Below are 72089 nucleotides of genomic sequence, written 5' to 3' on the forward strand. Positions count from 1 at the left end.
GCTGTTGCTAGAGTCGACTCATGCTTTACCGGAGACGACTCGCCCACTGTTCAAAATTTGAAATAAAATGATGTCCCGCTCTGGAGTCGACTCGGCTAAACTTGGAGTCGACTCGCCAATATCCGGTGATGACTCTGCCTTCTGGAGACGACTCGTTTTCAGGAATCCAAAGGTCTTTCTTTCAAGTTTACTTCCTCGAGTCGACTCGGATTCTCTTGAAGTCGACTCGGCTCTCAGAGCCTGAAAAACTGGTCTTCTGTCTTTGGAGTTGAACTGCCTCGGAGTCGACTCGAACTTTGCTTGAGTCGACTCGGCTCTCAGAGACCGAAAAACTGCTCTTCTGTCGTTGGAGTTGAACTGCCTCGGAGTCGACTCGGACTTTGCTGAAGTCAACTCGGCTCTCAGACACCGAAGTTGGCTCTCTGACTTTTAGTCTTGCATTCCTCTGAGAGTCGACCCTTGCTTTTTTAGGAGTCGACTCGCCAATCGTTGGAGTCGACTCAAGTTCTTCTGGAGTCGACTCGGCTCTCAGAGTCCAAAAACAACTTCTCTGTCTTTCTGTCTGTTACTCCTTAGAGTCGACTCGGAACTATCGGGGGTCGACTCGGCAAGCATCGGAGTCGACTCGAATTCTTCAGGAGTCGACTCGGTGACAGGGTCTGAGATTCATCTTTTTGTCCTGCTGTCTGTTCTCAGTCGGAGTCGACTCGAGCATGTGCCAGAACATCTGAAACACTTGGAGTCGACTCGAAATCCTCCGGAGTCGACTCGAGTTTCAGCCTTTGACTTAAGTTGTTTTCCACATGCACTCAAAAGAGGATTCTTACAAATTTTGCCTGATATACTGGATTGAATTCATTAGTATAACATAAAATATACTCAATGGCTTTGTGCTCATCAAAATCAAATAGGGTTATAATCAATCACTCCACAATGATCGATTAACCCTAATGAGTAGAGTTGGAATCGTTCCGACCCATTGAAAGGAGTTTTCAATGATATTGTGATAGAGATCACAATATATCTCATTACCAGTCAGAGTAGAACCTATGGGGTCACACACACTAGAGGCATTGACCGATCCGATGGTTGAATCGTGATTAGGAATCACAAGTAATCAATTCGATTGATAATAAGCTGAAGAAGGAACAAAAAAAATTAATTAATTGGACTTAAAACAAGGATCCTACTTGGAGTAGGATTCCTAGAGTCCTAATTGGATTAGGACTAGGATTCCTAGTTGGACTAGGATTCCTACTTAGACTGAGAATCCTATTTGGAGTAGGACTAGGATTCCTACTTAGAGTAGGATTCCTATAATCCTAATTAGATTAGGAGTTTTTAATTAAATTTGGATTCCTACTTGGAGTAGGATTTCTAGAGTCCTAATCGGATTAGGACTTCGAATTCAAATTAGAGTCCTAATTGGATTAGGACTTCGAATTCAAATTAGAGTCCTAATTGGATTAGAATTTCTTAAGTCCTAATTAATTATTAATCTAATGAATCAACATGACTTCTAATTGGGTTAGGATTGAAGAGTTCAATTGAGTCATGGTTCATTCAAGTTCTAATTGGATTAGGACTAGCATAAATTGAAGCCCTCTCCCCTCCAAGCCGTGGCCTCCCTCTCCTCTCCTCTTGGATCAGCCGCAAGCAAGAAGAAAGGAAAAGACCCTTGGCGATCTCCTTCTTCCTCCTCCGTTTGGGATTCAACGCAAGGAAAAGGAAAGGCTGCATCTAGCCTTTTGGATCTTCTCGCTTGATCCCTTCATCTTCTTCCTCCTCCCTCTAGCATTCAAGGGTTGATTGAAAGGGAGGTGATCAGCCATCAAAAGTTATCTCTGCAAGGAAGCTAGCACCCCGGGGAGATAGAAAGCTTGGATCGGTTCCTGCTTCGTGTGGATACCCGTATAGGCCGGGCACTTGAACGGCTTCAAGCAAACCTTCATCCAAAACCACGATCATCAGTTTGCGGTGATCATCTACCCGCACAAGGTGAAGATCTGATCTTCTAATATTTTTAAAAAGTTTTTAATCCTTATCTATCTACGAACGGTTTTAAACAACGTTCATACGATGAACGGTTGATCCCGCGCATGCCTCTTCCGCTGCATCTGAAATTTTTGAAATTTTTCTGCGGCATGGGCGGGTTCCTAACACATAGGTTCTTGGTGATCCCGAAAAACCAAAGTGTAAAGGTTTTTGGATTGTGAGCCCGAAAAACAATCCAACTGTAATCCGTGGGATTATAGTGAATTCCTAAGGGGTCGCTTGGGGAGTGGACGTAGGTACTTAGGAGAGCACCGAACCACTATACTTCTTGTGTGTTTGTATTGTGTATTAGTTCAATTTTACTCACTCATCAATTGACTAAAGTAAGATAGCAAAAATTCAGAAAAACCAATTCACCCCCCCCCCCCCCCTCTTGGCTTGTCACCTTGGGCAACAAGTGGTATCAGAGCAAGGTGCTCACATAGTATTTTGTTAATCTCACAATCAAGAGACAAAGATCATGACAACCCAAGTAGGATGTTCTATGAGTGAGGGTCAATCCACAAATAGACCTCCTCTATTTAATGGCACTAATTACACATACTGGAAAGCTAGGATGAGGATATTCATTCAAGCTCTAGACTATGAATTGTGGTATATTATAACTAGAGGACCTCACACACCCACAATTAGTATAGAAGGCACAATCATTCCCAAACCAGAAATGGATTGGAATGAGAGTGATAGAAGACTAGCACAACTAAATGCTAAAGCAATTAATGTAATTTACTGTTTACTAGATGTAAGTGAATTCAATAGAATATCTACATGCATCTCTGCAAAAAAAATTTGGGATAAACTGGAGGTCACACATGAAGGAACTAATCAAGTTAAGGAGTCAAAAATAAACATATTAGTACATAAGTATGAGTTGTTTAAAATGGAATCCACTGAGTCCATAATGAAATGTTTACTCATTTCACGGAAATCATAAATGGGCTAAAGAGTTTAGGAAAGTCTTATACTAACTCTGAATTGGTGCGAAAAATTCTCAGATCTCTACCAAGAGTTTGGGAGGCCAAGGTAACAGCAATTCAGGAAGCAAAGGACCTCAATACACTGCAATTGGAGAAACTTCTAGGATCACTCATGACCCATGAGTTGACCATGAGGCAAAATTCAGAAGATGAGGTCAAGAAAAGAAAGACCATTGCATTAAAGACTACCACTCCAAAATACGAAACTGAATCGGAAGAATCTGATGATGAGGAGAAATTTGATGAAGAAGGAATGGCCATGCTTGGAAGAAAATTCAGAAAATTTATGAGAGGAAAGAAGAATTTTCATAAAAAGAAGCCCTTCTTCAAAGGTAGCTCAAGCAAAAAAAAGGGTAAGGACAAAGAAAAGGAAAAGGAAACACCAATTTGTTATGAGTGTAACAAGCCCGGGCATTTCAAGATAGATTGTCTGGAATTGAAGTGGATGGCAAGAAAACTTAAGAAGAAGAACTTCATGGCTGAATGGAGTGAAAGTGAGGCATCAAGTTCGAAAGAGGAAGATCAACAAGAGACGGCCCAAATCTGCCATATGGCTAATGATGATGAGGTAGATTCTGAACTTGAATGTGATTTTACTGTTGAAGAATTACATAATGTATTTTTAGAACTCATGGAAGAACACAAAAAACTAATAAATAAAAATAAAGCTCTAAAAGATGAAAATCAGTCTCTTATCAAAGATAAGCTGAAACTATCTAATAACTATGAAACATTAAGTAGGAGATTCACAAATGAAACCGAGAATCTAATTGCTGAAAATGTCAAGTTAAAAGAAGATGCTGAAAATACAAATCCTTAGTAAACAAGTTCACACTTAGCTCAACCAAATTAAATATGATTCTTTATAGTCAAAAAGCCGTATATGATAAAGCTGGATTAGGATATAAATAAATAGGAAACAAAAATACTTAAAGAACATATTTGTGAAAGCCAAAAATGAAAATATAACTTGTCATTGCTGCAATAAATTAGGACATAAAGCATATGAATGTAACTATAGAAAGTCTAGCAACAACAAATTGAGTAATAATTATAAGCTTAAATTCAAGAAAGTTTGGGTTCCAAAAGGAACATCAAGTACTAACCCTAAAGGACCCAACATAGTTTGGGTACCTAAAGCTTATTCTTGATCTTGATTGCAGGGGTGTCTTGCAGCTAATAAGGTGGATAAACGATGGTATCTAGACAGCGGCTGTTCAAGACACATGACAGGTGACGTTGAACAATTTGTCACCTTAGAATCTAAGAAGGGTGGAGTAGTAACCTATGGAGACAATAGAAAAGGGTATAGGATAAAATTTTTATTACTCCATCTACCTTTATAGAAAATGTCTTATTAGTTAATGGTTTGAAACATAACCTACTTAGCATAAATCAATTTTGTGATAAAGGTTTTAAAGTCACATTTGAAGCCTCAGTATGCATAATCACAAATCCTAAAGATAATAGCATTGTACTTATAGGACAAAGGCAAAGAAATATTTACATGGTAAATCTTCATGAATTAGGCAAGAAAAATGGATTATGTTTAATTACTAATGAAGAAAAGAAAAATGAAACAAGTTGACTTTGGCATCGTAGACTAGGACATGCGAGTATGGACTTAATATCAAAACTAGTCAAAAAGGAATTAATAAAAGATGTGCCAAAATTGACTTTTGAAAAGGACAAAATCTGTGGACCATGCTCATTAGGAAAGCAAACAAAATCATCCTTCAAATCAAAGAATATAGTATCGACCACTAGACACTTTGAACTCATACATATGAAAATATTTGGACCCACTAGAACCGCGAGTCTAGGAGGGAAGAAGTATAGACTAGTCATATTAGATGATTTTTTAAGGTATACATGGGTTTCATTTCTTGCACATAAAAATGAAGCATTTTCAGTATTCTTTAAATATTATAAAAATATCATAAATGAAAAGAAGCTCACCTTAATAGCAATTCGAAGTGATCATGGAACTGAATTTGAAAATCAACACTTTGAAGAATTTTGTAATGAAAATGGTATCTCACATCAATTTTCAGCACCTAGAACGCCTCAACAAAATGGGGTTGTTGAAAGAAAAAATAGAACCTTGGCAGAAATAGCACGCACAATGTTGTGCGAGTCAAATCTTCCAAAGTACTTTTGGGCTGAAGCTATAAGTACCGCTTGCCATATTCTAAATCGGGTTTTAATACGACCAATAACCAAGAAAACTCCTTATGAACTTTGGAAGAATAAGAAACCAACTGCTAAATATCTTAGAGTATTTGGATGTAGATGTTTCATTTTAAACAATGGCAAGGAGGATCTAAGTAAATTTGATGCCAAGTCAGATGAAGGTATCTTCTTAGGATACTCTACATCTAGCAGGGCATACAGAGTGTTCATAAAAGAACTCTTGTAGTTGAAGAGTCAGTTAATATCATTTTTGATGAGTCTGATAGTGATTCTCCTAGGAGAGAAAATATTCTTAATGATGATGCAGGAATTATTGACTTTGAAAAATTGAATCTTGATGACGTGCCAAATCAAGATAAAGAAAATGATTGCGTGCCACCACAATCTCAAGACTTGCCAAAGGAATGGAGGTATGCACATGGACACCCCAAAGACTTAATTATTGGTGATCCATCTCAAGGGGTAAGAACTCGATCCTCTCTTAGAAATTTAAATGATTATCTTGCTTTTGTTTCACAATTAGAACCTAAGACTTATGAAGAAGCTGAAAAAGACACCAATTGGATAAATGCTATGCAAGAAGAATTAAATCAATTCAAAAGAAGTAATGTATGGACATTAACTGAGAGACCAAAGCATAACTCTGTAATTGGAACAAAATGGATCTTTAGAAATAAATTAGATGAAAATGGGGTAGTTATAAAAAAATAAAGCTAGACTTGTGGCTAAGGGATACAATCAAGAAGAAGGGATAGATTTTGAGGAAACATTTACTCCCATGGCCAGATTAGAAGCTATTAGATTACTTCTAGCTTTTGCATGTTTCATGGATTTCAAATTGTATCAAATGGATGTGAAAAGTGCCTTCTTAAACGGTTTTATAGAGGAAGAAATATATGTAGAGCAACCTCCTGATTTTGAGAATCATGAATTGCCAAATCATGTGTTTAAATTACATAAGGCATTATATGGATTAAAACAAGCACCTAGGGCTTGGTATGATCGACTAAGCAAATTTCTACTGAATAATGATTTCAGTAGAGGAAATATAGATAAAACACTTTTTCTCAAAAGGAAAGATAAAAATCTGCTAGTGGTACAAATATATGTAGATGACATAATATTTGGTGCCACAAATGATAATCTTTGCAAAGAGTTTGCTAATTTAATGCAAGAAGAATTTGAGATGAGCATGATGGGAGAACTAAATTTTTTTCTCGGATTACAAATCAAGCAAACTAAAGAAGGTATCTTCATTCATCAAACTAAGTACACAAAGGAAATATTAAAGAAGTTTGGGAATGAAAATCACAAGGGAATAGGGACCCCAATGAATCCCACTAGTAAGCTAGACAAAGATGAAAAAGGAAAAAGTATAGATATGAAGCTTTATAGAGGTTTAATTAGATCTTTGCTTTACCTTACTGCTAGTAGGCCAGACATTGTGTTTAGTGTGGGAATATGTGCTAGATACCAATCAGATCCTAAGGAGTCACATCTAAGTGTTGTTAAAAGAATCCTTAGATATTTGAGAGGAACTACAAACATAGGATTATGGTACTCGAGAGACTCCTGTCTAGATTTGCTTGCATACTCTGATGCAGATTTTGCTGGATGCAAATTAGATAGGAAGAGCACTAGTGGAACATGTCAATTTTTAGGAAACAACTTAGTATCATGGTTTAGCAAAAAGCAGAATTCAGTAGCATTGTCAACGGCTAAAGCCGAATATATAGCTGCCGGCAGTTGCTGTGCTCAAGTACTATGGCTTAAGCAACAACTAGAGGACTATGGAGTTAAACTGGATAATATTCCTATAAAGTGTGATAATACTAGTGCCATCAACCTTACTAAAAATCTAGTTCAGCACTCTAAGGCCAAACACATTGAAATAAGATATCATTTCATTAGAGATCATGTGCAAAATGGGAACATATGTATTGAGCATGTTTTACTGAAAAACAATTAGCTGAGATATTCACAAAACCTTTGAGTGAAGATAGATTCTGTATGCTTAGGAGGGAATTAGGCATATGTGATCCTTTTGATTAAGGAGATATAAAAAGGAGCAAGTTGTCTCATGATACTCTCCTCCCATTTCAAAAAATCTATGAAACATTAGTCAATCTAGTCATCTATAGATTCCTTACTAATGTATCATTGTCCCAGTAAGAATTTGTAAGGTTTGGAGGAAAGAAAGAATTTTTAAAAAGAAAAAGGAAGAGAAAGAAAAATTTCTGAACTAGGGTCGACCCAAGCCAGAATGGGGTTGACCCAACGTTGAGTCGACCCAAGAAAAATATGGGGTCGACCCAACGACGGGACCCCACTTTTAAAAGGGGGACCCGTGAGCATTCTAGGGCACTGTTTCATCTTGTCCTCTTCCAAAAACCCTATTTTCCACTCTCAAATCTCTTCCAATCATCTCCAAACAATAGAAGGAAGCTTCCCCAAGCCGTTAGATCAAGATCTTGAAGGAATGGGACCCAAGCGAGCCGTGGCTAAGCGATCCGGGAGGGTTTCACGGACAACCCGTGTTGATAGAAATGCTACAGAGTCTTCTACAGTGCCTCCACAAGGTGAGACACATGTAGAGCCTCCTCCTCCTCCCTCCCCTTCAATCCAACTTGCAAAATTTGCGGGGAGATCGATTAGCACGGGAAGAAGGATCCACTCCAAGTTTTTGGATCAAGAAGGGTTCCGGTTGGGTGATTGGATCCGAAGGCAAGGATGGGAGTATCTTTGCTCCCTAGATGTGGTGATCTACCCAGGGTTGGTTCGTGAGTTCTATGCCTTTCTGAAAGTTGGAATGCGAGGGCTTATATCTGAAGTCCGAGGAGTAAGGGTTAGGGTTTCAGAAGAAAGTTTAAGTGAGTTGCTTCATCTCCCCTACGAAGGTGCAACTCCAGAAAAGCCTGAAAACAAGTTGAGAGCTCTACAGTTGATTCTTGAGAATGATGATTTCGACTATTCTGAAAATGTAATAGCAAGCTCTTTTTCAGCTGAGATGAGGTTGTTGCACAACTTCATAGGTCGGATTTTGTTTCCGAAAAACGAAAGATTTGATCTCATTTCTGAGCGAGATCTGGTCATCATGGAGCACATTATTCAGGGCATTCCCCTGAACCTCCCGGCTATGATGCTTAGGCAGATGAGAAAGGTCATATGCAAGTCAAGAGTCTCCCTGCCTTATGGTATGATACTCACCCTGGTCTTCCGACAGCATGACATATCAGTAAAGGGAGAGATCTCCAGGCACCTTCTATACACTGACACTTACACTGCACGATCCCTCATTCGCATGGGTTATGAGAAGGTGAACGGGCAGTGAGTGCGTACAGGAGCAGGGATACATGCACCGGAGGGTGATGCACCAGAGGTTGGAGACCCCATCCCTGAGGCTGAGGTACCTGAGGAGCATCCTACGGCACCTTCAGAGGCTGGCCCATCGTCATCTGTTCCCACGGGGTGCACAGATGAGTTTTGGAGTAGGATGACTGAGCTTATGTCAGCTCAGGCGAGGACTATCACTGATGGATTGACGAGCAGGTTGGATATCATGACTGCTGAGATTAGCGATCTCAGAGAGGAGGTCGGAGCATTATGGAGAGAGAGAGACTCATGGTCCATCTGTGCCCCGAGCAGCTGAGTCAGAGGTTTCGGCACAAAGTCATCCAGCTCAGCGAGGTCCACGCCAGACTCAGTCCCATCAGGCTCGACCTCCCCTCGCCACTTATGCTAGGAGGATGAGGACTAGATCACAGCCATTAGATACCTCCTAGGCTGATGTTAGCACTTTTGGTATTAGTGCCTAGGATTTATCTAGTTCTCATATGTATTTTGTGTTGATCATGTACTTTGCACTTTGATTGAAGAACATTGTATTTTTGTATTAATGTACTACAATGTTCCATGTTTGATCAGTAAAATCTAAATGTTTATTATTTACTGTGTCTACTTATCTATTGCCATGCATCTATTTGATGATAACAAAAAGGGGGAAGAGCAAGAAAAGAAAATTAAGTTGTAATAAGTTGACAAACAAGGACAATATACACTTAAGGGGGAGCGATATGTATTAAAATCTAAACTTTTAATCAAATTTCAGAATTTGGCACATACCTCTCACACCTCGATACATAATCTAAAACTCTTACTTTATCTCAAATTTTTGACGTTTCATCTTTAACCAAATATAAAAGAAAGAAGGAGTAAATCAAAAGTTCAAATTGACAATATTTGGATGAAATAGGGGGAGACTTCACTCTCAAATGTGAAAAGCTGAAATTCAGCAACTTGAGCCCTTCTAAAACTAATTTTAAGATAAGAATCAATTTGCTCATACTCAATATTTTGTAATCATCAAAAAGGGGGAGATTGAGGATGATAGTGTTATTTTGATGATTAATACAACCATTGAGGGTATACCTAATTAAATATTACAAGGTAATATGATACATCATTACTAAGTTCGTCACTCTCGGTACATTAGTAGAATGAGATCAAGATCTATTTTAATGATTAAAAATGAGATAAAATTTGCGATAGAAAAGGGATAGTAAATTCAAAATTCCAATTCGGCAAAGTTTCAAGTGAAACGTACTCTTAGGTGGACAATAGTAGTTTTCATTGTTTAGAGTATGTAGCACCACCATGACATATATTCAAAATTGTTTGAAGTTTATTTCATTGATTATATGGATGAATCTAACCTTAAGTTGCAGCAAAGTATGGATTGAGTCGACCCCAAGATTGGTGGAGTCGACCCTAGCACATCAAGGAAACATCTGGCACACTTCTGCAAAAATGGCACGGATGAACAGTACTTGGGTCGACCCAAGTGAAAGTTGAGTCGACCCCATCTTCAAGCCTCAAGAAAACAAGTCTCTGGAATCCCTGAGAGGGTCGACCCAAATGGAACTTAAGTCGACCCAACCTTGAGTCGACCCCAACTGAACATGAGTCGACCCAAAGGCTATGTCATTCAAAAATCAGTTCTCTGGAATCTCTGAGAGGGTCGACCCAAGTGAAATTTGAGTCGACCCAGCTGAACCTTGAGTCGACCCAAAAAGTGTTGAGTCGACCCAAGTGAAGGAAGGCTGAAATACAAGGTTTTGTGTTTCCTGAGAGGGTCGACCCCAATGTTGCATGAGTCGACCCAAGTGAAAGTTGGGTCGACCCCAGTAAAAGTTGAGTCGACCCAAGCACGGGCAGAAGCATGACGGCTAGTTCTGCAGAAGTACTTTTTGTCCTCCCAACAGTAAGTAACGGCTAGTTTTTGAAATCTGATCAATGGGGGGTGTCCAATGGGTGAGGAAAACTATTTAAAGGGACATTATTCATCAGAGAAAAAGATCCTTTTGCAAAATATCAAAGATTACACAAGAAAGACAAGTGCCCTAATCTTCTTCATCCAAGTGCTTCATTCAAAGAGTCAAAAGGAAGTGGTTGAGCAGATTCCAAGAGATATTAAGAGCTCCATCCACCCTTGAAGGGTAAAGCATTCTTGACAAAGAAGAGAGAAGCTTCATCAAGCGATAACTATATTCTAAACTCTTCTTTGTAGCTTATAATTGTTATATTTGCTCATCTAGGAGCTTCAACTTTCTTCTTTCTTTTGTTAATCACCTTGTAAAGGTTTGTTGGTGAGCCCGCAAAACCAACGGTGTAGGTTTATTGGTGAACCCGTAAAACTAATTGTGAAGGTTCGTTGGTGAGCCCGTAAAACCAACATAGATTTTTGGTGATCCCGGAAAACCAAAGTGTAAAGATTTTTGGATTGTGAGCCCGGAAAACAATCCAACTGTAATCCGTGGGATTATAGTGAATTCCTAAGAGGTCGCTTGGGGAGTGGACGTAGGTGCTTAGGAGAGCACCGAACTACTATACTTCTTGTATGTTTGTATTGTGTATTAGTTCAATTTCACTCACTCATCAATTGACTAAAGTAAGATAGCAAAAATTTAGAAAAACCAATTCACCCCCCCCCCCCCTCTTGGCTTGTCACCTTGGGCAACAACTGCGTAGTAAATTTTTTTCACAATTCCAAATTAAGATCATTTTGTATGATTTTCATATATTCAACCTCTTCGAGAGATGTGTAATCACGATTTCTAGCCCTCTTGAACTAGACCATGAAGCTCTCCATAGATTTGCCAGACTGTTGAACCAACCTAGCCAAGTTATCTATTGAAACCTCTGGTTCAATCCAGTAGAATTATACATGGAGTTGAGAGTCCAAATCTTGCTAAGTATGAATAGAATTTTGGATAAATTAGCATACCATGTAAAAACCGATCTTATAAATGAAGCCAGCTTCACCACATTATACCGAAAATCAGCCAACGTGTTTAGCAGTGGACAAGTTATCATTCCCCGATAAACCTTGAGAACTCCGAAATTTTGTAGCCTTATGGGAACTCATGCACCTGATCATACTAATCAAGATATAGTTTGCAATATACCGATCTTAAAATAGTCCAATATGCACACCTCAGCCAGTCTCACGCCATTTTGGCAATTGAGCTATATTCATGAAGTTCCTTCTCTTAACTCCATGGATGGTAGGTTGAGCAGGAAATGTCGGTCCTAGTCCCGACTAATAGAGAGGATTGTTGTATATCTAGAAGGCATTGATAATGCTCTTGCATCCTGGAATTAAAACTTTATGCCGTAGGCTTTGGTGGTGATGGTGGTGGAATACATTGAGATTATCCTCTAGAACTTGGTGTGAGCATGGACTGCATCTTGGTTGCGTATTCTGCTCATTTGTTCCAACAAGACGACCCAAACTTGTAGGTCAATCTAGTATCGGCAAGGCATCACCGATGTTTCTTTGCATATCATTGCAAGGATCAAAATAGCTAGGACCCACTCTAGGCTTAATTGCTGGCCGCACAAGAATTTCCATGTTGCTGACCGCTAGTTCAACTTGACCATTGAGAGCACTTGCTCCCAAAGTAATATCCTTGTCACCTCGGTCTTGAGAGCCCGAGATCTCACCACGATAGTATTCGGCCTTGAGCTTGTTATAGGCTGAAAGCTTCTAAAAATCAGGTCTCTCCAAAAGTCTAGTATTTCTATATTACCAAGATTGATAGGTCAAAACATGATCGACTATGTTTGCCACATCAAACATTGCAGTAAATTGTAGCATTTGAAACTGACTAGTAAGCACCAAAACAAATCAATCAACCTATTTCACAGTCAAGGCAAATGAGGCTTCGGGCTGCTCCATGAATGACCTCAATACTATGGCTATATGACTAGTTATAGCCTCCAAGAGAATACGTTGACTTTCATCCATATGGAATTTGAGCTTCACAACCAAATTGTGGAGACAATCGGCTTGAGAGTGAGCCATTTCCGCCTAAAGGGAGTGACTTTCCTAGGCAAGCTCCTTTAGAGAGGTGAAAACCACATCGCCGCTGAAGTCTTCAACTCTTTGCAAGGCTAGAGGAGGAAGTCCAAACAGTCTTGCTTGAGAGTGTAGATGCTCCTCGACAAGGAAAGATAGACTACCTAGTTGTCCAACTATTGAAACATCAATTTTCTCTTCCTTGGTGGCATGATAACTGCTATGCAATGGTCTTACTAGGCATGCCAAAGAACTTATTTCACCCTTCTAGTCCGGTCTAAATGTACCAAGAAATTGCTAGCTGACGAGAAGCATGATAAGTTCAATGATAAGGGATAGATAGGTATGCGGGTGTGCCATCAACGTGAGGGGAGTTAAAAAGAGAGTAATCAAAGAGAAGATACAAAAGTAACATGGATTTAGGTGCCTTTACCTCAAGGACTTTTACTACTATCACACCACCTTTCGAGGAAGATAGATTGGGATTGGATGTAGCTTAGACTACAGTAGGAGAAATCTAAGTTAACACTACTCCTAAGATAGGGTACTATTGGTAAGTAAAGTGCCAGATAAAGTAAAGTTAAGATAAAATAAAATTCACTAATATGTTGGATGTCAAAAGGTCCCTCTACAAAGTACAATTTTACTTATTTAGCACAACACAAAAACTATAAAACAATTGCTGATCCTTGTAACCGCCTACAATGCCGCAATCCTCAGTGATTCTAGAGGTTCACTCCCATGATCCTATATATAGTATAACCGCAAACCATGATCCAACACCTTCGGCCTATGACTCGCATCTGTGTATCATGATTGATCATGGTCAGATGTCGATCCTTCAACTTGCTTATCAATATCGTGGCCAAATTTTACCTTTTCGACCTATGTTTCCATACTTAGTGGAATTTGTCAAGGCCAAACTCCATTAAATCCCACGTGACTTTCACTTGCTTTGACTCCCTTTAATCCTATCCACATAGCGCTTGCTGACTATAATCAACTTGGTTGTTGAAATGTGTTGTAAAAGTATAGTATGGTGACCAACATCTTCTCTTCTACTAAAGTACCAATGACATAAATTCTAACCACAAATTACTTTCTTTGTAGATCACTTCTTCTATTTTATGTCTTGTTCAAATTGGTTCACTAATGAAACCACGTTTTATATATCAGATACATTTTTGATGCATTAACACAGTTTTTTTGCTTTATTCATGCATATATTTTGGTAATTTATAATAGCATTGATGGCTTCTTAGTTTTAGAAGCTTAGATCCACAGGAACAGTGTAGGAGACTTAGTCAATTGATGGGTCAATAAAAAAGAGAACTAAAACTCCAGTTCCTTGTTCCCTAATTATCACAACTAAAAACGAGTTTAAGGGACCTATTTACATAGCTGCTTGTAAATAATGACCATAAGATGGTGACAGCCTTTTCCCAGTTGCCAAAGTGGAAATTTGGCACCAACATCTAGCGTGATACATCATATGTTAATTCTACACCATATACATTCACTAACCTTGGCGCATGACAACAAATTAGGGCATCAGTCATCCTGGCACTTCATCCCACCACCTTCATTAGAAGACGGATGCAATTTTCATCTCATGGCCTCTATGCCACAAGTCACATTTTGAGATAAGCACCCCTTCACACCTAGGTTGTCGCCAGATAACCGACGGACATTGTGTATCGATTAAATGGCAACTAAGATCATGCTTTCCGCAAGTTCTCAGCAATACATCAGTAGGGATAACAATGAGGCAGATATTGGCTGGACGGGTCATTACACATACCCACCCCACATTGGAAAATTAGTCTCTATACTCACCTTGAGATGAGAGTTGGATCAGGATAGAAAAAGCTACAATTTTTTTTTTTTTTGTTGGCATACAAGTAAAAAAAAAACCCCATAAAAGTAAATCCCACTATTTTGCATAATATTAAATAAAATAAAAATCAAAGATAAAGAACATAACAAATAAACCTTTCGACAATAATAGAAACTATTGTTCCTTAAAAAGTTAAATATTTCTTAAACTAAGAAAAACAATCAACTTAAACAAATAGACAAATAATTGAGCAAATATTTTATAGCCTTTCATATGATAAATCATTTTTATATCGAATCTTTATATTTTTCTTCTCTACCACCATCATAATCATCGTAACCATCAAAGCATTGCCATTCCATAATCCATTACAAGTTTTAGAATGAAGACCGGTGCTTGCCGCTGAATCTAAACAGGCCGCGTAAAACCCGCACTATTAAGATTGGGTTAGGTGGATTACCTAATCAAGCGGAGTAAATTGCCACCTGTTGATCTTGAAAGCAAACATGGAAGAAGCAACGTGGGAAATGGAGATGGTGCACATGGATCAACCCCACACAGCATTTTACAAACTTTGAGTTTAATAATAACAAAATAATATTAACTGCCAATAAAATGCCTGTCAATTCATGAAACGGGGGAATTCATATAAAAGTGTCACCTGCAACAAGTGGATTGGTGCTTGCACAACCCTTACACACCATGTATTGCACCGATCTCGCGAAACGCACGATTCCCATTATGCCATATGGCATGAAGCTGTTATTTTGGTACTTGGTTGTGCCTCGTAACATTGCACTTATCTGATTGTCTACTTCATTTCTACAGTAGCTGTATTGTAATATATGGCCTACATCCACTTGTAGGGATTAATTCACAAAAGAAACAAAGTGATTCAAGTGGCTTAAAGTTTCTCATAACTTTGTTTATTTACAAAGATATAGAGTCATGAATACGAGGTATTTCACTGTACAAAGCAATACACTATACACGATTTAACTAATAATATCGTTGCTGATGAAGATAAGGAGCATATATTTCCGTAGAACACCATGCAAGAGCTCACTTCCTGTAGCAATAAAAAGCAAACCTGTGAGAAAATTGACTTCAGCACCGACATGAAACTAAGTATAATTAAAATGCTGAAGAAAATAAAAGGAATGATGCCAATTGCTAATTCATCTTAAATCTGCCAAGGCCTTATCTATACAAAATCATTTTCGATTTCATTTCTCAGCTTATCTATTAGTATGGTAAAGCAGTCCTTAGATTCACATTAGGAGGAAAACACAACCCGTATATTTCACTGTATATCAATGGAGGTGCTTTTAAGAAAGCCAGCTGACTGCTCCATAGTTCATATTTCGGTAGTGACATGATAACAACCAAATAAAACTCCCCTAAAGATGGAATATAGTCATTAGATTCACATTAGGAGGAAAACACAATCCGTATTTTTAACTGTATATCGATGGAGGTGCTTTTAAGAAAGCCAGCTAGCTGCTCCATAGTTCATATTTTGGTAGTAACATGATAACAACTGAATAAAACACCGCTATAGATGGAATATAGTTAAGAGATGATGGTTCTTATAATGATCCTGCTGGACTTTGCCGGCAGCAGCCGACTACCAAGGCAAAAAGCAATTGAAAACATGAAGGGATGACAGGCATCATGGTTAGAGGTGAAGGATCTAAGGGTTATTGATGAGTTTATGTACTGATAACCAGCAAAGGACAATAAAAATATAGAGGAGCCATCACCTAGAAACAATCTTAGGAACCAATAGCAAGCAGATGGAGTCAACATCTTTGGACATGGAATCGTCGCCATCAAAGAAGCTGAAATTCCAAGGCTCCAAAAACAAAATTTTGGTTCCGGTTTTAGCTTAGACAAAATAAATTACAGTTTCAGCAGTTTTGGCTTCAATCTTGGTAATTTCAATTAAGAGTTGTGATATATCAGAAATTGTAATTAGAATTAAGAAAATAACAAAAAAATAAAATATGTCAGCAGAGAAACTTAAACACCATTAATGTCGGGACTTTTGTTTCAGAATTAACACTACAACAAGCATAATTGATTTCAGCATTATAAGGTTCTTATCTTTTTAGATTGTAATATATTAATTTACTGAATTATTGCATAACAACAAACAATGACCTTGATGCCTATAAAATTAATTGTTGCAATAGCTAAAAAAAGCTACATCAAAAAAGAAAAACCTAAATCTCTTTTAAATGTAAGGTTGCAGCGCTTCAAAATCTTCTTAAAGTCACAAAATATAAGTTCACTCTAGATCATATGTGTTTATAAATCTAAAGATAAAGGCAACAGTTTGGCATATAAAAATTCTATATACAAAAAATTTTGCTTCCTGTTAAAATGCCAACCAAAAACTCAAACTAGTTCTGGTTTCAGATTGGCTTCATCAGACAAAATATTCCAATTTTGGTCTCTGTTTCTGACGGAACCTCAAACCATGAAAAATTGAAATTTTTTAACCGCATAAGAATATCAGATTTGTTCTTGTACTTCTAATAATGCAAAGCAACAGGAGAGGGAAAAAAGAAACTTCATGGAGAAGGCCAAGCAAATAAAATTAGAAAGTTTTTACAAAGTTCATATTTCCTTGTAGTTCCATAAGTAAATCATGCAAAAAAAATAAAAAACCTTACCTATATTTACATACATATGGACTTAGGAACGTATGTACATAAGTGCATACATACATACATACATAACTAAATTCCTGCATTCCTACATATCTACATGCATACCAAAATAGATACATACATAGATACCTAAATACATGCATACCTAAGTAGCTACCTACCTGCATACAGAAGTACATACATATATACATAGATATATACATGCATGCGCAATGCATATATGCACATACATGCGTACACGCATATGGACATGCATACATACATGCATACGTGCATGAGGACATGCATGCATACATCCATACATCCATGCATCCATACATACATACATCCATACATCCATCAATACATACATCACTACATTACATCCATCCATCCATACATACATTACATGCACACACACATATGCATACACAAAAATACATACACATATACCCTCATACACACACTTCGATATATAATAGAGTTCCAAAACCAAGCAAAGATAGCCATAAGTGAATCTCAAAATTATAATAATAAAATTAAAAATGATAACGAAAAACTTCTATTAAGGTTCTAGTGTGTGCACCGGATTAGTGGAGGGAATCTTTCCTTTCACTACCAAGTCAAAATAAGGTATTTTCATGATCAAGTGATTGGCACATCAAATTTAACATTTATATTAGGATAAACAACACATTTACCCTCCACCAATAGAACATGAAACATATATATATATATATATATATATATATATATATATATATATATATATATATATATTTCTTTGATGATATGAAAGATAGAGTAATTAATTGACTTCTAATCAACGACTAAGGAGATAAAGGACACAGAAAAAACTAATTTAACCAAAATCCATGATAGAAACTAGAACCTTCAAATCACACCTACCTAGGAGGACCTTGCCTACATCTTTATCATACCAGTCTATGAACTAAGTATTGAGAAACCTACAACTAATCTAAATTATATAATTAAATATATCTGATTAGTATATAAATAGGTTATTCAAGAAAGCAGGACAAAAGGTAAATTGCATCCATGATACCTTTGAAAGAACCTTTGAGCCATAATAAGTTTGTTTAAGCTAGGGGTGGTAATCCGGTCGGGTCAGGTTGGATATTGGTTGGGTCAAAAAATTTGACAACCTGAACCCAACTTATTTACCAAACAGGTCAAACATTCAAATCTGAACCCGACTTATTTATTAAATAGATAATCCAACCCAACCAGTATAACTTGTTTACTAAGTAGGTTGAATCAGGTTAAACGAGTTAAAGAGGTTAAGAACATTTTTAACCAATTAAATAGATTTAAACGAATTTAACAACTTAAAAGGCCTAGGTTAAATAGGATAGAAATAGGTTAAGTAGGTTCTAAACAGGTTGTCTTAAATGAGTTAAATGGGTTAGGTCATGATCTGACCAAATTATTAAATAGGTCAAAACAGGTTGAACGAATCAAAGGTCCAAATTTGACCGTTCGCACCAGTTTGAACAATGGTCTGCTGTGCCAGTACCGGGCCCTGGACCGGTTGTCCGGCAGCACGGGTTAATACGAGCCCGCGTCATGCTATGCCAGGCCTGTACCGACAAAATAGAAAAGGCAGGGGAGAGGGAGAATGAGAGAGGAATAAAGAGAGAAGGGGAAGGCCGAGGGAAGCCAGCGAAGAGCCAGCGGAGGGTCAGAGAGCCGTTGCGTGAAGGAAGCCAACCGGAGCAAAGCCCCTCTTCCATGGCTCCCTCCTCCGCGTAGCGGCTCCCTAGCCTCCGCCAGCCGACCTCGACCTTCCTTTCCCTCTCCCTCTCTCTTTTCCTCTTTTTCCATCTCCTTCTCCTCCATCACCAGTCTCGTTTTCATGGCCAGAACCATTTGGGTCCACAGCCAGTATGGCTCAGGATGGCCCGAACCAGGCGGCTCAGGACGGCCTGAACCAGGCGGCTCGGGATGGTTCCGCCGACCATGGTTTGAACCGATTCCAGCCCCCCCTTCTTTCAATATCTCAAAAGGCTTGAATTAGAGTCTGTCAAACTGAGGTGAACCGTGAACCCCGTATCGAACCAGTAGCCGACCGGCAGAGGTCGCGATGACGGTTCGGCCAAAGTTCGCCATACCGGTACCGGACTAACATAGGCATACCAAGTAACGGTACGATATGATATGCAGTATGCCAGGCATACCGACACTGGCATACCAGTACACCCGATTCCGGTATGATATCGACCGATATTGCATGCCATGTTCGGCTAACCTTGCTTATGGCCCCTTAAAGTATGTAGACATAACTAAGATTTAATCATTGAACCAACTTTTAGATCTTATCAAATAGATTCCCAAGTATATCAAGTTATGGCACCTATAATGAGTAGATGCAATTAAGTCTGAAAGTTAAATCTTGGATAGCTTTTAGATCTAGTCACATCAATCTCCTTTCATTCCATCTCATATCAAAAAAGCCATCTTAATGAGTTTTACTTTCATGCCTTATAATTGGATGCTTTGATGTTGAAGACTTACATCGGGCTTTCTTGCAATCAGACCATCAGATGGCTACTCCACTATGCCAAGATCATTGATGACAAGATATGTATTCAACCACTGGATAGAGTAAATCTTTTGTTTCATTACAATCTAAAGTATATGAAATCATATGATAGGTGGCACTTGTTCATGATTTGACATTCTGAACTCATGATCAGGATCGTGTGATGAATGACTCTTTTATAGACCTCCAATGGCTAATGCCTTACAGTCTTCATTTGCTCTGAACAGGTTTTCAAATCAGATTGCTTGTTGGATTTAGCTTAATGGATATCTTCATCTGGTAGAACTTCAACATTTTCACATTCATTGGTTGGGCATCATCCTTCATAAAAGCCATGAATTCATCGAACTTATATAGAAGATCCATATACTTTGCTAACCAACAATATGAGATCATCAATGCCTCCACATTCACTTCAGCCGCTAAACCAGAAATAATGAGATCGAAGTGTTCAAATCACACATCTCGTTAGAAAAATGATGAAGTCCATCAAGCTTTGACACTGGTCTGATGTAGATCAGTTTGTGATCAAATCTTGAAACAGTATTCATCTGATTATTTAATCAAATCATGTGAAAAGAGGAAAAACCAGAACCAATTGAATCCATAAAATTAGGGTGAATTGTCAAGTGAGTCTCAAAACTTGAACAAGAAATCTACTCATGTACAAAGAGGGAGACGACAAGTGACTGAGATAATAGATCTACTTCACCGTTTAAGAATGACCTTACAACTGCACATATAGGCCATCATAACTCAACCCCCAGAAACCCAGACACTGATATTACTTTGACAGATCCTAGCTGCTAAAATGATAGTGAAAAAAAAGGAAAAATTTTATCAAACTTCTATGAGACAAGAACGGTGGAAATGTCTGTGTGTGTGTCGGGGGAGAGAGAGAGAGAGAGAGATGAAGGAGGGGGCCGAGCAGAAGTAGAAACACAACCAAAACACTAAAATTAAAGGCACTAGAATAAGAGGCCCCATGTGAAAAATTCTAACTGAAGGGATTCATTCTGAACCTCCAGAATTTTAAATAGCCCAAAATGCTAAACCACTGTGCCTAAGCAAAATAAAATTCTGAATCACTGGCTAAAACTTACATGTTTTCATCTATCCCACAGCTGTTTCATCCTGTTTTATGCAATTAAGATGTGCATTATAGTTAATTAAGCTGATTAAAAAAATTTACAAAAGATCTTCAAGATGTGGATGGACAGAATCTCATTCACTTAAACATGTTTCACAACAGCGAGCATGCCGACCAGGATTTTGAAGGAAATAAAGCAAATGCAACTAAAGCCAAGCTAAGATTTATTTTTCCCCAGACACAACTATGTTTGTCTAAAAGACAACTATTTCTCTTTTATCAATGCTCAGATATTCTATGAAACCTTGTCATGGTAATGCATAATGATGAGGATATGCATGACACATCAAATCATGCTTTTCTAGTATCTCATACTATGCTGTATGTAATTCATCTATAGAAATCATCTACAGAAAACAATAGGATATTCAAACATATATAATCATATCTTTTTGATAAATGCTTTTAAATAGATCTGATTTTTTTTAGTTTTGATTTTTAAATCCATGGCAGTTATAATTTTTCTATTTTTAAATAGAAACTTACTGTTTTTTAACAGAGTGGAAAAGGATCTTTACTATTTATACATATATCTCCTCATGCAATTCGTGTAACTAAAAATTTGGTAATCAAGCTATTAAAAGGACTCAAGTTAATATTTCTCAAAATTTGGAAACAAAAATATTTTTATGGCATCGCATTGATGTCAGTAAAAGGCATATTCCATGATACAATCTTTCTCCCTCAATGCCTTTTAACTGTATTACATGTTGTGATTTCTCTATAATCTCTTAAATCCTATGTCCATGCAGCTCAGGAGATTCCTTAATCACACATTTGATGGGCAGTTCCAAAGAGCAAATAGAAAAGACACAAAGGAGCAGAGTAGTTTGTGCCAATTGATCTGTTCATGCATAAAACTGTTGGTTCTGCAGATTGCATTACTCATAACAAGGAACTACTGAGATTAATTGTTGATTAGATCAAACTACAGGAAGGTTCCAGTATTTTAGAATAGAAGCATGGGAAAGTTCACAAATGTGCTGACAAACTGCTTTGACCAGGTAATCCCATGGGTGTAATTTGAATTAATTGTGTACATTAGTAAGAAGGTTAATAACGGATCATTCTTTAGATATTAGAAAATCTCTAAATCCTAATATAGACTCTGGAATTCACCATGAGAAAAAATAACTGAACGTAACATAATTTAAGAATGACTAGCATATTCAGAACAGTGTTGATTTACACCAATCACAATAAGCATAGCTCCTCAGACAAATCAAAATAGAAATAGCTAATTAAGAAGATGATCCCTTCTTTGTGATATCAACTACAAAAGCCTAACACAGTGTCAAAAAAAGACTACCTATGCGAAGAACAATTCAACTATGACTTAGACACAGGAGATAACATTTGAGTAATTATTAGCTAATAAATCAAATAAATAACAAAAAAAAACAAAGTATGCAAGGCACTACAATATACACATAAACTTACCTCATGACTGGAAGAGAGTTACAGTAGCTATATACCCATTCTTCATTACCTAGTGCAACAATTGAAAACAGAGGTTCTAGTTTTTAAAAATCAATATATTCATGATGGATAATGAATGGATAACATTTTAACATGAAAATATAACAAATGCAAAGGTCAGGCATTTATCACCTCAAAAGCCACATTCTGGTACCCATAAACCAAAGTTGATCCAAAAGGATTGTTCATGGAACCTTGTGTTTGGATTGCAGCACGGCCACCATCCCCAAGGATCTCCTAATATAAATGAACATAGATCAATTTTTTTTAAAGCATTAATTGCACTGTCAGATAGAGATATACTTAAACATGCAGCAGAAAGAAGATATAAAAGAGATCTACTCAAGGTTCGCCGTGCCAATATCGGGGCCTGTGTTGGTTGGCCAGCAGCACAGTTCGGTACACCCCCGTGCCGTTCCATGCCAGGCTCATACCAACATAGCAAAGAGGGCGAGTGAGAGGGAGAACGGGAGAGAGGAAAAGAGAGAGAGAGAGGGAGAGGGAGAAGGAGAGGGAGGGAGGGCTGTTGGAGGAGCACCGGAGGGCTGGAGCAAAAGCACCACCCTCCAGACCTCTATTTCAAATGAAATAAGGGTCCGTCAATTTCAAAACAAAAAAGGGCCCCGACGGATCTCTGTTTCAAACGAAACAGGGATCCATAGAGCGGAGCCCTTGCTCCGGCCCTCCAGCACCCTCCGGAGGTCTCCGGCGGTCCTCCCTCCCTCTCGCTCTCCCTTCCTCTCCCCCCTCTCTCATGTCCTCTCTTTCTTCCTCCCTCTCCCCTTCCTACTGATTTTTCGTTCTGAATGCCAGGACTGGGACCAGTTTCCCATTTTGAATGCCGAAATCGTCCTAGTCCACCGTTGGCACAACTCGGTACACCCCAAACTGGGCAATTCAGGATAGTTCCGCATTCCTTGGATCTACTTATCACTAGTTACTTATCACTCTCAATATAGGTGGTTGGAACCCATAATGTTGAACTAAAATTGTACTGAAATGTATCACTAAAGCTCTAAAATTATCTTCTGCTTTAGTAACAACTCCAGATTAATTATGCTTCATCTCATAATTGGCTTAAAAATCACCGATCCACCTTTTATTTTTGGATCAAACTGGCATAAGAATTCTTGACCTAAAGATTAGGGCCCCATTTGCAAAAGTTTTTGGGAAGACAGAAAGCACTTTCTAACACTCCATAAACACTTTTGGATAGAATGGTGGTGTTTGGTAAAAAATCTAAAAGCTATTTTGGCTTTGCCAAAAAACTAAAAAGGTCAACTTGGGAGAATCTCTATTTTGGAGCTTCTTCCCGAAAATGCTTTCTAACAAATGTTAGGAAGCTATTTTGACTTTAATAATATTTTTATGGTGACCAAAATACCCACAAACAAATACCATAAAAAATTTATACTACGCAATAGTATATTAATATGTAATAAAATAATAATAATACTTTACATCAGAGTATAGTAGTATAATTATTAATTGACATTAGCTAAGTTATTATATATATTGTATCAAATCATATCATATCACATCTTATTATTATACAATAAATTAAGTATATTATATCATATCATATCATGTCTTATAAAATTACATTTTATCATAATAATATAATGTAATATAATATTACATTACATTATGTTCCAATAATATATTACACTATAATATAATATTTTACTATGTAATAATATTTTAATATGTAATAATATATTATTATATTATATTATATCATATCTTATCACATTATATTATTATACTATACTATACATATATTATATTACATTATAATTATAATAATATTATATTTTATTACAATATATCACATTATATCATTATATTACATTATAATAAAATTATACTATATAATAATATTTTAATATAATAGTACATGGTATTTTACTCTACTATATAATACTATGTAATCTCCTTTATTATTATTTTGTCATACCAAAAGCCAAGAAATGTGAAACCGTCCTGAACCACCAATGTCGGACGTACGAAGCCATGCCGACGGTGAACCGAGATGGTTCTGGCATTCAAAACGAAAAATAGGTAGGCGAGGGAGAGGGAGAGGGAGAGGGAGAAGGAAAAAGAGGAATAGAGACCTCCGGACCAGCGCTCCTCCGGTGCCCTCCAGTGCCCTTCGGCAGCCTCCGGAGCCCCTCTTCCCTCTCGCTCCCCCCTCCTCTCTTTTCCTCTCTCGTTCTCCGTCTCCCGAGCGCACCAAACCGTGCCGACAGCCGACAAGTACGGGCTTCGATACCGGCGTGGAATCTTGGTAAAAGCACTTTCCGAATTTAGTTATTAAACACATGTTAAAATTCCACAACACTTTAGAAATGTAATTTCCAGAAAACAACTTTTTATAAAAGCTCTACTTCCTAAAAGCTCTACTTCCAAAAGCTCCAAAACCTCTACTACCAACAACAATCCCAAATAGGGCCCAAGCCTTTAATAAGAATTAATGGATAAGAAACATTAATAAGTATGGCTACTATAAAATGGAGACAGAATACATAACTTCTTGGTTTCTTGCTGTTAATTAAAGTTTCCCCCGATTGAATGCTTCCATTACATACTCTTTTTATTCTCCAAGAAGCCAACAGTCCTAGGGAACCCAAATTTCCCAAAATCTCAAATGCACAAATGTCAGTGTTCAAAAGCTTTTCATCCCTTTTCTGCATTCTTTAATGTGTTGTGTGTGTCTCTGCTTTCTTATCATGCAGGAAGACTGTAAAGTTATTTAAAACATGTGGGTAATGAAAAAGCACAGCAAAACTAAGAGTCCAAGGTGTACAATGCAGTATAGAAGCATCCATCACTACTAAAATAGAAAAAACTGAATGGGAAACCCTTAAAGATCTGCATTAAACATCAATTTCAGGTTCACAATACAGAATATTTAACCCAAAGCAATTTGCAAATATCGATTTCTATCTGAAAGAGCACTACAGAGAATGCAAAGTTTTGAGACATCTTACTTTTACTTGTTCCCACTTCGTGCTAGGCGTAATGCAACATTTAGGAGTACTTCCAGGCCGAATAGTTCCCTCAACTGCAAACAGAAAGTGAATTATAGATAACAAAGTTGCACTATACAGACAACATGAGGGACTAAATGAAAACAATACTCACTGTCGGCATCATAGATAACAAAGTTGCATTTCATATAGGAATTGAAGTCTGAATGTCCTGGAAAATTAGTGTGTAAAACAAACTTCTTGATTTTATGAGTCTGCATATTCAACATACAAGATGTTAATTGAAATTGGAAACGACTAAGATTTGTTATACCTGTTCAAGTAAAATTAAAAACAGATATACCTGTCCATCAAATAAAATGTCTAGGCCACGAGAAAAGTAATTATAGAAATAATCCCCACAAAGGGTTGTCCGAGGACGAGGATCTGAAGCAGAGTGTATGACCATTTGATCAACCTAAAATATGAGAGAAACATCACTTTTATCTAGAAAAACCATATATCAATAATATGATTCAATGGTGGCACATTGTCTAGAAATAAAAACCGAAAAAAAAGAAACCCTTTTGGAATAGTTGATGGAACTCGTTCTTTGATTTCACTCAGATTATAAGTTGCGCCTATGAGGTCAACATAGTTATCTATATCCCAAATCTTATTTCTCCTCTTGTCTAGATATTTTCCAAGTCTAAGAAAACCTTGGAGGACTGCTGCCTATTTACATGTAGCTGCCAAAGTTCCCAAAACCAACCCAAGCTGCCCAATTCCAGGAGTATTGGATCGAACTAGTGTGGAACCACGTTGGTAGGGGAGTTCGGTTCATCTGAGCTGATTTGAATTCAAGTTTGGATCAGTTCTTGCTGGGTTCGAGCTGATAATTGAAGAGGGAGAGAAAGGGCCTTCCAGACCACTTTCTCATCTCCATTGAACTTGGGAAGGCTTAGGAGTGTGGGAGAGCAAGGAAAAAAAAGGGAAAGGAGGGATTTTGCAGGCCAGCAGCTCAGAATATATAAGAAAAAAGGTAAAAATCTTATTCCCTCACTTCTCTCCATTTTTTTCTATGAAGCCTAAAATAGGCTAAAAATTGCTAAAACTAGAGAAGATCATGTCAAACTTTCTATTTTGACATAATTTTGTGATTTGCTGTAGATTTAAAGATGATCTACAAAATTGAAGAAGAAATCATGATTATTCACTGATCATGTAACATTTTAGATTAAAAATATATTTTTGGTTAAAAAATTGGTAGTATATTTGGGGGTATACACGTTATTTTGTTGTCTGCTTTTGGCAGTATTTTTTTTAATTTGAAAATGGTTTATGACTACCCAATCCTAAGCAAAAATTCCAATAAATTTCAAAAATAAGTGTTGATTAAGGCATAGCAATGGCCTGACAGAGTACATGTAGTACCCCAAGTAGGGTTCTACATTAATACGAATAAAAGTTATATTTTCAAGTACTTATAATTAAATATTAATTTTTAATTCAAAGTTAATTAGAAATATTTAAAATAGAAAAATATTAATAATTAGTATTCTTTATAAATAACTTAGAAGTATTTTCGAAAGTAATTCAACCACTATTTACATTACAATGTAACTTATCAAATTCTTAAATATTTAATAGCATAAAAATAATTCAAATAAAAAAAATGAAAAATATGGCAATATTTATTGGTAATTGGGACAATTTTAAGGACCACATGCATAGTTTTTATATTATTTTATAATTACCATATATATTATGAGCAATTGAATTATAAAGTCACTAATATTTAAAAGTATATGATATGATGACCCACTTCATAATGACTTGGCATATGATGACGAGGATCCCTTGATTGGTTGCCTTGAGAGTCGGCAACAATAATCTGAACTTGATAAGTCAGGATTACCTCTTTTTTTTTGGCTGAAAAAAAGGGGTAGGGGGGAGAAAGGGACCAGCTCACCCCCGCGTAGCAGCCCCCACTGGGCCCCCGCCCTGCCAGGAGAATGTTCGATATGGGTAGACTCCGTTTTACTCATACCCTCCCCACTCGAAAATAAGTACTTCACATCTAGCACCACCTAGGCACAGGTAGAAGGAAAACATAATCGCCAACAAGCCATCCGGGCGTGGGGCATCCGGTCCCCGAATTTAATCGACGCCCGTGCGTTTCGAACTCGGGCAATTTAGGCGGAATTATCGCCCCCTTACCATCATGCTACCACCTTGGTGGCATTACCTCTTTGCCTAGCTATTATCATAGCAAAGGAGGCTGGGAGATTGCAAAGCAATGAACAGAGCGACATATCCCATGCTCACAACTAGTTGATGCCCAACAAAAGGAGCAAGCACAGAGGTCAGGAGCTGGTCAGGATTGCAAGGCTCTATGTATGAGACCTCAACCTACAGATATGATAGGAAGATGCTGAGGAGAGGTCACCATGGCACCTTATCTAGTCAGGGAGATAGGGTCAGTCAAAGTGGTGATCTAATTGAGCTACTCAGCATAGCCAATCAAGCATGAGAAACTAAGAAAAGAAAGCAATTCGTCGGAGTGGCAAGAAAGGGAAAGGAAAGAAAGCTACATATCTATTTGTGAGGGTTGACAAGGAGCCTGTTCACTCTGATTTTGAAACTAATGAGCCCTTGGACCATCAGAGTTGCTTAGATCATCACGTAATACAAGTGATGATGCCAATGACACTGCAAGTGACTAGCGACTAGGAAGGTAGCAGCGGACATGGCAAGAGTACATATGACTTGCAACCATATAGTTCAAGTCCATTCACTAGCGAGTTTCATTTCACTCATGCCACGTAGGATGTAGACCACAACACACGATGCAAAAGCCCACGATGATACAATATACTACAGCAAATGATGTAGCATGCAGAGTAGGGTCACTGGATATCTCTAGATCCTCATCATACACCAGATCATATCCTGCATAGCTAGCTTACAACCCATGTGCATATCCTTTATCTGAGGTCTGCATGTAGCATATCCATTATATTTTCATACAGAGGTTTTGGAGTTTTGCCCAAAGAAGCATCCCCATTACATATCTACTAAATTAGAATCAGTGAAAATTTACAAGGTGTAGTTTCATATTCAGGTTATGGAACAAATCGCCAATTACAGGCTTGGAAGCTCTACATAGATAATCATCCGACTTAGATATCCATTAAATTTAAGTAGCTGTAAATTCTGGAGCTATAATTTATGCATTAGATACAATATATTTTCAAGAATGTGTCATGAAGCTCTCTACAGACTAAGAACCTTTTTCATAATTTGATGTGAAAATTACATGAGAAAAAGGCAAAATTGCTCACCTGCTTCTGATGGATTCCACAAGGGCGACCTAATTCTGTCCACACATCCTATAAAACCATTCAAGGGAATATGAATATCTAGGTGATAAAATTGGTAGTTAAGATAAACAAATACATAAGAACAAGAAATACATATATTCCGACACTGCTTTGGAAACAGTAAGAACATATTTACAAAAGCATGAGGAACATAAGTGTAGGTTTAGCATATGAAATTTAATATGTGCAACAGTACATTATTTCAACAAAGAGAAATTTAATGATGTACAGGAGTCCACGAACATTGGAATACATAAAAAATATATGCAGGACAAAACAGATATAATCATAATGCAAGAAATAAGCAAACAGTGTAAAGCGAGAGATCATAGACAAAGTAGATTCAAGAAAATGGACAACAGATTGTGGTTTGTTCTTAAATATAGTTACAAGCAGAAATATGGAAAATTAGAAACATAATGATTTCGAATATATAGAGCAGATCAACTTAGTTCATACAAGAACACAGATTTTTTTTCCTTTAGTATATACTTAAACAAAAAAATATTTGAAAAACTAAAAAACAAAAAGCTTGCCTGTGGTGATGCACCAAAAGGAATATGCTGACCTCCAATGGTGAACCAAAGTTCTTCTCCAAGCTGAAGACAAGAAACAGATATGCAGAATGAGAAATACTGAGAGATATAACTTTTGAATATAGCAGTTCATACTACTAGACTTGCTCTACATGACTGAAAGAGTCCAAACTAAAATAAACAGTGTATTATTATTATATTTAACTAGCAAATAGACTAAAAAACATAGAAATATTCTAAAAATATGAACCATAATATGTATGCAGCTAAAGCATGAAACTATACATACATTCCCCATTTTATTCTTTTGCAGATCTCTTATTTGTTCCCTTATGACTGTAAGATATTCTGATTTGATTGTGAGACCATAATCAAAGGAGAAAAAGAATCCAGCATAAATTAGAGATTCAATCTAATATGACAGTTTATAAGGCAACCAAGATTGAGTCATTGGTATGAACTGGGAATTGTAGAGAAAAATGGTAAACCGAAAAATGGTCCTAACCTTAGCATGCACCTCTTCCATGTAAAGACTGCCAGCAGGTAATGGAGGGACCGAAGCCTTATCCATCAAAGTTCCCACGCCTACCTTACTGTCTGATGAACTATCATATACAGAGACACGGCATGTAACTGGTGTTGTTCCATCAGGAAACTCAAGAGGCAACTCTGCTGACACTGCCATAATAATCAGAAAACTGAGTCGTGCTAATCAGAAAAAGCCTAATAATGAAGTGAAATGCGCTAATAATTAGCAAGGGATAGGAGCCCACACCTTCTCCATCATGGCAGCAATTTGTATATTGTCTGGGAATGGGAAATGCAAAGGACAATCCCTAACAACAAAAAGTATCAAGCAAGTCAGCAGACATATGACTGAAAAATATATGAAATCAAGATCATACTCGCAAGATGTACCGGATAAAATAGGGTATATATTCCTCTATCTTTGTCATAGATTCCAGGAAATGTTGGCCCAAATAGTGCATATACTGCTACAAATGTAGCTGGTGTAGAAGGACCACTATAAAAATAAATCAAAACAAGTAGCAAGTATTAATGAAAATGCAAAAAAAAAAGAAGAAGAAAAAACAAGTCACAAAGCAAAAGGAAACATACAACTCACCCAATCAGAGAAGTCGCATAGCGCATCTGTAACCGTTTGACATCGTAAACCTCAATAAGACGCAGTCTCTGTGAAAGACAAAAATAAACTGCACATTTTAGCACCATAAAAAATCAAATTGCAGTGTAATCAGTTTTTAGAGGCAAAATCAATCTACAGCTGTTCCATACTTTCTACTAAATCTAGATACTACTTTAATAATAGATATTCTCTCCCTCATTCCCATTTCCTTATGGGAAGAAGATGGCCCAGGAGACAGCCCCCTTGGGCATACCTTAGCTCAATCCAGGAAATGATAATATGAACTTCAAAATTTCATGATAATATATTCCTTAAGCCGGGAAATTATCATGTCTATATTATCTCTTTGAAAACAATCATCTTATAGTATTCTACAAATCTGCTTGCATTCTCCAGCAGTTCAGCATGACTAACTGATGGCGACGCCAATATGCTGTTTCCTGACTCATGGTTACTGATTAATTATGCACCTTCCACTTGTTATGCCTGTTTAATTCAGGGTTACATGGAATATGCACCCTTAACCCAGTTTATTCAACCAAATGATCATTCACATGCTTAGGTTAAAGGAGTTTAAAGGAAAGGCAAAAGAGGCATTCTAGAGAAATCAGTGCACCTTCAGTATCCTGCTTTTTCTCCATTAGACCCAATTAACATCGATAAACCAGGATAAATCTGCCCAAAAGAGGAATAGGTCTGTCCTGCTGTATCCTCTGTTGTTTTTTTTTTTCTTAAAGAAGTTATGCCACATAATCAGATTACCTGGTTTTGCTACCTCCTAACAAAGAAAGAACCTTGACAAAATTTCTGTACTCATTAAAAAAAACAAGAAATTAAGTCTGATAAATAAATTAGAACCTTATGTTACCAGTCCTTCGAAATGGAAGAAGTGGTATATTAAAATCAAACTATGCAAGAAAAAAATGGTTTCAAAAGTCTCCTACTGATGGGAATTCTTCATAACAGATATTGCCCCTGAACATCACTGTGGCTTTACAATCAGGCTGAAAACTGTAATGGACTAAAACCTTCACACATTTGAGATGACCTGCCATATTCCTAACATATGGAGACTGAATACTTGTCTACTAAAGTAATTAACACACTTAACAACAATAAGGTTTCACTAAGAATCCTCCTCTACACAACATTTCCCATGGGCATTCAAATAGCAATGCTTTTTTTTTTATCCCATTCGTGCAGTAGTGACAGCTCTACACACCAGGTTGCACATAAAAAAAAGACACCAAGATTTCATCAATTCACTTAATTAGCAAAAAGGATAAAGGACAAAAGGACATGGATATGACATTTGGCACACACATCTTCGCCCAAGTAAGGAATTCCTCTTTTCACTTGGACAATCTCCTGTCTTTTGATACCCCCAATAGGTTGCAATAATAGCTCCCAACGGACACTGATATCAAAACACTCCCATATAATTAATATCAGATCCTGTGATTATCTAATGAACAATAGGAAAAAAATGTTATTCCATAAATTCCTATAAGCATCACTGCTCACTAGTGTTTCATTCACAAATTGCAGGTTAGAGATCACACAGCCACTTAAACCACTACAGAACTCCTTAGATCCACCATGTAACTTGGCCAGTTTAAACATCCTAGTCAGAAATTTGACTTACAGAAAAAAGAATCAATAAAAATTATGCTGCCATCCCACTTTCAGAACATGGAAAACCATTCATCACTGAAAAAGAACATAAAATTTCACTAGCCAAACTCACCTATATGGCAATACATATATTTAAAAGTAGCTTTCTCCCTCCTCAGAATCAGCTCATGTGCATGTGAAGAAAATTGCTAAATAATTCTCTTTCAGATAAAATCTATTTTTCTTGGTAAGAAAGCTATTTATCACCTTGCTCAATCTAGGATCAAGCACCTAGTAACAATCCCATATCTGATAATCTGAACCATACAAGAAATGAGAAGAAAATAAAATTTTATACATGCAACTCAAATGGCTGACAGAACAGTAATCACAACATGTCTATATCATATATATATATATATGTATGTATACATGCGTTTTGATGGATGTGTATAATGACTAATAAGACTCCTTAAGTTTTGAAAATTTGATAAAATGATTATTAACTATTATGTTAGGATTAAAAGTTTTCATATATGTAAGTGCCAAAACTAGCCTCGTAATGATGATGGCATCATTCATTGATTGTATGAAGTGCCAGTGAGTGTCATGAAGTGTTGTAAGTATTCAAGTGTCCACACATCAAAAACAACCAAAATTTGGAGTGTTCAGCCAGCATTGGTTATAGGACTACTACGGACCAACACTTACAGACAAGTTACCTATAGAAACTTGTTCTTCAGAAGTATACTTAACCTAAAGGCCTAGCATTCTTTTGGCCTTAAATGTCTTTTGCCTTAAATCTTCCTATGTATAATAATTTGTACATAGCCAATCCTAAGCCCGGATAAAGGAGGGTTACGATAGGTTGATGGCCAGCATGAAACTATAGTCACATCTTATGAACATGAATCCAAAAGAGAAAATCATTGTGGTGTTCCCTACTAGCAACATGCTACATCAGACGCCAAATGTACAGAAAAGTCCCAGAAGCGACATGTCACATTGGCACTTGGATGTGATGATAGGAAAGGATTCTCACATATTAATAGGCGGGTACGGGTAAAAAAGTTATTCCAGAAAATTATGATACATTTTAGCAACTTCAAGTATAGGTTATTTACAGGAAATTTGACAGAATTGATAGATACAATATTAGGAGGAAGGTTAGCATAGCTTATTTGCGAAAGACCAAGTAGATAGCAGAAAAAACAAAGTAGGTAAAACAGGTTATGAACTTTATTATTCAGGAAAAGATACAGATAAAAATATAGTAGGAATTATTATAGATATTTAAAAACTGAGATTACAGATGTTAAGAGATTAGGATATAGAATAATCTTGATAAAATTAGTGCTAGAAGAGGAGTCTACTAAATCATTAGTGCTTATGCTCCTCAAACTTAGGATTGAATAATACTGCACAGTAATGCTTTTGGGAAGATATGGATGGGCTAACTTAAGAGACTCTTAGTGGAGGAAATATATTTATAGGAATAGATTTGAATGGGCATGTGGGGAAATATAGTGTAGGTTTTCAAAGGGTGCATAGATGTTACGATTTCAGAGACAGAAACAAGAAATGAAATGACATTTTAGAGTTTCTAGTGGCATATGACCTAGTATTAGCCAAAACTTTCCTTAAAAAGGACTCTCACATGATAACTTTTAAAAGTAGGCATAATACTAATTAAAAAGATTTCTTCCTTGCTAGGAAGACTGGTCGAGTTTTGTACAAACATTGTAATATTATATCGGATGAAAGTTTAACCACCAACATAGATTGGTGGTTTTGGAAATGTATATTAAGAAATTGAAGAGAGTGACTAAAGAAAATAGGAACTCAAGGACTAGTTGATGGAATTTGCAAGGGGAGAAATAAATATCTTCTAAGGATAGAATGTTGAAAGAAGGAAAATAGGGTCCTGAAGGAGAAAGATACTATATGGGACGAGATGGCTAATAGTATTAAGAAAGTGACTACATAGAGTATTAAGATAATCAAAGAAAAAAGGATCATCCTATAAGGAAACTTGCTGGTGGAATGAGAAAGTTCAGTTAGAAGTTAAAACTAAAAGAGGGTACTATAGAAGACTACCTAACTGTAATGGAGAAGTGCAAGAAAGTTATAAGGTGGCTAATAAGGAAATTAAAAAGGCAGTATGATAAGGCTAGATTCAAGGTGTATAAAGAGTTACATCGCAGGTTAGAAACTAAGGATGGGAAGAACGATATCAATGAGATTGCAAGATTAAGAGAAAGAAAAACTACAGACTTGACTTAGGCTAAATACATCAAGGATGAAGATTAAAATGTTTTGGTTAGGGACAACAAGATCAAAAAAGATGGAGAAGTTATTTCGATAAGCTTTTCAATGGAAGTCATGTAGACAATTTAGGATGTCTTCATAGTTCCATTGAGGGTAAAAATGTTAAATATAAACATAAATTTAGAGCATTTTAGGTAAAAAAAGATAATGAAAAAAAAAGGAAAAGTAGTGAAACCTGATAAAATCCTTCTTAAGGTTTAAAGTGTTTAGGTGACGTGAGAGTAACTTTATTGACTAATTTATTTAATAAGATTTTTAGGACCAAGAAAATTCTTGATGAATGAAGAGAACTATTGTACCGACTTACAAGAGTAAAGGTGATATTCAAAATTGTTCAAACTATTGTGGTATTAAACTCATGATCTGTACTATGAAACTTTGAGAGAGGAAATTTGAGCATGGATTGAGGTGTGATAAAAGTATTATACCAGGAAGGTTGACTCTAAAAGCTATTTTTCTCCTTCGGAGATTAATTGAGAAGTATAGCGAAAAGTGGAAAGATCTTCATATGGTTTTTGATGATTTAGAAAAAGTATATGATTAAGTCTCTAGAGAAATTTATGATAAGTGTTAGAAAAGAAAAAAATCATTAGAAATATTAATATGATTAAAGATATATACGATGGAGTGGTTACTAGTGTACGAACTACTGGTGATAAGACTAGTGAATTTCTCATCACAATAGGTCACACTAAGGATCTGCTCTAATTCCTTAGCCTTTTGCACTAGCGGATAAGCTTAATAAGAAAATTCCAGACGATATTCCTGGGTACATACTTTTTTGTGGATGATATAGTTTTAGTGGATGAAATTAAGATTGGGGTTAATTGTAAGTTAAGTTAGAATTGTGGAGTGCATTTCAAACCAAGAGTTTGGATTAAGACCAAGATAGAATATGTGAAATATAGTTTTAATGAAATTAAAAATAAAGATAAAGGTGAAGAAAAAATTGAAAACAATAGGGATCCTAAAAGTCATCATTTTCAAGAAATAATTCATAAAGGGAGATTGAAAAGGATGTTATCCGTAGGATTAAAGAATTGCAACTGGGATATTATGGATCGTACTATACCTATCAAGAAAAAATTTTATAAAATAGCCATAGGGCCAACTATGCTTTATGACAAAAAAGTTGGGCAGTTAGAAAGCAACATGTGCACAAGATGGGTCTAGCCAAAATTAGAATGTTTATGTGAATGTGTAGTAATAAAGAAAATATAGAATAAGGAATGATGTTATTCGTAAAATAAGTGGAGGTAGCATCAATTGAGAGCAAACTGAGAGAGGCAACTTAGATGGTTTGGAAAGTGATTTGTTACATGTAATCAAGGAATGCTGAACAGGCCTGTACCGGCCGATTCAGCCTGTACCGAACCGGTACCGGCTCTAACCGGTCTGGTTCGGCATTAAAAATTGGTATTGGCCCATACCGGTTCAAACCGGCTAAATTGTACCGGCCTACACCAGTTTCAATTTTTTTGGACTTTTAAATGCGTGAACCAGGCCGAACCAGTGGTACCGGTTCGGTACCAATCCATACCGGTACCAACGCCGAATGGTACGCCTACCGGTATCGGTTCGGCGATCCTTGCATGTAATGAAATGAAGAGGGATAGAAGTGAAAAACACATGTGATGAAGTAGTAAGAAAAAGTCTTGATATCTCAATATCTTTCAGAAAGTTTGGCCTTTAATTGAGCAGAATACTTGAAAAATATTCATGGGGCCAACCCCAACTAATTTAGAATTAAGGCTTAGTTGAGTCCATTTGAGTTAAATGTCTTCCCTATTTTGTGTAATAGGACAGCAAGGAAATTTCTTGACCTAAGCTCTAATTTTCCTAATCCTTTAGGTCCACCTACTCATACGTAGGTCTTCCCTAATTGGTCTTTCATCAATAATGGACCTGAAAAATGCACCTAAACCCATTATAATTATTATTTTTCAAGCCAGCCAGATTTTTATGAACAGCAATGCATTTGTTTATAATTTTCTACCAGCAAGTTTATGCTTTGGTTGGTTATAATGTGAAGTTGCATAAGTTTTCAAAACTTCAATAGGTTTAGGAGAGAATAGCTAAAGCCTTGTCCAGCTTTAGCCAGTTTCACTGGTTCATTAGTATGAAGTTTCAAAAAAAAAAAAAAAGAAACAGCCATCTGGGTTAATTTAGATCAATATATTAATTCCGACAATATCTTTTGTTATTTTCATTATTTACTAATTATGACAAATTGGACTTTTGAAGCATTTTTTGCAAGATAAAACTTTAATTTTCGTTTTTTTAGAAGACTTAGGAACACTTAGCAGAAAGTAAATGAAAGTAAATGTTTTCAGCCATTTCTCAATATGGTGGTCAACTTTATAGGATCTAAGCATGACCTTCTTGTGGAACATGTTTCCACAATTCAAGATAAAGCTAAAAACCAAATCACAATGATAGTTTTTTGAGTTGTTACATGTATTTGATCACAGTTATATACGTTATTGCAACATAAAAGCATACATTCACTATATAAGGTTCTCACCACATACTTTAGAAAGTATATAAAAATAGTTTTAAACTTCTCGTATTAAACTTAGTGATTTTATTTGCATTTTATAATTTTTAAATAATTCTGACATTTTAAAACTATCGATAATATACCCAAAGAACAGAATAGCTAACATTTATCATGTTCTTTCTTTTTGATTTTTTTTTCTTTTTGGGCTAAATCTACTAAAACGAGCATCAATACCATTAAAATTGTTGAAAAACAATGCATTTGTATTTCTTCAGTTCAGAATAGGAAAGTTAAGTTTTTCCACCTTATATGAAGTAGTAGCAAAGTACTTGTAACAGACAACCAAGAAACTTATGACATGAGGTATTTCATATACATTAACTAGAAGTTAGTGTCAGGGATAAAGGACTTGAATAGGAATATCAGTCAGATAAATGAAGCAAAAAAACTACAGCCTATCATATCCTGACACAACATGCTTACACTATTTAGGTCAAATATGCATCATTAAAACGAGGGGATTGTATATTAAAAATTATTGCACAAAGATGTAGATTCATCATTTCTATGCTGTGTTAAAATGTTTTATGAATACATGATTAATTATTACTACCTCCAAATTAATATCTCATCAAGAGTGCATGTTTCCATGAACACTGCCTATAACTATCAAGTGCCTTAAGTTCGATTTTGATATCTTCACAAAAATTCATAGAAGGGGTACTCTCCTATCCATGTTTCCCAGTGAGCAACAAAGTTCGATCACTTTTAACAAGCATCAATTTCCAGAGTTAGCAAATGAACCAAAAGCCACCTTGTTGGAAATACATAGCATATGCATTTATAGCATATATAACTCAATCAATTCAAGTTGCTTCCATATATTGCAGTTAAGCATAAAATGATCGTATGAACTCTAAAAGTCTTCAACTTTTATATTGACGAAAAAAGCATACCTGTGACCAAGGATCAAAACGAAGATGGAAACCATGGTCTGGAAAGCTAATAACAATGTCCAATTTTAGAGGCTCCTGCTGGAAATTGATTAAAAAAAAATAAGACTTGCAGATGTAAATATATGTAAATGTGCATTAGAATTCCTATTAGTTTTATTGAGACAATGACTTTGCGAAAACATTATTAGACATGTTGGAAAGTTAGCTTCGAACAATGCAGGTAATAAAATGACATAAGTGTAATGCTTTGTCTTTTGAACATAAGTTATATCTAAATGAGATGCTTATTTTTCCTTGCCACCAAGTGCTTTAAGAACATGCAAATGATGTCATTAGAGATGCAAATATAAGACATTACTATTTTAACTAGGCAGAACTATAGATGACTTAAATAAGTTAAAGCACTTTTAGACAAAATAGCCGCAGTCAAATCCATTTGAAGAAGTGCCCCTTTTATTATCGCCTAATTCTAGCAAAAACCTTCCTGTGGCTCATAGAATCATGGGCTTAATTTCTTGATTCAGAAAAGTGCAGATATTGCAATATAAATAAACCACAGGTTCACCACTTAGGAGTCATCCTGGATGGCATCATTTTTAAAATAAAAGGAACCAGAAATGCAGTAGATTTCAAGTTATTTCTGTGCAAATTATTGAACAAACAACAAATGAGATGAAGGGTGACATGATATCAAGACCTTGGAAGAACTTACTAGCCTTTAGAATTCAATGGAAGGTATTTTTTACTGGTTTGTCATCTTAATCTGTAATAATTTTTGCTGGTTTGTCGACCTGATAGTAATCTAAATCTGTGGCTTGACCCTTCTTGCAGATGATATCAGTATAGTCTCCTTCGCTCTAGCTAAATTGTTCTCAAACATCCTCATAAATGTAGTTGATGGATTGATGCAGTAAATGCATCTACTCACTCCTTGTTAGTGAAAGTAGGGAAAATAGGGATATTAAAAGTCCATGAAATTTTGACATAGATCTCATCTCTCAAAGTAGGATATCTCTAACAATTAACCTGTTTGTATCCTTTTGTCCCCTCCACCCCATTTGCAGCAGCAGTATAAAATTCTGTGTGTGGAAGCAATACAAAATCTTCCAGCTTGAAGTAGTTAATGTCTCCTTGAAGTAGTTATTGTCTCACAAATAGGAAAAAAAAGAAGAAAAAGACAGAAGAAGAAGAATGTATAAAATTTTATGTGTGGAAGCAGTATAGGATTTTCTTGCTTCAAGTAGTTAATATCTCTTTTTAGTAGTTAACATCTCAGGAGCAGAAGCATGAAAAAGAGTGGAAGCAGTATAAAATTTTCTTTCTTGAAGAAGACGGCGAAGAAGAAGAAGACAAAATGAGCATAAGTTTGGAATTCTCTATCTACTTTCAATGGTAAAAGACAAATAAATACATTTACAAAAAATCAACCACATCTACAACTTACAGACCCTTGCCACATGGCATAACATCTCTACTATAACTACAGTCCTACTAAAACAAAAGATTATACAGAACAAGATAAATATTTGACTAACATGCACTCAATAATTCAGATACTCTGATATTTCTATACGTATGCATGATGGTCCAAGCAAAGGTCATGTAGGCACTGGGACCTATCTATTGCCCAAGCACTTAGGAAACTAACAATAAGAAAACCAAACAACTATATCAGCCTTATTGCATGTCACATCTAAACCAGGATATTTGTCAAGCCAAGATAGAGCTGAGGATCAAGGCACAAAGGGCTGGCCCAAACCTGGCTCGGCCTAGCCTTGGGCCTGATTTTCCTAGACAACCCAATAAGAAGAGTGCAAGCCTGACCAAGCCTGACCAAGCCTGGCCTGACCCATTCAAACCTAGACTAAATTTACGAACATTGATCCAACATAGAAGACAGATGAAGGTTGGGAAGACGACGATCTCAACAGTAACAATGAGAATGGCCTCCATTGGTACTGACCATCTCAATGATCAACTGAATCAAAGAAGAGAGGTAACAATCAGATCTCACAATGACTAACAACCACCTGGATTATGTCGATATCTGACCAGCAACTAATCAAGTCTATTTTGTTAAGAACCATAACATTAAGGTGTAATAGTATTGACACTCTTACTTTTATGTCTATTAACGAAAGAAATATTAAATTGAAAGTTTAGCACAATATTGTCTAAACTTTTAACAAAAAATAGTCACATGCTAATTAAGAAACATTAAGTTACTGACAGGCACCACTAAGTCAAGTCAATTACCAGCACAAAGAATGTATAGTAGCACACTATCTTAAATTGTGGGTCAACCCGAATGCCATTTATTACTTAGAAAGACTTCTAAAAAATGAGAAGTGATAAGAGTAGGAATATTAAGATGACAATTAATATGGTACCATTTAAAACCAATATATCTCATGTAAGGTCGGATGAACCAATACCGGGCACCGTACCAATTCTCCAGCAGGACGACTCGATACGGGCCGTGCCGAGCCTATACCGAGAGAGGGACCGTGCAGAGAGAAAAGGAGAAAGAGAGAACAAACGGGGAGGGAGGGCCAAAGGACGGTGGCGGAGGTTGGCGAAGTGACTGCAGAGGCTGGCCTCGATTCGAAACAAGGTCTGATTGCAGCCTTTTTTAATTTCGCGATTTTTAAGTAAAGTCGGCAAACCTCCAGTGGAGTGATTTGCCGACTTCACTTAAAAATCGCAATTTTTTTTAAGGCCATGGCCGGACACTATTTCTCCTCCGCCGGCACTCCACCGGCATCCCGCCCTCTCTTTCCCTCCCTCACTAGCTCTCTCTTTCCTTCTCCTTCTCCGGCTCAAGCAACAGGTTCCATTTCCGTTGTCGGAACCGTACTGGTGAAACACCAGTACGGCTCAGGACGGTTCCGCCGACCCTGCTCTCATGTGAAAAGTTGCATATGAAATTTTTAGAATACAAACACACCCTTTGATAAAAATAAATTGAAATTCCACATAGAAAATGGTTAAATGTGGTGATTACCTCATACAGCCATAACCAGAGGTTGGCTGCTGCCTACTAAAGCAAGTTGAAATGGGCAAGTGTTGGCCTAGAAGGCACCTCGATCAAAATATTCAGTGACAAAGGGCCTTAGATTGCATAATCTAAATGTCATACAAACAACTAGAAGGCATAGAGGGCATATTAGACAATTAATGCACTTAGGAAGTATGATGGAGCAGCAAATGTATTGAATAGTCGATATTTTTGCAATTGTTGAGTTTTTTGGAAGTTCGGTAATAATTAGAGATTAGGGTAATTTTTTCATCATGAGAGCTTTTAAATTATGTTTTGCTGTCCACTCTCATTCTTTTCTTCCAAAATGAATGGCTTCTTTCTTAATACAGATTTGTAGTTAGGAGTCAAAAGACAAGGTGAACAAGGGCCAGTTTTTGTGATTTTGTAAGGAGTATTACTTGATATTTTACAAGTACTAAGAAGGACCAACCCTGTTTATGAAAAGGGTCACATTGAAGGTTTTAAATAGGCATGCTTGCTTCCAATAATGTATGCAAACTTTAATCTGATTGAAAAGAAAAAGTCCAATCAAGGTCCTACCCCCCTTCCCTTTCTTCCCTCTTCACCTTTATCTCATTCCTTCTTAGATTCTTGTTCACAACTTAAAGTCTGCTGCATTCACCAAGAACTAAGTATTCAAATATTGTGGTGCTGGCATTTCCTTTTTCTTCACACATTGAGCATTGAGTATAACAAAATTCCATGTCCTTGTAAAACAATTCAAAAATAGCCTTTTCCTTTTCCACCACTAAGTCGGAAAAATCAGTAAGACTAGCGAGAGGTAGGTTCGGGTATGTCTTCGTCTTGGAGGGAAAACTCCATCGCAAGCGCCTCGAGCGCTGGGGAGTCTTTCGTTGTGCCCTTCCCACACTGACCCCATAGAAACTCATATGGATACAGGACAATGGTCATGCCAGTCGAACCATGTGTTGGTACAAGACCATACTGCAATATGTACCAACCAGTGACCCATTTTTGATGAGCTTGTACCACTCTTTAAACCTCGTATAGGACCAATATCTCCTATAAAAACATGTGACAAGAACTTTTGAATTGTGTAAATCAAGGTACGCCGCCTCAGTAACAAGCTCTGTACTGGTGCCATGCTATAACTGTATCAGCACGCCCGGTGTAGAAGTCGGTTCGGCGTACCGAATGTCAATATACCCTACCCTTCATACCATATACCGGTACCAAACTGGTACGGTATGGTACACTCCATACCGCTCAGTTTGGTACGATATGGCATATCTTGGTTTTAATTAACAATACACATTATCCTATTTCCTATAACAAAATAGAAAGGTGGCCTTTTCTCAAATATACCAAGGTTTTCCCAACCTTTTACGCCTACCAATGCATAAAAGGGTCATCCCTAATTGGTCACAGATCAAAACCCCTCACAAGTTGTTGGAACCTCCAACAAATGAAAATGTGCACTAGATGTACAAGAGATGGTTATGTATAAAGGTGCCCCACTGGAAAAGCAGCACATTTTGAAGTAGAACACAAGGAGAAATTTTATCTTAGACATTGTCCAAATATCCAGAGTACAACATAAGTTCTTGTTAATCCTCTGACAGCATCCTTGATAACTTTATCAATACCGCATTTTACAAACAACCAGATTCAACATGCCCACTGTCATATGTAAAACTTTGTAAAACAACTCCAGAATCCAGTGCAAGAAAACAATGTGAACTCTCCTTAATCAGCATTAAGGATGACACAACATTGAAAATTGCTTTGTGGTTCATAAATCAGGGAAATCATAAATATGGAAATCGTGCTAAACTTCGTTTTCTGGAAACAGTGATTCTCATATAAATCAGAACACAGACAACAATAAATAATCATTGTTATAGGCTTCTTCAAAACAGATACCATATAAGGATAAATCTTATGGTTTGAGATTTTTGTATACTGCCTCAAATTAAAGCTAGCCCTTCACAACTTGGTACAAAAATCCTGAATGAGGTCAGTTGGCAGGTCGGTGCTTCACACTGTTGTATATAGAATTAATAAAAGAAAATAGGGAATATAAAATATGCAACATCGATGAAGATATGTATCAGTCAGCCACATCATTTATGGGAGTGGAGTGAGAAGAAAAATACAGTCCCACATAAAAGATACGAAGTGTAGCAACATGAATTTGCTCCTAAATTATTTGCAAAAGTCCCTAATAGAATAACATAAAATTTTGGAACTTTCGAGCACATTTTCTAACCAGAGTAAGATCACAAAGAACATGCTTCACCCATTCAAATCCACAATTCTCAAGCAATTGAAATTCAACCCGGATGTATGTCAATACCCACAAAAATACATCAACAACTAACATCTTAGAAACAGCTAGCCCACAAATCTGCCTAAAAGAGATGTTTTGTTACAAATGTATCTGCTCTTAACTGACAACATTAAGATAGACCACTGAAATAACCAGAACGCAGCCCAAAAGGTATTGAATGCCTAGGAAAAAAGAAGTAGCACTCAAATAGCTTGATATGTTCAAGGTAAAATATCAAACTCTAATTTTTAATAAATTAAGAAATATTTATATCCATCCACTTATTTCTATGTGCTATCTGTGCATGTACACATGTAAGTATACTTACCTATGCATGCACATGGATGATTATTCATGGAATAAAGCAAGTAAATATTTCTGTTTGTTATTGTGTATAGAGGTAGATACATAATGTTAACAAGTTAAAATGTTTGGCTTGCTCCTTCCACTTATATTCTGGCATAATCCATTGTCCCAAAAAAGCAATGCACGTGTTATAAAATCAGCATGAATGTAACGAACTGTGTACAAAGTAAGCAGTTCAAACCTCATCAAGATACTTCACATGGACCACATCATAGATGTTCGGTTGATGTTCTATTTGAGCAAAAGCTTCGCATATAGGCATTCCTGTATCAGATGTGATTTGCAATGTGTAAAGAGCAGATGGTACGATTAAAATGAAAAAAGGCACCATGTAGGAGATTTATCGATAAAATTAATAGTGAAACCATAAACATAAACTACAAGCTTTATCCCAACAAACTAATGATATATGACCTAAAATGACAAATGGCCTACCAAAAAATAATGGACAGACATTTTATATTATCTCATGGTCCGAAAGATAATTTTCATGCATAAGCAAGCCAACATATTAAATAAACCTGCATGCAAACTTCATTTTGATGAAATTTAGTGATACGAAACAACCAACCAACCAACAAGCCTTATGCCGCATATATGGAGTCAGCAGCAAGGACAGAGGTAGAGATCCATCAAAGATTAAGAATGTTATGAAGAGCCCTCAACAAAATGTCAGCCCTCTGAATTGGTTGCAAAATTTTAGCCAAAGCAAATATTAGCAAAAATTTTACCAAAGCAAATATTAGCAAATTTTAGGTATTTAGGATTGATAAAATTTATAAGAAATGGGAGATTGAAGAGGATAGGATTAAAGCGGGTTGGATAAAATGGAGAAGTACAACTAAGATATTATATGATCATAGGATACCTGCCAAGTAGAAGAAAAAATTTTATAAGACACCCATACGATAGGCTATGTTTTATAGTATACAATATTGGATAGTTAGAAAACAACATATGCACAAGATGAGTATGGCCGAAATAAGAATGTTAAGATGAATGAAAGGTAATACAAGAAAGGACAAAGTAAGAAATAAAATCAATCTTCGAAAGATAGAGGTAGCACCAATTGAGGATAGATTAAGAGAAAAAACAACTTAGATAGTTTGAACTTGTACAATGTAAGTCCACAGATCCATACAAAGGAGTGATTTAATATATTTAGAAGAAAAGAGGGTAGAGGTAGATCGAAAACATAGAATAAAGTAGTAAGAAAGAACTTAATATCGCTGCATTGTTCAAAAAGTGTGGCTTTAAACCATGCGGAATAGAGAAAAAGGCTTCATGTAGCCAACCCCAACGCCCAACTAGTTTAGGATCAAAGCTTAGTTGAGTTAAATTGAGTTAAATTGGGAGCTACCATGTAGCCACTAAGGGCAATAACAGCAGTCTGCAAGTAGGGAAGTTACAAATACAATATAATATTTTTCATCTGAAAAAATTGGCAATTCTAGAAGTAAAAATTTTATCACAGAGAAGAAGAATTTGAGTCATTCTGCTAAGGCTTACCGGCAATAAAGTCTTGCAAATGGTGTATTTAGGAATTGTGCTTCAATTTGGATCTTAAAGTGAAAATTTGTACCCTATCAAATGTCAACTCAGAAAGAAAACCCTATCTCCCTTTCACCTTTGTCTAGCCATTTCTCAAAACTATGTTATCTTGGAAAGTTGCTTCTGACTTCTGAGAATATTAGCATACACACTATAACCAAGAAGATAGATATCCTTACTTTGTAGTCTGTCCATTTTCATGGAATGTTCCTCTCTTGCATTATATTGCCTCGGCTAAGGTTTTCAGACCAGCAGGATTGGCTTCAATCAATAAATCACACTAAAAAAAAGGATAGCACAAAATTTCACTCTATGTTTTAGGCTAGGTATAGAAAATGGTAGTCTTCACTGAGAAAAATAGAAAAGCTGATGGAGGAATACAGGAAAAAGAAATCGATTCTTTTCTCCTTCTGTGCGAATGAGGTTTTATAAGGGAATTAGAAAAATAGAGATCTCATTATTATACCATTTTCTCTAATGGGTTCCTATTTCTCAAGAAGATCCCTCTCGGTATTGTTCACCTGCCATCACTCTTGATTCCAAGGCCTGATTCTTTTCTTATCTTTCCAACAAAACTGACAATTTCCAAATTAACTTCGTTAGGCCTTTATGGCCTAATGATCGCAAAAAGAACGAAAAAAAAAGGTAAACAATTCTAGCAAAGAGGCAAAAAGAGCAATCATCAAGCTACCTTTTTTCTTTGCCAATAATATCCAATCCGTGCAAATGCCCCCTTTCTTTGCAATATAAGATCATCAACCAACCATAAAATCCGACAAAATATTAAACATTGAAGCCAGCACAGGTTTATTTTTTAAGAAAAACAGGGTTTAAAAAAATAATAATAAAACCACGATTTTTAATTCTTAAAACAATTGGATCCTGTCCCTAAATCAACAGGGGCAAATCATGAATCAATAGAATTACAGACCACGATAGTAGAGATAACACGAACAAAGAGAAAAAACAGATAGGAATGAACGAGAGGAGGAGTTACCGAGGGTGAAGGGCCCGATGCCGAGGCCGGGGCGGAGGTCGAGGGTGATGGCGCCCATGGCCGTGCCCTCGCATCGCCTCCTCGGCGGCGCCGCCGCCCCGGCCGCCGTCGACATTGCGGATCTCTGGTGGTGCTGGAGCTGCTGCATCGTGACCTCCCCTCCCGGTTCTCCCTCGTCTTCCGGTTTCTCGTTTCCCCTCTCTTCCCTTCGGATGACCTCTTTTTCCTTGCGGCGTTTGCTTTCCTTCCACCGTTACTTGCGCACCAAACCCGCTCGGTGCTGTAACCCGTGACGAATGATAATACCGGAAAGCACGCAAGCGGCGGGTGGCATGCCGAACTTAGGGGTGGGATTCGCTGTTTAGCTCGGAACAGCAATGAGGTCATAGTCTGTAGTGGAACAGTCTACGCGGCTCATGAGCCACTGGTCTGGCCGATCAGACCGGCTTTATAATAAATTTTCTTCATTTATTTAATTGCAGGGTGAATATAAAATAATCGTTCATATAACCATTTTTCTAAAAAACTGGGAAAAAAAGAAAATTCTAATTGAATGAATACTCATTTATTACTTATTTTATATTTTTAATTAAATGAGTAATTGTTTAATTAGGTGTTGTTACTGATAGGATCTCATGCATGCCGCAGAAAAATTTCAAAAATTTTCAGATCTGCAGCGGAAGGGCATGTGCAGATCCCGTTCATCGTATGAACGTATTTTAAAACCATTTGTAGATAGATTAGGATTAAATTCTTTTAAACTATTTAAAAATTAATAAGAAGATCAGATCTTCACCTTGTGCGGGTAGATGGTCTCCGCAAATCTGATTTACGTAGATTTGTTGAAGGTTCGATGGAAGCCGCACACGCGTCCGGCCTCTACGAGTATCCACACAAGGCAAAGCACCGATCGAAGCTTTTAAATCTCTCCGGGGTGCTAGCTCCCTTGCAGAGATGACTATTGATAGCTGATATCCTCCTTATCAATCAACTCAACAAAAACCCGCAGCCTTTTCTTTTTCCTTCGCGTTGGAACCAAGGAAGGGGATGAAGTAGACCACACTAAGAGCTTCTTTTCCCTTACTTCCTTGTGGCTGAAAGGAGGAATAGAAGGAGGTTCCTTGCTGCCAAAAATTCCAAGAAAAATCATGAAAAATTTGAAACCCCTTTGAACCCCTCTTTTATGGTGTGTGGATAGAAATGAGCTCCTAAATTTTAGGAGCTCATCTCTATCCCTTTGTGAATTCAAAATAGGAGGGGCATGACCCCTCGTTTTTCCTTCACGCCACCAGCCAAGGGAGGGGCATAGGCCCCTCCCTCTTCTCCCATTTGGTTAGCCCCCACTTAATCTAATTAAGTGGGGAGGGTTGGGTCCAAGTGCTAGGATTCAATCCTATTCAAAATAAGATTTGAACCCATTTCAATTTCCTCCAAATCCTAATCTAATTAGGACTTATTAAATTTCAGCCCTAAGGCGATTAGGACTTTAGAAATCCTATTCCAAATAGGACTCTAATTTAACTTGAAATCCTAATCCAATTAGGACTCCAAGGATCCTACTCCAAGTAGGACTCGTGATCAAGTCCAATTAATTAAATTAAATTGCAATCCGATTGCAATTATTCCTTCTTCAACTCACTAACTCTTAGCGGGTTAACCAATTATCAATCAAATTGATTATTTGTGATTTCTAATCACAATTCAACCATCGGATCGGTCAATACCTCTAACGTGTGTGACCCCATAGGTTTTATTCTGACTGGTAGTGAGATATATTGCGATCTCTATCACAATATCATTGAAAACTCCTTTCAATGGGTTGAAACAATTCCAACTCAACTCACCAGGGATCATCAACCATCAAGATGGTCCCTATAAGTCTCACCATCCACCAGTGACACCTAGCAGCATGTAGTGGCAACCCAGTAGAATGGAATGATGAACCTCTAGGTGCAATTATCGTATAATACAGTCCTTCTATCGTAGATCTCTATAGAACAGAGGTCATGGATAACTCGTCAAACCCCGTCGTCTGTCATATGTCTAGATTTATTCGACTTGAGTTCGAGAGTAGAAAACTCTTTCTCCACTATATATACTGTCATGGCCAAGGTCTTAGAGCTCAATCTTATAAATCACATAGGATCACTCCTCATCTATCGAGGTCGATAGATTCCTTGTAGGTGCATGGGTACTCCTACAGTGAACCTACTGCAGCCAATCTACACTACAAAGATCCATATGACTAGAGACCATGTATATATGTAGTCAAACTACAATAATCTCACTGTGAGTAGCCGAATCACCGTAGGTTAAAGAACCAGTCATACTACTGCAACATCAAGCAAGTCACTGACGAGTGGATAGACATCCAAGTGACTTCTTGTCTTGGTCACGCTTAGTACCCTTGTTCTCTAACAAACACCTACACTATCACTTCATTATCTCTACACTATGAACTCGTGTCTCGTCCATCCATAAGAAAAGCGATTTGTGCACTGATCTTACGGATCGATCACCGTCCTCGTGATGATCCATTGATCAGGAGCATTTAGAAATTAATCACCAATGATACATGGCTCAAATTCTCAACTCTTGAGAATATGTATTATCATCTTATTAATTTCTTGGACAATTCATAGACACATAAACAATATGAATAAAAAAAAAATGCCCATTTATTATTCAATAATAATAAAGTCAAGTACAAAACAATGTTTCAAAATTAATAATGTGTCAGCCAGATTGGCTTCTAGAGCATATATCTAACAGTTACTCCCACTCAAGAGACATTAGGTTGCAAGAAAGTGTCTCAAATTATAAATAATCTTCTAGAAATTGATTTTTTTTGGCAAGTAATTTTTGCTAAAAGTAAATTATGTTATTTGGTTTGTCATTGTCGGAGAATACAATTCGAAGATTGTGAATAAAATAATATTATTAAATTTTTAAAATATTTAAATAATAAATAGTTAGATTAATAATAGTAACAAAATATTTTATTTTCTTATTGTTGCTATTGGGAATCGAACTAACTGAAGCGTCAAGCTCGCTAAGTCGCTAGAGGACTCGGCAATCAACTATTCAAGTCGTAGAGGTCGAAACAACATTGCGGTGTGCCTTCGAGGTGGCGAAGTAGTGGTCGATGTGTGCAGATGGCGACAGCTCTAATGCCAGTTTTCTTGAGATAGTGCTGGAAAGAGAATATCGAGCTCGGACTTTTGCTCTGACGTTGGATTTGATTTGAAATAACAAAGATGAAGAAGTTCTCTTGCTAGAGAATGTCCAGTAGGGGGCCCTCCAATGCCTAAGTCAGATAAACTCTTAAAGAACAATAAAGGTGTTGTAAGAGTAACAAAGCAATAGCACAAAAGATGTCCGAAGGCTCGAGAAAACTTAGGTCCTCCGGGATTGGTTTATATAGGCAAGGGTCAGTGCCTGTCGTTGAAGGATTCGGATGTGCAGATCAACCATCTTTGGTAATCCATCGCATATCCCGAAGCTCATGCGCAGGGATTTCGGTTATACATCCCACTCCATGAATCTCGCTCGTGTGGTTAACGAAACTGCTCGCAATCATGGCAAAAATGTCGCTAGCTAAGGAGAGATTAGTGGATTTGGGGTTTCGTGCTGAGCTATGATTGGTCGGTCTCCCACATCAGCTATGGTCGGTTTTGATGCATATCACTTGCTCCCTCACTTTCGAGGCCCATCTAACTATTGGCTCAAGTAATAGAAGTAGACTTGCTAGTGAGGCCGACTAGCCGAGGTGATTCATGAAGCTGAATCAAGCTGTGCAATCATGTTGTTGTAGTTGCCCTTCGATTTCATTACAGAAGTCTTCTAGATACTGCATTTATGAGGGATGTGTCAGCTTCTGCGCTTCTCGGAGCGTTATCATTCATGGTGAGAACATCGACACAATGATTAGATGTTTAGGGGGTGATGGTGATCTATGTGATCATGAAGGAAAGAACATCTGAGCGACATGTGTCGATCCAGGTTGCCTGGTGCTTTATATAAGAGAAGAGTCTGGTGCATCTCCCCCAGTTAAATTTCCTGTTCTAGAACTTAGAGAGAACCAAGTCTGCGACCGTCTCCTCCTTGCACTTCCATCAGAGTTTCGTCCCTCCGCTAGAGTTGCTCTATCATAGTGGGTCTTTGGTAGGTTCTTTTTAAGTCTTTGTCCAGGCTTTTCTTCGGCCTCCTTTCCTTTCTTTCTTTTATTCTTCCACGATGGATTCATCTCTGGAGGATTGGTCCACGGATGTTAAGAGAGAATGGGTCAAAGCTCTCTTGACCAAGCTTCTGGGGCTTTAGGTAGAACATAGTCCAAATTTGTCTCACGTCCGAATATGAAAGAGTTTGACCTCGACTGGATTCAAACGAGTTTTTTATTCCTCAGAATTTCTTCTTGGAGTTGCCTGGTCCTTCTAATCGTCTCGAGAGAATTAGCTTGCCCTCTATGAGGAAACTGTAAGGGTGGAGCTAAGGCTCTCGATTTCTTTGATCATTATCAATTTGTTGTCCTAGTATTAGCTCATCCAAACCTAATTTGTCCCCAATGCTTGAAGAATGATAGTTGGATTTTTCTATTTTCTAAAATTCTGCAAGATTATCCTGACAATGGGGTTGTTCCAGCCTTCTTCCAGATGAAAGCACCTCCTCAGAACAAAAGGTATTATTAACATTCTTGCATGAAGGGTTACAACATTCTATCGCTCGGCTCTTCTTCCATCAATGGTTGGAAACCAATTCTTCTTTGTGTCCTCGACAGATTCATGAGGCTTTCTAATATGGTTGAAGATACCGAAAAAGAAGGCATTGAGCCACTGGTCTAGTTGATTAGATTGAGTTTATAATAAATTTTCTACTATCATTTAATTGCAGTGTAATATAAAATAATTGTTCATAGTCATTTTCTAAAAAAATATAAAAAAAATAAAATTTCTAATTGAATGAATACTTATTTATTACTTGTTTTATATTTCTACATAAATGAGTCATTGTTTAATTAGGTGTTGTTTGGATTGCTACAACTCTCACTCAGAAGACATTAGGTTATATGAAACTGGCTCAAATGAGAAATTGACTTTTTTGACAAGTATCTTTTGCTTAAAATGAATTTGTTATTTGGTTTGTCAATGTCAAAGAATATAGTTTGAAGATTTTTAATAAAATAATATTATTAATATTTTTTGAGTATTTAAATAATAAATAGTTAGATTAATAATAGTAACAAATTATTTTAACTTCTCACAATTATGAATTAAATAATATTCATTACAATTTAATAAAAAACTATTATTAATGAAATATTATTTTTAGTATTTAAATAATATAACATATATTATTTGATATTATTTATCACCATTTATATATATTAATATTACTACAAAAAATAAGTAGAGGATCATATTATTATTAGTAGATATTAATTAAATCATATCAATATTAGTAACTAATAATATTAAATTATTAATATTAATAAATATAATTGATTAAAATAATATTGTTAAATTAATTATTTAATTTATAAATAATATTTATATTAGCTATTTCTATTATTTATTGATAATAAATAATAATATTAGTGATATATTTATAATTTATTACTAAAAAATCCCAAAGTTGAGATTGAGGAAAAAGTGAGGTGAAGTGACCCCTCCCGCCCCCCTTTTCTTAATCTTTCCTCTTTCAAGCGACTGGACATAAATTATTATTGGTACTTTTTCATCTGTGTTGGACATAATCTGCCGATGTGCGGGCCATACCCTGCGGGATCCCTGAACAGTAAAGGGGGGTCACTGAGTCAGCATATCTTGCCGCCTGCCAGCGGCAATGGCCTGGTTAGTAGGTGGGTTATACCTTGGTGGGGTCCCTGAACCTATGGACGAGGGTCATACTGTGGTCACTAACTCGGAATCCAACTTGGGGCGCTGGCTGGGTGTGGTTTAAGAAAATAAAGTAGCGCCTTCACTATCAGCGGTCTCTTTTGGTATAATAGTCACCGCTTGACCCTAATAATTGGTATCTGAGTCAGAGGTCTCGAGTTCGAAACCCAGCCATATCCTGCAGGATCCCTGAGCAGTACAAGAGGGGCACTGAGTCAGCATGTCCTGCCGCCTGCCAGCGGCAATGGCCTAGTTAGTAGGTGGGTTATACCTTGGTGGAGTCTCTGAACCCATGGGCGAGCGTCATACTGCAATCATTGACTCGGAGTTCGACTTGGGGCATTGGTTGGGTGCGGTTTAAGGAAATAAAGTAGCGCCTTTACTATCAGCAGTCGTTTTTGATGTAATGGTCAGCGCTTGATCCTAACACAACATACCAAGCTCTAAGAGCTTTCTTTAGACCATGTAAAGCTTTATTTAGTTTGAAAATATGATTTAAAAATTTACAATCTTCAAAATTAGGTGGTTATTCTACGTAAATTTTTTTGCTATGTATTCATTTAGAATAGCACTTTTAACATCCATTTAAAATAATTTAAAATATGTGATAGTCAACTTTAAAGACCACGCAATAGCATGTATCTGGTAGGATAGTGATTACGGGTATCGATCCACAGGGATTGGGATATAGTTGTTTTCTTAAAAATAAAAAATATTTAAAAGGAAGAGTTTGTGAAGAAAATTAAACTAAGAAATTTAATAAAGAAAATGCAATTAAAATGATATCAGTTTGGGAGAACCTAGGGCAAGGAATTCACCACTAACATCAGAACAAGGGTTATTTATATTTTATTTCGTTCTTGGACTAACATGCAAATTGGCTACAAGCCTAATAAGCATTTAAATAAAAATTTACAAAAGTAATTTGGGCATAATCCATCTTCAGTTGGCATGAAATGTCTACCCTAATCTAAGGTGGTAGCACACTGCATCTTCCTTAAGCATGGACTATCTTATATTTACTTAGTGATCATGAAGAACAGTTGTACGAACATCATACTTAAAATCACAGAAATTAAATATGATTCAAAAGAAGATATCCATTATAAACAATAAGTTCATACAACCCCAAGAATATAAAATCAAATATAAAACCCGTATCCCTTTGTTAGGGCTACATCCGGTCCTGGAGAAGAGATCAGCCCTGCATGGAGTTGGAGACGGCAGCAGCAGCACAGCAGCGGGCTCCCATAATGATTGGCTTTCCCTCCTTCCTCCCGTCAGCTTCCTCTCGACACTCGTCCGAAGTGATTCCCAAAATACACCAAACTCCTCTCCCTCTTATGCACTTTATGGGAAGTCACCTGAGAATAGATGATTCAGCTCCTGATGGGGAAGAAGGAAGAATCGGAGCAGTCCCCTCCCCTGGTGGGGAAGAGGAGGAATGCCTTGGTCTTCACGTCCGACTCCTTTAAATAGACTTCCCATCTCCCTGTTCCGAGTGTAGATAAGGATCAATGGCTGCGGGATAAGGATGGAGGCTGAGAAGATTTCGGACGCTGGGAGGAAGGCTTTGTTTGGATGCCGTGAAGCTCGGGAGTTTGGCTTGATTTGCGAACGGGTTTGAACGTGAAACAGGGGAAAGAAGTTGGGATCTCGGCTGAGAGGATGTTATTCCGAAACAGGGGAAGATGCAGGACGTGGCAGACTCGGGATGTTCCATGAGATCACACAGGAAGATGGGATTTGAGTTTATCCCGTGAAGATGGAACCAATCCGAACGGGATAAACGTGGGATCTAGCGGAAGAATTGGAAGATGATCAACGTGGATGTGATTTCGAGGGACATTGGGAGATTCGGTGGACGCTGCCGTTGGCTGAGATGAAGCTAGGAGGAAGCTGGATGAGGATAAATCGCTAAGAATGGGGAGGATTTGAATTGATCTTGAAGCAGAGGAGCAATGTGAACGTTGGGAGATTCTATGGGATCAAGCCGGAAGAAGTGGGTTTTGATTTTATCCCATGGGTCATGCTACTTTATTCCAGAACAGGGGAAGAAAAATGACGTGGAATGAGCTTGGGATTCGCTTGATTTGGAAGATGAAGATGAGATGATTTAGGAGCAGGGGATTTGAATGAATCAGTTGTTTCGTCCGAGCGGGATGAGCATGGGATTTGAGTTCATCCTGTGAGCGTTTGAGAAGATTTCGGAGGAAGAGGATGCTGGGATTTTACATGCGGACAGCTGATGGGAATTCGGCTGAAAGAAGATTGGAAGAAAATCTTGGACGATGTTATCACGAACGGGATTGGCTGGGAATTCGTGGTGTTGGCTGGGGAATGAAAAGATGAGCTTTGAACGTGTTCTGTTCGTGGAGAAGATCTCGGAAGTTGGGAGATTCTTGGTCTATTCTGTGGCTGAAGCAGAGGAAGTTGGACTTGGCTGAAGGCTCGGGAACGGCTGGATTCGGCTGGTAACAGAGGATGATGTGGATTTGTAAATAGGATAAGATTTGTTCCGCTGGGAACAGAGGAGCTGGTAGCAGGGGATAGCTTGCTGTTGCGTGAAACAAGGGAGCTCGAACGGATGCGATCGCGGATGGGGAAAATCCGGAAGAGGTTGATCACGGACGATGAGAAAGATGGAATCTTTTGCATGCATCACGGGATGAAACGAGTGTGTTAGATTGGCTTCGGAATGGGATGAACGACTGAAGCTAGAAAGTTTGGATGCAGAAGGAGATAAGATGTTGGGATGTTGACGCGGAATGAAGGGAACGTGGGGTGAGACGTGGAAGGAAGGTTGGATGGTTGAAGGTGTTGATCCACAGGAGGTTGATCCACGACTACTGCTGGTTGTGATTCACGTGAAGCTCGGAATGGTTGAAGTAAAGCTGGGAAGAACGCGTGGACTCATCCATTGATAGGCTGGAATCTATCCGGAGAGATGTTGTAATGTGGGAAAGTAATGAAACGGATCTGTGAGTTGGGATATTGGGGCTGGGAGTTTGAACAAGATGTGAGAAGTGGATGGAGCTTTGGGATCTGTGCAACTACGATGGTATGCTTTGAGATCTGAAAGACAAATAATTGAAAGAATTTTATTAAAATAGGAGAATTGGATCATGTGGAAAAAGAGTTAAGTGACTGAATCAGAGGGTCTTGATTTGCGGGGTGCATGTGGTTTAGGTCCAGGAATAATCCCTAATGAACTTGACTCAACCTGCATACATTAGACTCAATCAGTAAATAAGTAAATCAAACTCGAATTAATTTATTAAAATGCAATGATGAGGGTAACACATTTTTTTTAGTTAAATTTACAAAATATGTGAATTAAAATAATGATAAGTGCTATGAATAAGATATTAATTTATGCATTATTTAGCACTTATCAATATGTATAGCAAGTAAAAGTTTAATCGCTTCTAGTCTAGCAACAGAAGCAAAAGTGTCATGTTGCTGTGGAACCACACTTCAAAAAGACTTGAGTTCTACTACTATTTGTAGTTGGGTTGCTACAAATCCTTCAACGTTTTTGATTCATAGCAAAACTTCCTTATAAGACCATCAAAAGATGGCAAAGTGATGCATAAGGTAGTTGATGATCGGCTAAACTCTAGTAAGAATGATCTTGGCAGTCACAATGGAGTCATTGTTTAGAAATATGCTACACAAGGTGGCAGAGATTTCTTTTTCGTTGGAAACATATAGGTACCCGGATCAACCACATATAATATTGCTTTATATTATATGATGGATACCCCTGTGGAAGATGTTCCTCTCATAGAAAGCTTTATCAGAGGAGATGATGCTTATAGGAATTCAAGGTTTAAGCTCATTCTGTAGATTTCTAAGGGATCATGGATAGTGAAGCAAAGTGTGGGCAGGAAAGCATGTTCAGTGGGTTTGCAAGGATATGTTCAGATGAAGTTACTTGAGCCATCCAAAGTATATGCCAAGAAACATGATATTGGCGAGCATCCTATATATCATGTCGCTAGGTTTGGAGTTGTACTTTTTTTTATCCCTCCACTCCATTCAATCTTGGTATTGGTTTTATTAATTCTTCAGCTAAATTGGACTTGGGTCTCATTTTCTCATTAGACTCTGAGAACTATATCAGCTCTATGTTTATTTCCTAATCTCGATCCTTCTGCAATGCGCTCTACTATCGAAACATTATATAATGAAACATTTGATTCTCCAACATATCTCCATCTTCTATCAATTACTATATCAGCTTTATGGGGATTTCAACTAGTCTCGCACGAAGTCAAGAATGTAGTAAGCAAGATGGAGACATACTTTAGCTCCATCCAACCTTTTGAAGGGGTAAAGATCAGTGTGCAGCTAGGTTGGTTCAACATAATACCAGAAGGAATATAATATATCAAGAAGCTATGTGAAGATTAAGAAGACCTAGACTTGATGGAGAGTCTTCTCCCACTGAGGAAGTATGATGCTCGAGAACCTAGGAAACACGTCCAAGCCACCCGGGTTGTGAGTCCCAATAGCGCGAGCCGCAAGTCCCGATAGCATTGGTCACAGATCCTAACAATACAGGCTATGAGTCCTGGCCATACGAGTCGCGGATCCTGGTTGCACGGGTCTCTATTCTTTCTCCTTTTTGGTGGATTCCTAGAATTTGTGATTGAGCATATGAGAGTTGGCTGCAGAAGTTCAACACCTCCCTGGCATCACACAAAAATATCAACCAACAAATAGAACATACATACTACCGAAAGATAAAAAAAAATAAATAGAATTGACTATCATATTGTGGTAAGCATTTCTTCTCTGTTGCCCAGATAGACAACCCAAGAGGGGGGGGGGGGGGGGGGTGAATTGGGTTTTTAAATTAATTTAGATATTTAAAACGATGTGGTTGATTAATTAAAAACTTTTGCAAGTTATTTAATTTATGCTAAGTGCTGTGAGTGATGTGAGGGGAAGAAGAAGAGACAATCCAACACAAACACCAAGTTTTATAGTGGTTCGGAGCTAACCCTTGCTCCTACGTCCACTCCCCAAGTCTCACTTGGGAATTCACTATAACCCCCTTGGATTACAGTCGGTTGTTTTGCAAGCTCACAACCAAACTTGTTGTTTTACGAGCTCACAACGAACTCGGTCGGTTTTTCCAGGCTCACCGACTAGAACCAACCCTGATTGTTTTTCCGGGATCACAATCAAACCCTTACACACGTTGGTTTTATCTTGGCTCACCAACAAACCTTAATCCCCTTGATTCAATCCCCCGATTGAACCAAGTAAATACAAGTAGTAGAGAGAAAACAGAAAATAAGCTTCCCAAAAGCAGATATAAAACAATATAATCAAAGAGGAGTTTAGAAGCCCTCAAACGCTTTTAAGCTGAAGAAGAGGTAAGGCTTCTTGAACTCCGGTCTCCTCTTGAATGTGTAGTCGACTTGAATGCTGGAGGAGAAGGCTTTAATTGCTGGGAAGATGTAGGTGGAGCAGTAAATGCAGATCTTCCCTTTTTCGTTGATGAGCACCTTGCAGAGCTTGAATGCTTGATTAGTTGGAGTGGAATGGCTGTTCTCTCCCTTGCTACAGTCCTCTGTGGCTATTTAAGCCAACCCCCACGGAAACTAGCCGTTAGAGTGCTTTTTCTGCCCGTTCTGAACACTCTGCGCAGTCTGACAATATGACCGTTGGTGGGTTGGAGTCGACTCGCGCGATCAGGAGTCGACTCGGCTGTAGCGGGAGTCGACTCAAGCTTTTCCGGAGTCGACTTGGCAACTGTTCCAAATTTGAATTAAAGTTGCCTTCACAACTGGGAGTCGACTCGTCTTGATCTGGAGTCGACTCGTCAACTTCTGGAGCTGACTTGGCAATTTTGGAGTCGGCTCATCCACTGAAGTCCGTGGATCCAATTTTGAATTTTGTCCACTCGAGTCGACTCGACTGTCCTGGGAGTCGACTCGAATCTCAGAGCCCGAACTTCCGATCCTCTGTCTTTTGGCTCATCCAGTCTTGGAGTCGACTCGAACTTCCTTGGAGTCGACTCGGCTCTCAGTTTCCGAAAGTTGGTCTTCGGCCTTTTGACGTGAAGCTGTCTTGGAGTCGACTCGAGCTGTCTGGGAGTCGACTCGAATCTCAGAGGCAGTAACTTGGTTTTCTGTCTGTCTTGGGGTCGCGGTGTCTTGGAGTCATACGCGAGTCGACTCGAATCTCAGAGTCCATAAAATGGTCTCTGACTTTCTTTGTGTACCGCTGAGAGTCGACTCTTGCTTTCTTTGGAGTCGACCTGTCAAACATCGGAGTCGACTCGCGTTCCACTGGAGTCGACTCGAATCTCAGACCCGAAAACTGCTCTCTGACTTTTCTGCCTGTGACTGCTTGGAGTCGACTCTTACTTCCCTGGAGTCGACTTGGTGAACATTGGAGTCGACTCGCGCACTTCAGGAGTCGACTCGTTGACAGGTTCTGAGTTGATCCTTTCTGTTCTTCTGTCTGTTCTCAGTCGGAGTCGACTCGTACTCATCTGGAGTCGACTCGAGCTCGTGCCAGTGAACTTGATACGCTTGGAGTCGACTCGTGATACTCGGGAGTCGACTCGAGTCTCAGACATTGGTTCAAACAGACTCCTTAACTTATCCAACAATTATGAACCAAGTCTTGGGACACTTAGACAGGATTTTCACTGAAACACTCAATTGAATTCATTAGTAATTAAAAGATATACTCAAATGCTTTGAGCTCATCAAAATCAAATGGGGTTTTAATCAATCACTCCACAATCTCCCCCTTTTTGATGATGACAAAACATTGAGTATATGTAAAATGAGTTGCTCAATAAATAATAAAATAAAATCCATAAATGAATTCAAATGTCTGGTAATTCAATTTGTCCAAGCTTGAAAGGAGTGAAACATTAAATTTCGGAGTTAAAGCTCCCCCTTTCATTTGGAATTATATAAGCCTTCATATTATGCAATCAATTATTTGGCTTATATGTCATTAATGATTTAGTTTGATTAAAATTCAGATTCTCCCCCTCAACATATGCATTCAACTATGTTTTGATTCTCTGAATTTCCTTTTAATGCTTTGAAGTTTTTGAACTGAATTTTTTGGTTTTTAGAGGGAAAAATCTGTCAATTTGTTCATGAGTAAGATTCAGCTAATCTCCGAATATCCCTTGAATAGATTCTGGAGATTACTCCATTAGGAGCCCCAAAAGAGAGATAATGAGCCTCGAGGTACCGAATCCACTTAGAACAAATTTGTGTGTGTTTTTAAGAGTTTATCTTGTTATTGATTTCTTTTACATATTTTATCCATGTTTCTCCCCTTTTACATATTTTATACATATTTCTCCCCCTTTTTGTCATCATATCAAAAAGGAGGTAATCACACACAATCAATGGCACAAATGGCACAACCAATCATCAAATGGCACAGAAATGAAGATAAGATATCTACTCATTGTATTGATATGAATGTGAATACATTTGAGCATACAATAAGTAAAGCAAAACAATACAAAACAAAACAAAAAGAGCATCTATGGTCTCCTCGAGGATGAAGATCCCCCCTCGAGGATGTATCTCTCCCTCTCGATGAGGTGGCTCCTCCTCTCGAGGATGGTGCTCCTCCTCTCAATCGGCTCTGCTCCATGAGGAGGGTGACTGCATCTGTAACATGTCCGAGCTGCGTGATAATAGACGTAGTGGCTCTGCTATGTGTAGTGGAGAGCTCAGTCACCGACGTCTGAAGCCCAGTCACTAACGTCTGAAGTGCATCCAGCTTGTCGATGAGTACATTCGACAAGCGCTCGGCCCCCTCGGTGGTGGTGTGCATGTCACGACCTATGTCCTCTCGCATCTGTCGAGTGGTGCTCGTGACCTCACTCATGCTCTGGAACTGGGCCTGGACCAAACTCCGGACATTGTAGATCTCTTCCCGTACATGAGCCGTCATGTCAGTCACGGCTGTCAAGGAAGGGACCAACTGAGAAGATACGGGTGCAGGAGTGGGAGCAGGCACCGCACCCCGGAGCTCCCGAAGCAGCTCATCCCTCACCTCTCTGACTATCTCCTGTCGCAGCTCCCGGAGCTGCTCAGGATCAATCCGGACCGCCATAGAGGGTGGTGCCGAGGAGGAAGGTCCGGCGGAGGTGGTAGGAGCAGGAGGAGTGGATGGAAGGTCTGGATGGTCTGGAAGGTCTGGGTAGTCTGAATCGGGCTCAGGACTGGGTGAAGGTCTGGTGGTCTGAGCGGTGAGGGTAGACTTCCTAACCCATACCCCCTCTCTCTTCCGAAATCCCATCCTGTGTAGGGTCCCCGCACGCGTGCGATCAGTCCATCGCAAAGCGCGAAAGGGCTCCCCCTCAGGAATGGGAACCTCGTATTCCCTAAACAGAAGGGTGAATATCATGCCATATGGGAGGGTGAGCCTAGGTCTATCTAGGGGCTCACACATGTATCGATATATGAGTTTAGGAAAGTTGATTGGGGTGTCGTGAAGCATATAGAACATAAGAGCTAGGTCCCTCTCATTTACAAAATCAAATCTCCCTGTCTTAGAGAAGATGGACCTAGACAGTATACTCAAGAGGATCCGCATCTCAATCGGTAGTGAGCTGGCGGATACCTCGTCTACGGGTGACTGGGGTGGATGCCCGAGAACGGCCGTAAGGGCCTCAACTCTGTCCTCGGGATGTGTGGGAGCCACCCCTACTAGTGGAAGGTGGAGGATGTGGCCAATAAGATCCTCCGTGACAATCACAGGGACACCGGCTACTGTGCCCTCGATACCCCCATCTCCCCGATGGACGGTACCGTAAAACTCTCTAACGAGCCCTGGATATGTGGGGAGGTCCAATGTAAGGAAGAACTCTAAGCCCTGGACCCTAAGTCTTTCACCTATGGTGAAACCTTTCCGGGAGAGGAAGTTGAAATCGACATACCTCCCGGTGGAGACGACCTTCCCGGCCAATGGCCTCGCGGGAACCGCCCTAGGCGGGGAACGAGCCGGAGGTGGTTGCCTCGCGGGATCGTGCCGCGCCTTGGAGCGCCGCTCGGGACCGGCCTCGGGACGGGACCTCTTCCTAACCACGGTCTTACGTGGCATTTTGACCTAAAATGGAATGAAGAACCTAAAGGACGGAGAAGGGTCGACGGAGGAAGCTTGGGACGGACCGGAGACGACCTAGGAACTGACGAAAACCCTAAGAACCGGTGAAAAATCGACGGAAAAAGGGTTGGAGACGATCGGGGACGACCTAGGAGTCGGCTCTAGGGCTTTTTGAACAGTGGCGGCTTGAGAGAAAAGTGTTTTCGAAACGACAAATCTAGGGTTAAAAAGTCGGATCCCGACTGCGAGTCGACTCCACTGAGTCGCGAGTCGACTCGACCTCGAGTCGACTCCAGAATATGCGCGAGTCGACTCTCCTTATGCGCCTGTAGGCCTCGAGTCGACTCCGAACAATATGCGAGTCGACTCCCCCTCTGCTGCCATCTTTGCGAGTCGACTCCCGCCAATGCGCGAGTCGACTCCCCCTTAGGAGCCGGCTCTGTAACTTACTCGAGTCGTCTCTAACCTTGGCACGCACCTAAAAATCATGCTATAATTGTGCCAAATGAGGGAAAATCACCTAATTAAGATCTGATTTGATGATCATTGAAAAAGAACTCTATTTTAACCATATTGTAATCATCAAAATCAATGAATCTAGTGGAAACTACCACTAGAATGGATCAATCACTCCTAATCCCCTCCTAAGCACACTAAACCTCTCTTCACTTAGGGGTTTTGTAAAAATATCTGCTAATTGATTATCAGTACAAACAAATTGGAGTGTCACATCACCATTCAATACATGATCTCTTATGAAGTGATGTCTTATCTCAATGTGTTTAGTTCTTGAATGTTGAATTGGATTTTTAGTTAGATTTATGGCACTTGTATTATCACAATTAATGGGAATTTTATCTTGTTTAATGCCATAATCTTCTAACTGTTGTTTAATCCATAAGATTTGAGCACAACAACTCCCGGCTGCAACATATTCAGCTTCTGCAGTGGATAATGCAACCGAGTTTTGTTTCTTGCTAAACCATGAGATAAGGTTTTCTCCTAGAAATTGACACGACCCGCTGGTACTTTTTCTATCAAGCTTACATCCAGCGAAGTCTGAATCTGTGTATCCTATTAAGTTTAGGCTAGATTCTTTAGAGTACCATAGCCCTATGTTCTTAGTTCCTATTAAGTATTTAAAAATTCTCTTAACTGCAGCTAGGTGTGTTTCTTTAGGATTAGCCTGATATCTAGCACACATGCACACACTAAACATAATATCAGGTCTACTTGCAGTAAGATACAGTAAAGATCCTATCATACCTCTATAAAGTTTTTGATCTACAGATTTACCTGATTCAGCTTGGTCTAATTTGCATGATGAGCTCATGGGGGTACTGATTGATTTGTTTTCCTCCATATCAAACTTCTTGAGCATCTCCTTGATATATTTAGCTTGATTGATGAAGATGCCTCCTTCAGACTGTTTGATTTGAAGCCCGAGGAAGTAGTTCAGCTCTCCCATCATGCTCATCTCAAACTCACTCTGCATCAAATCAGTAAACTCTTCGCAGAGGCGATTGTTAGTAGCACCGAAAATGATATCATCAACATAAATCTGTACTAATAACATATCCTTATTTTGCTTTTTCAGAAATAATGTTGTATCTACATTTCCCCTAGAGAATTCATGTTCTAATAGGAATTTGCTAAGCCTCTCATACCATGCTCTAGGTACTTGTTTTAAACCATAAAGTGCTTTGTCTAGTTTATATACATGATTGGGATATTGATGATTTTCAAAACCAGGAGGTTGTTCTACATATACCTCCTCATTAATATACCCATTTAAAAAAGCACTTTTTACATCCATTTGATATAGTTTGAAGTCCTTAGAGCATGCATATGCTAATAATAATCTAATAGCCTCAAGTCTAGCTACGGGAGCAAAGGTTTCATCAAAATCTATGCCTTCTTCTTGATTATAACCCTTTGCTACTAGTCTAGCCTTATTCCTTATAACAATTCCTTTTCATCTAGCTTATTTTTATATATCCATTTAGTACCTATAATTGGATATTCAGAAGGTCTCTCTACTAGATTCCACACTTTGTTTCTAGTAAATTGGTTTAGTTCTTCTTGCATTGCATTTATCCAATTTACATCATTTTCGGCTTCTTCTATATGTTTGGGCTCAAAGTGTGAAACAAAAGCTAGATGGTTATTCAAATTCCTAAGGGATGCTCTAGTCCTAACGGGTTGAGATGGATCATCTAGAATTAGTTCCTTAGGATGCCCATGAGCATACCTCCAAGCTTTAGTTAGCCCATGATCCACAATACCCTCTTGGCTTGATGATTCTCCTTCAATCAACTTTTGATTTTTATCTTGAAATCCCATCTCATCTATCTTTTCTTCAAGTATTTCAACATCATCATCAAAATTAATCTTCTTACTAGACGAGATGTCACTAGAGTCATCAAAAACAATATGTATAGATTCTTCTATAACTAAGGTTCTTTTATTAAAGACTCTATAGGCTTTACTAGTTGTAGAATAACCTAAGAATATTCCTTCATCCGATTTAGAGTCAAATTTACCTAGATTATCTTTCCCATTATTATGAACAAAACACCTACATCCAAAAACATGAAAGTAATTAACTTTTGTTTTCTGTTTTTCCAAAGTTCATAAGGTGTTTTCTTTATAATGGGTCTTAACAAAACTCTATTTAATATATGGCAAGAAGTATTAATGGCTTCTCCCCAAAAGTACTTAGGGAGGTTACTTTCACATAACATAGTTCTAGCCAATTCTTCTAGTGTTCTATTTTTTCTTTCCACAACTCCATTTTGTTGTGGTGTCCTAGGTGCTGAAAAATTATGGGTTATCCCCTTTTTACTACAAAACTCCTTAAATGACTGATTTTCGAATTCGGTACCATGGTCACTTCTAATAGCTATTACTGAGTTATCTCTAGCATTGGTTACTTCTTTATGGAATTTCTTAAAGACAGAAAATGCTTGATCCTTATGTGCTAGGAACATGACCCATGTGTACCTAGAATAATCATCTACAATGACTAGACCATATTTATTTCCACCTAGGCTTGTTGTTCTAGTTGGACCGAATAGATCCATGTGTAATAATTCTAAAGGTCTAGAAGTAGAGACACATTTTATGGATTTAAATGAGTTCCTAGATTGTTTGCCAAATTGACATGCTTCACATATTTTGTTCTTTTCAAATTTTAATTTTGGCAAACATATCACGGAGTCTCTTTTAACTAGTTTAGTTATTGTGTCCATGCTTGCATGACCTAACTTACGGTGCCATAACCAACTAGCATCATTTTCTTTAGTTTCATTAACAACTAAACATTGGTTATGTTTTGCAAGATCTTCTAGGTCTACAACATATACATTTCCACGCCTAATCCCTTTAAAAACTAAACTATTATCATTAGGATTTGTTATAATGCATAGTGATGGTTTAAACATAACATCATATCCTTTATCACATAATTGACTAATGCTTAACAAGTTATGCTTAAGACCATCAACATATCTAACATTATCTATAAAAGTAGAAGGGGTGATTTGAACTTTACCAATACCAATGATGTGACCTTGGTTGTTGTCTCCAAAAGTCACAGCACCTCCCTTCTTAGCTTCAAGGGTGAAAAATTGATCTTTATCACCCGTCATGTGCCTTGAGCAGCCACTATCCAAATACCAGCAGTTTTTGTTGACCTTGGCTGCAAGACACTCCTACACAAACAAATCATGTCATCTTAGGTACCCAAGTTTTCTTGGGTCCTTCATGGTTAGTCAAGTTGGTTCCTTTTGGAACCCATACCCTTTTAACTTTTCTTTTAGTTATACTTTTCCTAAAATTACACACATTTGCTTTATGACCTACTGTACCACAGCAAAAGCAAGTTATTTTCTTAGTTTTAGTTTCTCCAGCTTTAACAAAGAAGTTATTAAGAAGTTTTTGTTTATTTCTTGGTTTATACCCTAAACCCGCTTTATTAAATACGGCTCGTTGACTATTTAGTATCATGTTTAATTTTTCAGAACTATATGTAAATTTTTCAACTAAGGGTTTGTATTTGTTAAGTTCTTTAGTTAGTGTTTGATTTTCAGCTTTTAGATCATTAAGTTCTTTTGTAAGATCCTTATCTAAGGTTTGTTTATATTTTTTAAGTTCTGAAAATTCCTTAGTTAGTTTTTCATTATCTTTAGTTAAGGTGTTAGTCTTTTGAGTTAAAAGTTGGTTGCTTGTTTTAAGTTCTATATTTTCTTTGGTGATTAAATCCTTATCCTTAACTAATTTATCGTATTTATGTAGGTGTGATTGATTAGCTATTTTTAGTTTTTTATTCTTAAGATTTATAGCCTTATATTCTACCATTAATTCATTAAAAGCATCATAAAGTTCATCAAAAGAAAAATCAAGATGCGTATCGGAAGTTACCTCGTTTTCGTTGGCCATGAAGCAGAAATTGGCCTTCTCTGCTTATTCATCATCTGATGAGGAGGATGATGAGTCGGAGTCGGATAGTGTAGTGACAAGAGCCTTCTTCTTCTTGTACTTACTCCCCTTCTTCAGTAAGGGGCACTCTGCTCTTATGTGACCCGGCTTCTTGCACTCGTAACATCCTATCCCCTCATTTTCTCTTTCCTTACCCTTATCCTTTCGATAGGAATTTGAGGGGCCTCTCCTTTGATGATACGCCTTCTTGTGGTTGATGAATTTCTTGAACTTACGCACAAGAAGCGCCTCACCATCATCTTCCTCATGTTCTTCTTCTTCACTGCTGCTACTGCAAGATAAGTCTTTGTTAGATGAAGTAGATTTTAAAGCTATTACCTTTTTCTTATGGGAGAACTCTTCCTCGTTGTGTTGTTTCATGGTGAGCTCGTGCGTCATAAGGGATCCAAGAAGCTCCTCAAGTGGTAACTTGTTCAAGTCCTTGGCTTCTTGGATTGCCGTCACTTTAGCTTCCCACGACCTTGGTAGACACCGAAGGATTTTCCTGACAAGCTCACTGTTAGTATAGTTCTTGCCAAGGCTTTTTAGGCCATTGACAATATCAGTAAACCTAGTGAACATGCATGTGATTGTTTCATTTGAATCCATTTTAAATAGTTCATATTTATGAACCAAGATGTTTATTTTGGATTCCTTGACTTGATTCGTGCCCTCATGGGTCACTTCAAGTCTGTCCCAAATTTCTTTTGCAGAATTGCAAGTTGAAACCCTATTGAATTCATTTCTATCTAAGGCACAATAGAGTACATTCATAGCTTTGGAATTAAGTTGTGCCTTCCTCATGTCATGTTCATCCCAATCCGTTTCTAGTTTGGGTACCTTGACACCCTCTACATATATGGATGGGATGTATGGCCCATTTACTACAATAGTCCACATCTCATAGTCTTGGGCTTGGATGAATATTCTCATCCTAGCCTTCCAATATGAGTAGTCAGACCCATTAAAGAATGGGGGTCTTTGGGTGGATTGACCCTCAATGTGGGAAGATCCAAATGGGGTTGTCATTTCGATCTTTTACTCTTGGGTGGAAGAGTTTAGGCTCTGATACCACTTGTTGCCCAGATAGACAACCCAAGAGGGAGGGGGTGAATTGGGTTTTTAAATTAATTTAGATATTTAAAACGATGTGGTTGATTAATTAAAAACTTTTGCAAGTTATTTAATTTATGCTAAGTGCTGTGAGTGATGTGAGGGAAAGAAGAAGAGACAATCCAACACAAACACTAAGTTTTATAGTGGTTCGGAGCTAACCCTTGCTCCTACGTCCACTCCCCAAGTCTCACTTGGGAATTCACTATAACCCCCTTGGATTACAGTCGGTTGTTTTGCAAGCTCATAACCAAACTTGTTGTTTTACGAGCTCACAACGAACTCGGTCGGTTTTTCCAGGCTCACCGACTAGAACCAACCCTGATTGTTTTTCCGGGATCACAATCAAACCCTTACACACGTTGGTTTTATCTTGGCTCACCAACAAACCTTAATCCCCTTGATTCAATCCCCCGATTGAACCAAGTAAATACAAGTAGTAGAGAGAAAACAGAAAATAAGCTTCTCAAAAGCAGATATAAAACAATATAATCAAAGAGGAGTTTAGAAGCCCTCAAACGCTTTTAAGCTGAAGAAGAGGTAAGGCTTCTTGAACTCCGGTCTCCTCTTGAATGTGTAGTCGACTTGAATGCTGGAGGAGAAGGCTTTAATTGCTGGGAAGATGTAGGTGGAGCTAGGGCTGTTAACGAGCCGAGCTGCTCGGGCTCGGCTCGGGCTCGGCTCGGTAAAAGCCCGGCTCGGGCTCGGCTCGTTAGTCAAACGAGCCCGAGCCCGAGCCTAATATGAGGCTCGTTTACATCCGAGCTCGAGCCCGAGCTCGAGCCCGAGCAGCTCACGAGCCCAAACGAGCTTGGGCCTTTGGCTATTTGCTGAATGCTGATTGATTGGTCTCCCATGGCTATGGGCCCACCCGGCCAGCCCACTCTCCAGCCGGACCAGCCCCCACCGTCCATCGACCCAGATCGTGATCACCACCACTCATCACTCATCAGCTCATGCATGCCCTAGTCTCCTCGACTCCTCCTGTGACCCTGTCTCCCTCTCGAGTCTCGGCCGCCTCTCCCAAGTCCCACTCGACAGTCGACTCCCAACTCCCAAGTCCCAGCCCTCCCCCGATTTCGATCCCCCTGCCGGGTTTCCTGCGGGAGATGGAGCGGGGGAGGGGAAGAACGGAGTGCACGGCGGGAGCGGAGCGCCGCAGAGGTTTAGGTTTCCAGCGAAGGAGGACTCCGGGAAATGATCGAGGGTCGGGGGGATGGATCCGTTGAGGTTGTTGTTAGACACGTTGAAGTCGACGAGGGAGTCGATGCTGATGCTGGGCAGGCTCCCGGACAGGCGGTTGCGCTCGAGGAAGAGGCCGGTGAGGTGTGTGAGGTTGTTGATGGAAAAGGGGATCTCGCCGGTAAGGTTGTTGCCGGAGAGGTCCAGGCGGCCGAGGCGGTCCAGCCTAGACGCGGCCGCCGGGATCCCGCCGGAGAACTGGTTGTCCTGAAGGTAGAGGCTCCGGAGGAGGGTGAGATTGCCGAGATCGTCGGGGATGGGGCCGGAGAGGCGGTTGGCGCGGAGGGAGAGGACGCGAAGGGAGGTGAGGCGTCCGAGGGTGCCGGCAGGGATGGGGCCCACCAGGCCGACGCCTGGGAGGCGGAGCGCCACCACCGACGTGTTGCCAGCGTCGCAGGTGACGTCGACCCAGCCGCAGGCGGAGGAGTTGGTGTTCCACTGGACGCGCGGCTCATGGGGGACCCGCGAGATGAAGGCCACCGAGCTCGTACCGAGCCCGAGCCCGAGCCCGAGCTCGGGCTCGTTCAGGAGCTCGTAATTGAAACGAGCTTTACGAGCTCGAGCCCGAGCCTTTGCTTTACCAAGCGAGCCCGAGCCCGAGCCCAATACAGAGCTCGTTACCGAGCCCGAGCCCGAGCCCGAGCCTGAGCTACTGTGAAACGAGCCGAGCCGAGCTTTTCCACGCTCGGGCTCGGCTCGGCTCGTTAACAGCCCTAGGTGGAGCAGTAAATGCAGATCTTCCCTTTTTCGTTGATGAGCACCTTGCAGAGCTTGAATGCTTGATTAGTTGGAGTGGAATGGCTGTTCTCTCCCTTGCTACAGTCCTCTGTGGCTATTTAAGCCAACCCCCACGGAAACTAGCCGTTAGAGTGCTTTTTCTGCCCGTTCTGAACACTCTGCGCAGCCTGACAATATGACCGTTGGTGGGTTGGAGTCGACTCGCGCGATCAGGAGTCGACTCGGCTGTAGCGGGAGTCGACTCAAGCTTTTCCGGAGTCGACTTGGCAACTGTTCCAAATTTGAATTAAAGTTGCCTTCACAACTGGGAGTCGACTCGTCTTGATCTGGAGTCGACTCGTCAACTTCTGGAGCTGACTTGGCAATTTTGGAGTCGGCTCATCCACTGAAGTCCGTGGATCCAATTTTGAATTTTGTCCACTCGAGTCGACTCGACTGTCCTGGGAGTCGACTCGAATCTCAGAGCCCGAACTCCCGATCCTCTGTCTTTTGGCTCATCCAGTCTTGGAGTCGACTCGAACTTCCTTGGAGTCGACTCGGCTCTCAGTTTCCGAAAGTTGGTCTTCGGCCTTTTGACGTGAAGCTGTCTTGGAGTCGACTCGAGCTGTCTGGGAGTCGACTCGAATCTCAGAGACAGTAACTTGGTTTTCTGTCTGTCTTGGGGTCGCAGTGTCTTGGAGTCGACTCGCGTATTGCGGGAGTCGACTCGAATCTCAGAGTCCATAAAATGGCCTCTGACTTTCTTTGTGTACCGCTGAGAGTCGACTCTTGCTTTCTTTGGAGTCGACCTGTCAAACATCGGAGTCGACTCGCGTTCCACTGGAGTCGACTCGAATCTCAGACCCGAAAACTGCTCTCTGACTTTTCTGCCTGTGACTGCTTGGAGTCGACTCTTACTTCCCTGGAGTCGACTTGGTGAACATTGGAGTCGACTCGCGCACTTCAGGAGTCGACTCGTTGACAGGTTCTGAGTTGATCCTTTCTGTTCTTCTGTCTGTTCTCAGTCGGAGTCGACTCGTACTCATCTGGAGTCGACTCGAGCTCGTGCCAGTGAACTTGATACGCTTGGAGTCGACTCGTGATACTCGGGAGTCGACTCGAGTCTCAGACATTGGTTCAAACAGACTCCTTAACTTATCCAACAATTATGAACCAAGTCTTGGGACACTTAGACAGGATTTTCACTGAAACACTCAATTGAATTCATTAGTAATTAAAAGATATACTCAAATACTTTGAGCTCATCAAAATCAAATGGGGTTTTAATCAATCACTCCACATTCTCCTTCTCCAACGGCTTGCAAAATTGTTTATAACCAACTCTCCTCCCTAGTCTTTCAAAAGTGAATCCACACTCGCATCCCTATTTAACCAACACCTCAAGAGGTAGCTCATACAATGGAAGATTGGCTTTGAGTCAGTAGCACACTTGGAACTCTTTTTTTCTTTTGTATCGAGTGTGGTCAACCTAGTTGGACTTCCTCAATGACTTCTTGGGCCTTGACTTTGCTAAAAGCACAAGTTGAGGTAGAATAGACTAGGTAATATGCCTCCTTCAAGGTGGAATTCTCCGTGGTGCATGCTTTGCACCATAGAAGGCGGTGCATGTTTGGAATGTTGAGAATGGATGGCTGACAGACACCATGTTGGCATCCATCCTTTAACCCGCAATATTTTGCATGCGAACACAATGGGCAATAGCTATCCATTTCTAAGATGAGCGACTTGTCACCCATTCAAACACATATTGCAGAGGTTTCGAACTCACCCCCTTCGTGCTCCGAGATCGGAAGGAGTCAACTGCGAAACTAGGAGGGAAGAGAGAAATGCGATTAGGATTAGATTCCATTTTTCCTTTTGACCCGATTTAGAATATGGACTGGGTTTGGATTGGCCCATCCCCAATCCACTTGTGGCTCCTGCCATGACTTTATGGTGATTAAAGAAATGCTGAAAAGGGGTACATGAAGACAGGAATATGGCGATCTCGATTGGAGGCGCATTGTACCTTTTTGGAAGTCAGGATAAACTCTTTTGTCATGGTTTAAGCCTTCCTAGATTCTAATTACATGACAAGTTCTCATTTGGCGGATATAATTATAAGTGATCCTAGCACTATTTCTTTCCTCTGTCTTCAAGTGACAATAAAGAGTTACATAAATGAGATTAATGTAACACCCAACATTGCACCCATAGAGCAAATTATTTTTATAGTGGGGATTGTAGAGGATTTGAATTAAACATGTCTTACTAACATTACTCTTCAAAAAGTAGCATAGCAATTTGCTTCTTCAGCAAAAATCGATTAATTATTATATTTTGAATAAAAGTAATATAATAATTGTTGTGGTTCAAATCTGGCCCGAGGGTGACCACGTCGGAGGAGTCGGAGGAGCTGCCGGAGTGCGGATGATGACGAAGGGAGCCCCCTCCCACGATGGACCGGGGTACCTGCACAAAACCTCACCGGTGTTTTCGGTGAGGACCCTCCGACGATCAAGTTAGAGTAGAGCTTAGTAGGTCCAGTCAAGAAGTCCCCTCAATATTACCTGTCGGGCATTTTTATAGTCCTGGTAGGGGTACTCAAGTAGCGGAGGCATGGCCCGTTCCCATCATGAGAGAGAGTGGCATATAGCTAGAGCTTGCTTATGGCACGCGGTGGAGTTCATTCTTGGGAACGATAAAGCGTTGATAGTCATAGCAGAGCATAGCCGGAGTAGCATGGCGATGTTCTTGGACTGCCGTGGGCCAGCTAGCAAAGCATGGCGTAGTGGTGTTGCGATGTACAACTACGTAGGATGGCGTGGGCACTCATGGGTGCGGCCATCAGCAAGGCCGAACTCATTGAGAGGTCGCATCACACATTTGGTGAGGTCGGCTTGACGAGTGCCGAAGTGTGTCCGGCAAAGTGCTCCGAGCTCAGGGGTCGGTGCGTGTGATTGGAGAGGATGCCTCGAGCTTGGCTGGGGCTTGACCGGGGCACATCGGCGAACAAGGAGGCACCCCGAGCTTGGCCGGAGTGCGTTGGCGAGCAAGGAGGGCACCCCAAGCTTGGCCGGGGCGCGTCGGCGAATATCTGAGGCTGGAGGAGCTTTTGGCCAAGTTCAAGGTCAGGCTGATTTTGGGCTGGACTAAGAACTCGTCTAGTCGGTGTTGGTATCTGTTGGGCCGAGATTGGGTGGCCCTTTTGTTGGGGGCTAGACGATCTATTTTACCCCCCATCATTTGCCCCCTGACTTCTGAGGCCGAGTTGCTTTCCAGCTCGGCGAAGGAAGTAGTCGAATTTTTAGTTGTCCAGCGGTGTAGCCCGACACTTGTGAAGACATGCACGCTGAGTCGGGGACACTTGGCGTCTTTCATAACCAAGAGCTTTGAGTCGGGCTTTCAGATCCGAGCTTAGCTGGCTTAATCTGCCACATTACCCCAAGCAGGGTCCGCCGTGGGTACTTCCTTATGTCCCATGTGTCCATTCTTTTCCAAAAAGGTTGCTAGATGGAATGGAGAGGGGCGACTATTAATGCCTCATCCCCTGAAGTGCCCTGCCTGATGGAACACGAGAAGCTGGCCATTAATGCT

General features: G+C 38.9%; 1 protein-coding gene and 1 pseudogene across 4 annotated transcripts; both read right to left on the bottom strand.

The window, feature by feature from the left end:
• Positions 1-14998: 14998 nt before the first annotated feature.
• Positions 14999-46258, bottom strand: LOC103695965 (PHAF1 protein At3g51130). Of its 4 annotated transcripts, none has more exons than XM_008777424.5 (15): positions 45943-46258; positions 43576-43658; positions 37699-37776; positions 30280-30347; positions 30072-30177; positions 29929-29989; positions 29659-29831; positions 29154-29216; positions 28579-28626; positions 25599-25712; positions 25410-25509; positions 25256-25329; positions 22398-22502; positions 22227-22275; positions 14999-15488 (listed from the first exon to the last, which is right to left on the bottom strand). In XM_008777424.5, exons 1-14 carry the CDS (start codon positions 46088-46090, stop codon positions 22228-22230), a joined length of 1269 nt encoding a protein of 422 aa, XP_008775646.2. In that variant the 5' UTR covers positions 46091-46258; the 3' UTR covers positions 14999-15488; position 22227. The 4 variants fall into 4 exon arrangements, with proteins under 4 accessions (XP_008775646.2, XP_008775647.2, XP_088568960.2 ...); XM_008777425.5 differs by having other exon boundaries at positions 37699-37773; positions 45943-46240; XM_088712834.2 differs by lacking the exon at positions 25599-25712 and having other exon boundaries at positions 37699-37773; positions 45943-46233.
• A 20940-nt stretch (positions 46259-67198) lies between these two features.
• On the bottom strand, positions 67199-71975 carry LOC149751091 (putative inactive receptor kinase At2g26730 pseudogene; annotated as a pseudogene).
• Between the last annotated feature and the right edge of the window lie 114 nt (positions 71976-72089).

Source organism: Phoenix dactylifera, chromosome 16 (assembly GCF_051530095.1).
Source record: "Phoenix dactylifera cultivar Ajwa chromosome 16, Ajwa_hap1_PhDact_Kaust_v1.1, whole genome shotgun sequence".
In the NCBI taxonomy this organism is placed as follows: domain Eukaryota; kingdom Viridiplantae; phylum Streptophyta; class Magnoliopsida; order Arecales; family Arecaceae; genus Phoenix; species Phoenix dactylifera.

Coding starts and splice junctions, on each gene's coding strand:
- LOC103695965 (XM_008777424.5), bottom strand. CDS start 46,090: ATGCAGCAGCTCCAGCACCACCAGAGATCCGCAATGTCGACGGCGGCC. Junction 37,777..43,575: donor ATGTGAAGTATCTTGATGAG/GTTTGAACTGCT, acceptor ATCAATTTCCAG/CAGGAGCCTCTAAAATTGGA. Junction 29,832..29,928: donor TTGCTGCCATGATGGAGAAG/GTGTGGGCTCCT, acceptor TTATTATGGCAG/TGTCAGCAGAGTTGCCTCTT.